Raw genomic sequence first — 72,089 nt, forward strand, 5'->3', positions numbered from 1 at the left:
TGATTTTCCGCCCAGCGAAGAATCCTTGCAGTTTCTGCCATTGCCCTCCTGCTTCTTGTGCCGCCCTGTCTGTTTACGTGGGCGACTGCCGTGATGTTGTCCCACTGGATCAATACCGGCTGACCTTGAAGCAGAGGTCTTGCTAAGCTTAGAGCATTGTAAATTGCTCTTAGCTCCAGTATATTTATGTGGAGAGAAGTCTCCAGACTTGATCACACTCCCTGGAAATTTTTTCCTTGTGTGACTGCTCCCCAGCCTTTCAGGCTGGCATCCGTGGTCACCAGGACCCAGTCCTGAATGCCGAATCTGTGTCCCTTTAGTAGATGAGCACTCTGCAGCCACCACAGAAGAGACACCCTTGTCCTTGGAGACAGGGTTATCCGCTGATGCATCTGAAGATGCGATCCGGACCATTTTTCCAGCAGATCCCACTGAAAAGTTCTTGCGTGAAATCTGCCGAATGGAATCGCTTCGTAAGAAGCCACCATTTTTCCCAGGACCCTTGTGCAATGATGCACTGACACTTTTCCTGGTTTTAGGAGGTTCCTGACTAGCTCGGATAACTCCCTGGCTTTCTCCTCCGGGAGAAACACCCTTTTTCTGGACTGTGTCCAGAATCATCCCTAGGAACAGCAGACGTGTCGTCGGAGACATCTGCGATTTTGGAATATTTAGAATCCACCCGTGCTGTCGTAGAACTACTTGAGATAGTGCTACTCCGACCTCCAACTGTTCTCTGGACCTTGCCCTTATCAGGAGATCGTCCAAGTAAGGGATAATTAAGACGCCTTTTCTTTGAAGAAGAATCATCATTTCGGCCATTACCTTGGTAAAGACCCGGGGTGCCGTGGACAATCCAAACGGCAGCGTCTGAAACTGATAGTGACAGTTTTGTACCACGAACCTGAGGTACCCTTGGTGAGAAGGGCAAATTGGGACATGGAGGTAAGCATCCTTGATGTCCAGGGACACCATATAGTCCCCTTCTTCCTGGTTCGCTATCACTGCTCTGAGTGACTCCATCTTGATTTGAACCTTTGTATGTAAGTGTTCAAATATTTCAGATTTAGAATAGGTCTCACCGAGCCGTCTGGCTTCAGTACCACAATATAGTGTGGAATAATACCCCTTTCCTTGTTGTAGGAGGGGTACTTTGATTATCACCTGCTGGGAATACAGCTTTAGAATTGTTTCCAATACTGCCTCCCTGTCGGAGGGAGACGTTGGTAAAGCAGACTTCAGGAACCTGCGAGGGGGAGACGTCTCGAATTTCCAATCTGTACCCCTGGGATACTACTTGTAGGATCCAGGGGTCCACTTGCGAGTGAGCCCACTGCGCGCTGAAACTCTTGAGACGACCCCCCACCGCACCTGAGTCCGCTTGTACGGCCCCAGCGTCATGCTGAGGACTTGGCAAAAGCGGTGGAGGGCTTCTGTTCCTGGGAATGGGCTGCCTGCTGCAGTCTTCTTCCCTTTCCTCTATCCCTGGGCAGATATGACTGGCCTTTTGCCTGCTTGCCCTTATGGGGACGAAAGGACTGAGGCTGAAAAGACGGTGTCTTTTTCTGCTGAGATGTGACTTGGGGTAAAAAAAAGGTGGATTTTCCAGCTGTTGCCGTGGCCACCAGGTCCGATGGACCGACCCCAAATAACTCCTCCCCTTTATACGGCAATACTTCCATGTGCCGTTTGGAATCTGCATCACCTGACCACTGTCGTGTCCATAAACATCTTCTGGCAGATATGGACATCGCACTTACTCTTGATGCCAGAGTGCAAATATCCCTCTGTGCATCTCGCATATATAGAAATGCATCCTTTAAATGCTCTATAGTCAATAAAATACTGTCCCTGTCAAGGGTATCAATATTTTCAGTCAGGGAATCCGACCAAGCCACCCCAGCGCTGCACATCCAGGCTGAGGCGATCGCTGGTCGCAGTATAACACCAGTATGTGTGTATATACTTTTTAGGATATTTTCCAGCCTCCTATCAGCTGGCTCCTTGAGGGCGGCCGTATCTGGAGACGGTAACGCCACTTGTTTTGATAAGCGTGTGAGTGCCTTATCCACCCTAAGGGGTGTTTCCCAACGCGCCCTAACTTCTGGCGGGAAAGGGTATAACGCCAATAATTTTCTATCGGGGGAAACCCACGCATCATCACACACTTCATTTAATTTATCTGATTCAGGAAAAACTACAGGTAGTTTTTTCACACCCCACATAATACCCTCTTTTGTGGTACTTGTAGTATCAGAAATATGTAACACCTCCTTCATTGCCCTTAACATGTAACGTGTGGCCCAAATGGAAAATACGTTTGTTTCTTCACCGTCGACACTGGAGTCAGTGTCCGTGTCTGTGTCTGTATCGACTGACTGAGGTAAATGGGCGTTTTAAAGCCCCTGACGGTGTTTGAGACGCCTGGACAGGTACTAATTGGTTTGCCGGCCGTCTCATGTCGTCAACCGACCTTGCAGCGTGTTGACATTATCACGTAATTCCCTAAATAAGCCATCCATTCCGGTGTCGACTCCCTAGAGAGTGACATCACCATTACAGGCAATTGCTCCGCCTCCTCACCAACATCGTCCTCATACATGTCGACACACACGTACCGACACACAGCACACACACAGGGAATGCTCTGATAGAGGACAGGACCCCACTAGCCCTTTGGGGAGACAGAGGGAGAGTTTGCCAGCACACACCAAAACGCTATATTATACAGGGACAACCTTATATAAGTGTTTTCCCTTATAGCATCTTAATATATAATAATATCGCCAAATAAGTGCCCCCCCCCTCTCTGTTTTAACCCTGTTTCTGTAGTGCAGTGCAGGGGAGAGCCTGGGAGCCTTCCTAGCAGCGGAGCTGTGTAGGAAAATGGCGCTGTGTGCTGAGGAGAATAGGCCCCACCCCCTTTTCGGCGGGCTTCTTCTCCCGTTTTTCTGACAACCTGGCAGGGGTTAAATACATCCATATAGCCCCAGGGGCTATATGTGATGTATTTTTAGCCAGCATAGGTACTTTCATTGCTGCCCAGGGCGCCCCCCCCAAGCGCCCTGCACCCTCAGTGACCGTTGGTGTGAAGTGTGCTGAGAGCAATGGCACACAGCTGTAGTGCTGTGCGCTACCTCATGAAGACTGAGAAGTCTTCAGCCGCCGATTTCTGGACCTCTTCTCTCTTCAGCATCTGCAAGGGGGTCGGCGGCGCGGCTCCGGTGACCCATCCAGGCTGTACCTGTGATCGTCCCTCTGGAGCTAGTGTCCAGTAGCCTAAGAAGCCAATCCATCCTGCACGCAGGTGAGTTCACTTCTTCTCCCCTAAGTCCCTCGTTGCAGTGAGCCTGTTGCCAGCAGGACTCACTGAAAATAAAAAACCTAACAAAACTTTTACTCTAAGCAGCTCTTTAGGAGAGCCACCTAGATTGCACCCTTCTCGGCCGGGCACAAAAACCTAACTGAGGCTTGGAGGAGGGTCATAGGGGGAGGAGCCAGTGCACACCACCTGATCCTAAAGCTTTTACTTTTGTGCCCTGTCTCCTGCGGAGCCGCTATTCCCCATGGTCCTGACGGAGTCCCCAGCATCCACTTAGGACGTCAGAGAAATATCTATCACATCCGTATTAAAAATGTGGAGTGTGATAAATATACCCCAAAGAATCTTATTTCTGTTAAGTTTGTCTGCTAAGTAATTTATTTGACTGTATTTAGGATGTATGGAAATTATTTTTTAACAGGATTAGGTTATGCCACTGTTGAAAATGAATACTGCACTTGGCCATCGTGCGGAAGTGGGGGTAAAACACACTTCTGACGGAAGAGGGGGTAAAACACGCTATGAGGGAATATATCAGATTGTTTCAGTGAAACCTAGCACTGCAGATTTATGACTTTTAAATTATCTACATGTACTGTAACGCCAATCACATGTAACTCCAATCCCCATAACAGTAATCCTGGGACCTAGGGGTAGATTTGCTAAAGCTTCTAAAAATTAAAATTGGTGGTGTTACCCATAGCAACCAATCAGATTCTAGCTACCATTTCTCTGTTGCATCCTAGGAAATAACAGACATAAGCCTTGGATAGAGATAAAGTCCCTGGAGATAAAGTACCAGCCAATCGGCTCCTAACTGCCATGCCACAGGCTGGGTTTGAAAAATGACAGGAGTTGATTGGCTGGTACTTTATCTCCAGTGACTTTGGGGGACATTTACTAAGCAGTGATAAGAGTGGAGAAGTGAGCCAGTGGAGAAATAGCCCATGGCGACCAATCAGCACTGACGTAACATCTATAATTTGCATACTATAAAATGATACAGAGCTGCTGATTGGGTGATGAGGCAACTTCTCCACTGGCTCACTTCTCCGCTCTTATCACTGCTTAGTAAATGTCCCCCTTTATCTCCATTCAAGGCTTAGTAAATAGACCCTTAATATGACTGTTTGCTATGGTCAACAATACCAAATTTTAGCTTTTAGAAGCTGTGGTAAGTCTGCGCCCTAGTCATAATAAAGCCAGACTGCATATGGGTGAGGATCCCCTGCCTGAGGGGATGAATTGGCTGATGTGCACTAGGCAGGGAGACGGAGAGACACATGCCACCAGTGCAAGAAGAAGGGGGGAGTGAGAATAGCCTGAAGAAGAGAGAGAATGTCAGAGTGTAATGGCTGTGAGTGCCGCGGTGAGGCCATCTAAGAGTGACCTGCAATGATCCCCAATGGCGAAAAAATAGATGGATGCAGATCAGACAGAGGAGGTGTTGTCGCTGGGGCACAGAATAAGCGGAGAGAGGCTGAGAGGAGGCACCCAACACAAGAGCTCCTTTAGTTTAGACCCCTGTTTATCCGAAAACACAGATAAAGCCTGTTTCTAGAGGGATCATATACCAGAGAGTTGGACTGTGACGCTAGCTGCTTCAGTAAAATGTAGGACTACAAGTCCCAGCTTGACTTAGAAGCAAAGCAGAATTTATTGCACACCAGTTTATCTACCTGTAGCAGGGGAAACCGCAGGATTTCTGGAAGTGGGTTTCCAAATGTTAGATTTTAGAGCGATAATCACCAGCCCATGAAGGATGCATAATCAGCATGTAACAAGCTATAGACTGCACCAAACAAAGCGCAGTTTATGAAATACAGTACTGTACTTCAGACATATACAGGCCCAATGATCACAGTAAGCCGCTCACCACATTCTCTTTCTGGTGCAACTACTGAGCACCCACATCCACAGATGCACAGCAGACTTGGTAGGTAAGTCTACTGCCAATGGGCATATGTAGCAGCGCCATACTGCCCTTCATACTGCATGTAGTGGCCACTGGCAGCTCTGCAGGCTGTGGGGAAGGGAGAATTGGAAATCGTTTTCCTATGTGTAGAACTACGGAAGCCAGTCAGTATTTGTTTGCTATCCTGACCCAGCCATCCTCTTGGTAAAAGTTCCATATTTCAAAGCTATCACATTAACTGAAAGGGAGACTCTAGGTATTGGTGAAAAGCGAGTGAGCAGAGATTGGACTTGTAGAAAGAAGAGGAGGGCTTGGATCGTGCTGTGTGGAGCTGCTGGTATTTAACACACAGCAAAATATATGGTCCTCCTGCACACCTGATTTATAAACCTGCTGACATCAGTGACATGTGGTGAGGGAAATGACTCAGGAGGCACTGGATAGTACCAGAGTCAGATTTATACACACATATATGATCCAAAGGGTGATGAGCAGGGTGGGCCATCTGTACCCAGGGCATTTGCACAGCGGATTGCCTGTACCCGAGGCTAGAGATGTGCACTTGAAATTTTTCGGGTTTTGTGTTTTGGTTTTGGGTTCGGTTCCGCGGCCGTGTTTTGGGTTCGACCGCGTTTTGGCAAAACCTCACCGAATTTTTTTTGTCGGATTTGGGTGTGTTTTGGATTCGGGTGTGTTTTTCAAAAAACACTAAAAAAAACAGCTTAAATCATAGAATTTGGGGGTCATTTTGATCCCAAAGTATTATTAACCTCAAAAACCATAATTTCCACTCATTTTCAGTCTATTCTGAATACCTCACACCTCACAATATTATTTTTAGTCCTAAAATTTGCACCGAGGTCGCTGGATGACTAAGCTAAGCGACCCTAGTGGCCGACACAAACACCGGGCCCATCTAGGAGTGGCACTGCAGTGTCACGCAGGATGGCCCTTCCAAAAAACACTCCCCAAACAGCACATGATGCAAAGAAAAAAAGAGGCGCAATGAGGTAGCTGTGTGAGTAAGATAAGCGACCCTAGTGGCCGACACAAACACCGGGCCCATCTAGGAGTGGCACTGCAGTGTCACGCAGGATGGCCCTTCCAAAAAACACTCCCCAAACAGCACATGACACAAAGAAAAAAAGAGGAGCAATGAGGTAGCTGTGTGAGTAAGATAAGCGACCCTAGTGGCCGACACAAACACCGGGCCCATCTAGGAGTGGCACTGCAGTGTCACGCAGGATGGCCCTTCCAAAAAACACTCCCCAAACAGCACATGACGCAAAGAAAAAAAGAGGCGCAATGAGGTAGCTGTGTGAGTAAGATAAGCGACCCTAGTGGCCGACACAAACACCGGGCCCATCTAGGAGTGGCACTGCAGTGTCACGCAGGATGGCCCTTCCAAAAAACACTCCCCAAACAGCACATGACGCAAAGAAAAAAAGAGGCGCAATGAGGTAGCTGTGTGAGTAAGATAAGCGACCCTAGTGGCCGACACAAACACCTGGCCCATCTAGGAGTGGCACTGCAGTGTCACGCAGGATGGCCCTTCCAAAAAACACTCCCCAAACAGCACATGACGCAAAGAAAAAAAGAGGCGCAATGAGGTAGCTGTGTGAGTAAGATAAGCGACCCTAGTGGCCGACACAAACACCGGGCCCATCTAGGAGTGGCACTGCAGTGTCACGCAGGGTGGCCCTTCCAAAAAACACTCCCCAAACAGCACATGACGCAAAGAAAAAAAGAGGCGCAATGAGGTAGCTGTGTGAGTAAGATAAGCGACCCTAGTGGCCGACACAAACACCGGGCCCATCTAGGAGTGGCACTGCAGTGTCACGCAGGATGGCCCTTCCAAAAAACACTCCCCAAACAGCACATGACGCAAAGAAAAAAAGAGGCGCAATGAGGTAGCTGTGTGAGTAAGATAAGCGACCCTAGTGGCCGACACAAACACCTGGCCCATCTAGGAGTGGCACTGCAGTGTCACGCAGGATGGCCCTTCCAAAAAACACTCCCCAAACAGCACATGACGCAAAGAAAAAAAGAGGCGCAATGAGGTAGCTGTGTGAGTAAGATAAGCGACCCTAGTGGCCGACACAAACACCGGGCCCATCTAGGAGTGGCACTGCAGTGTCACGCAGGATGGCCCTTCCAAAAAACACTCCCCAAACAGCACATGACGCAAAGAAAAAAAGAGGCGCAATGAGGTAGCTGTGTGAGTAAGATAAGCGACCCTAGTGGCCGACACAAACACCGGGCCCATCTAGGAGTGGCACTGCAGTGTCACGCAGGATGGCCCTTCCAAAAAATACTCCCCAAACAGCACATGACGCAAAGAAAAATGAAAGAAAAAAGAGGTGCAAGATTGAATTGTCCTTGGGCCCTCCCACCCACCCTTATGTTGTATAAACAGGACATGCACACTTTAACCAACCCATCATTTCAGTGACAGGGTCTGCCACACGACTGTGACTGAAATGACGGGTTGGTTTGGACCCCCACCAAAAAAGAAGCAATTAATCTCTCCTTGCACAAACTGGCTCTACAGAGGCAAGATGTCCACCTCATCATCATCCTCCGATATATCACCGTGTACATCCCCCTCCTCACAGATTATCAATTCGTCCCCACTGGAATCCACCATCTCAGCTCCCTGTGTACTTTGTGGAGGCAATTGCTGCTGGTCAATGTCTCCACGGAGGAATTGATTATAATTCATTTTAATGAACATCATCTTCTCCACATTTTCTGGAAGTAACCTCATACGCCGATTGCTGACAAGGTGAGCGGCGGCACTAAACACTCTTTCGGAGTACACACTTGTGGGAGGGCAACTTAGGTAGAATAAAGCCAGTTTGTGCAAGGGCCTCCAAATTGCCTCTTTTTCCTGCCAGTATAAGTACGGACTGTGTGACGTGCCTACTTGGATGCGGTCACTCATATAATCCTCCACCATTCTTTCAATGGGGAGAGAATCACATGCAGTGACAGTAGACGACATGTCCGTAATCGTTGACAGGTCCTTCAGTCCGGACCAGATGTCAGCATCAGCAGTCGCTCCAGACTGCCCTGCATCACCGCCAGCGGGTGGGCTCGGAATTCTGAGCCTTTTCCTCGCACCCCCAGTTGCGGGAGAATGTGAAGGAGGAGATGTTGACAGGTCGCGTTCTGCTTGACTTGACAATTTTCTCACCAGCAGGTCTTTGAACCTCAGCAGACTTGTGTCTGCCGGAAAGAGAGATCCAAGGTAGGTTTTAAATCTAGGATCGAGCACGGTGGCCAAAATGTAGTGCTCTGATTTCAACAGATTGACCACCCGTGAATCCTTGTTAAGCGAATTAAGGGCTCCATCCACAAATCCCACATGCCTAGCGGAATCGCTCCGTGTTAGCTCCTCCTTCAATGTCTCCAGCTTCTTCTGCAAAAGCCTGATGAGGGGAATGACCTGACTCAGGCTGGCAGTGTCTGAACTGACTTCACGTGTGGCAAGTTCAAAGGGCAGCAGAACCTTGCACAACGTTGAAATCATTCTCCACTGCGCTTGAGACAGGTGCATTCCACCTCCTATATCGTGCTGAATTGTATAGGCTTGAATGGCCTTTTGCTGCTCCTCCAACCTCTGAAGCATATATAGGGTTGAATTCCACCTCGTTACCACTTCTTGCTTCAGATGATGGCAGGGCAGGTTCAGGCGTTTTTGGTGTTGCTCCAGTCTTCTGTACGTGGTGCCTGTACGCCGAAAGTGTCCCGCAATTCTTCTGGCCACCGACAGCATCTCTTGCACGCCCCTGTCGTTTTTTAAAAAATTCTGCACCACCAAATTCAAGGTATGTGCAAAACATGGGACGTGCTGGAATTTGCCCAGATTTAATGCACACACAATATTGCTGGCGTTGTCCGATGCCACAAATCCACAGGAGAGTCCAATTGGGGTAAGCCATTCCGCGATGATCTTCCTCAGTTGCCGTAAGAGGTTTTCAGCTGTGTGCGTATTCTGGAAACCGGTGATACAAAGCGTAGCCTGCCTAGGAAAGAGTTGGCGTTTGCGAGATGCTGCTACTGGTGCCGCCGCTGCTGTTCTTGCGGCGGGAGTCCATACATCTACCCAGTGGGCTGTCACAGTCATATAGTCCTGACCCTGCCCTGCTCCACTTGTCCACATGTCCGTGGTTAAGTGGACATTGGGTACAGCTGCATTTTTTAGGACACTGGTGACTCTTTTTCTGAGGTCTGTGTACATTTTCGGTATCGCCTGCCTAGAGAAATGGAACCTAGATGGTATTTGGTACCGGGGACACAGTACCTCCAACAAGTCTCTAGTTGGCTCTGCAGTAATGATGGATACCGGAACCACGTTTCTCACCACCCAGGATGCCAAGGCCTCAGTTATCCGCTTTGCAGCAGGATGACTGCTGTGATATTTCATCTTAGTCGCAAAGGACTGTTGGACAGTCAATTGCTTGGTGGAAGTAGTAAAAGTGGTCTTACGATTTCCCCTCTGGGATGACCATCGACTCCCAGCAGCAACAACAGCAGCGCCAGCAGCAGTAGGCGTTACACGCAAGGATGCATCGGAGGAATCCCAGGCAGGAGAGGAATCGTCAGAATTGCCAGTGACATGGCCTGCAGGACTATTGGCATTCCTGGGGAAGGAGGAAATTGACACTGAGGGAGTTGGTGGGGTGGTTTGCGTGAGCTTGGTTACAAGAGGAAGGGATTTACTGGTCAGTGGACTGCTTCCGCTGTCGCCCAAAGTTTTTGAACTTGTCACTGACTTATTATGAATGCGCTGCAGGTGACGTATAAGGGAGGATGTTCCGAGGTGGTTAACTTCCTTACCCCTACTTATTACAGCTTGACAAAGGCAACACACGGCTTGACAAATGTTGTCCGCATTTCTGTTGAAATACTTCCACACCGAAGAGCTGATTTTTTTGGTATTTTCACCAGGCATGTCAACGGCCATATTCCTCCCACGGACAACAGGTGTCTCCCCGGGTGCCTGACTTAAACAAACTACCTCACCATCAGAATCATCCTTGTCAATTTCCTCCCCAGCGCCAGCAACACCCATGTCCTCCTCATCCTGGTGTACTTCAACACTGACATCTTCAATCTGACTATCAGGAACTGGACTGCGGGTGCTCCTTCCAGCACTTGCAGGGGGCGTGCAAATGGTGGAAGGCGCATGCTCTTCACGTCCAGTGTTGGGAAGGTCAGGCATCGCAACCGACACAATTGGACTCTCCTTGTGGATTTGGGATTTCGAAGAACGCACAGTTCTTTGCGGTGCTTTTGCCAGCTTGAGTCTTTTCATTTTTCTAGCGAGAGGCTGAGTGCTTCCATCCTCATGTGAAGCTGAACCACTAGCTATGAACATAGGCCAGGGCCTCAGCCGTTCCTTGCCACTCCGTATGGTAAATGGCATATTGGCAAGTTTACGCTTCTCCTCCGACAATTTTATTTTAGATTTTGGAGTCCTTTTTTTACTGATATTTGGTGTTTTGGATTTTACATGCTCTGTACTATGACATTGGGCATCGGCCTTGGCATACGACGTTGCTGGCATTTCATCGTCTCGGCCATGACTAGTGGCAGCAGCTTCAGCACGAGGTGGAAGTGGATCTTGATCTTTCCCTAATTTTGGAACCTTAACATTTTTGTTCTCCTTATTTTAATAGGCACAACTAAAAGGCACCTCAGGTAAACAATGGAGATGGATGGATACTAGTATACTTATGGATGGACGAGCGACTGCCGACACAGAGGTAGCTACAGCCGTGGACTACCGTACTGTGTCTGCTGCTAATATAGACTGGATGATAATGAGATGAAATCAATATATATATATATATATATATATATATATATAATATCACACTAGTACTGCAGTCGGACAGGTAGATATATTTATTATGTAATGACTGATGACGGACCTGCTGGACACTGTCAGCTCAGCAGCACCGCAGACTGCTACAGTAAGCTACTATAGTAGTATGTATAAAGAAGAAAGAAAAAAAAAACCACGGGTAGGTGGTATACAATTATGGATGGACGAGCGACTGCCGACACAGAGGTAGCTACAGCCGTGGACTACCGTACTGTGTCTGCTGCTAATATAGACTGGATGATAATGAGATGAAATCAATATATATATATATATATATATAATATCACACTAGTACTGCAGCCGGACAGGTAGATATATTTATTATGTAATGACTGATGACGGACCTGCTGGACACTGTCAGCTCAGCAGCACCGCAGACTGCTACAGTAAGCTACAATAGTAGTATGTATAAAGAAGAAAGAAAAAAAAAAAAAACACGGGTAGGTGGTATACAATTATGGATGGACGAGCGACTGCCGACACAGAGGTAGCTACAGCCGTGGACTACCGTACTGTGTCTGCTGCTAATATAGACTGGATGATAATGAGATGAAATCAATATATATATATATATATATAATATCACACTAGTACTGCAGCCGGACAGGTAGATATATTTATTATGTAATGACTGATGACGGACCTGCTGGACACTGTCAGCTCAGCAGCACCGCAGACTGCTACAGTAAGCTACTATAGTAGTATGTATAAAGAAGAAAGAAAAAGAAAAAACCACGGGTAGGTGGTATACAATTATGGATGGACGAGCGACTGCCGACACAGAGGTAGCTACAGCCGTGGACTACCGTACTGTGTCTGCTGCTAATATAGACTGGATGATAATGAGATGAAATCAATATATATATATATATAATATCACACTAGTACTGCAGCCGGACAGGTAGATATATTTATTATGTAATGACTGATGACGGACCTGCTGGACACTGTCAGCTCAGCAGCACCGCAGACTGCTACAGTAAGCTACTATAGTAGTATGTATAAAGAAGAAAGAAAAAAAAAAACCACGGGTAGGTGGTATACAATTATGGATGGACGAGCGACTGCCGACACAGAGGTAGCTACAGCCGTGGACTACCGTACTGTGTCTGCTGCTAATATAGACTGGATGATAATGAGATGAAATCAATATATATATATATATATATAATATCACTAGTACTGCAGCCGGACAGGTATATATATTTATTATGTAATGACTGATGACGGACCTGCTGGACACTGTCAGCTCAGCAGCACCGCAGACTGCTACAGTAAGCTACTATAGTAGTATGTATAAAGAAGAAGAAAGAAAAAAAAAAAACGGGTAGGTGGTATACAATATTATATATATATTATATACAATTATATATATATATATATATATATATATATATTAAACTGGTGGTGACTGGTGGTCAGGTCACTGGTCACACTATCAGCAACTTGCAAGTAGTACTCCTAAGCAGACAATCACAATATATATTATACTGGTGGTCAGTGTGGTCACAATGGCAGTGTGGCACTCTGGCAGCAAAAGTGTGCACTGTACGTTATATGTACTCCTGAGTCCTGCTCTCAGACTCTAACTGCTCCCCACTGTCAGTGTCTCCCCCACAAGTCAGATATACATTATACAGTCACACTATCTATCTATCACTTCAGCAAGTAGTAGTACTCCTCCTAAAGTACTCCTCCTAATGCTCCCCAAAATTACTACTGTGTCTCTCTCTACTCTAGTCTCACTCTCTTCTCTATAAACGGAGAGGACGCCAGCCACGTCCTCTCCCTATGAATCTCAATGCACGTGTGAAAATGGCGGCGACGCGCGGCTTCTTATATAGAATCCGAGTCTCGCGATAGAATCCGAGCCTCGCGAGAATCCGACAGCGGGATGATGACGTTCGGGCGCGCTCGGGTTAACCGAGCAAGGCGGGAAGATCCGAGTCGCTCGGCCCCGTGTAAAAAAAAATGAAGTTCGGGCGGGTTCGGATTCCGAGGAACCGAACCCGCTCATCTCTACCCGAGGCATGTGCAGAGTGCTTCCTGATAGAAGAAATGTCTCTTCCCTGCATTTCTCCAGTGCCAGGAGACATAAAGGCACCCAGAGATGGTATTATGCTTTTGAGAGACGTATCGCTTCTTTCTTCTATATAAGCCCAGCGCCCATTGAAACCTATAAGGACTGCAGAAGTGTGTACACATAAATGAACAGGCAGAGAAATCAATGATTTCTCTGCACTTTTATTTATACTAAACAGAGAAAATCAACATTTCTCTATATTTTAGCTAAAATGCTTGAGAAAAGCCTTTATAAGTATATTAAATATACCCCTAATGCCTCCATTCCCATCAGCAGCCAGGACTGAAGACTCATGTGGAGGCACTGCATCCCAAAGAGAGAGAGAGGTTAATGAGACAACCTTACAATTTCATTGTCATTACACTCTTTGCCAATTCTTATAACTGTATAATAATATCTTTACAATAGGATTTTTTTTTTTTTTTTGTGCAAGGAAAAATTACCAAGGTAATGAACCCGGCGCTTTAAAATGTGTTGTTTGACCCAAATCGTTTTGTCCGTACGCTTTGCAGAAAAAGGTTTTTTGCAAAAAAAGCAGGTATAGAGACAAGCTCTAATGAAGCAGCAATTGTTCTAGGTTTACAGAGGCCTCCACTACAGCTAAACATCCTCATTCTGGAATAAACGCCTAGAAGTCCTAATGCCGAAGGGGAGCTTGTGATGTCCAACAGACGAATATGAGACCATGCTTTCACTAGGACTATAACTGTCCACAATCAAGCTTCAAGGTTCTCCATTTACTTCGTATGGACTATACATCTCTACAAGTGTTCTTAAACACCCCTTGGACTGTGGCACATTTCTTTCCAAAGGATTTTTTCAGGAGACTGTGAGTGGCCTCTAACAGTGGTAATATACATAACTAAGTGCTGTGCTGTGTTTGCCCTATTTTATTAATATATTTTTATATATTTTTCTACATTTTTATACATGTGGTTGCAACCCAAATTTACCATGTTTAATAAAAACGTTATATTCATCTAGTATTTAGCGCTGTATATCCTTTTCCAATCAGTTTTTTTTTTTTTTTACTTTACACCAATTTGTTTCTATTTCTTACAGCTGGATATTTATTTTGTGTATACAACAGTTACCTCTCTCTGCTATACTATCGCTCATCTCCTTGTTCATCTTTCCTATTTTTTTATTTTTTTTTCTGAATTCTCTAGCATTGCGTTTTGGAGCATCTTATTGGTGATCTAAATCTATCCAACCTTGCCTTAATAGCCTGATCTGGAAGGTAGGGTTACATTTAGAAAATATTTTCCATGGATTTATGACCAACAAAATAAATATAGATATATTAGGATATTGAATATATGTATTTATAGTAATATAGGGAGTAATTCAGAGTTGATCGCAGCAGGATTTCTGTTAGCAGTTGGCTAAAACCATGTGCACTGCAGGGGGGGCAGATATAACATGTGCAGAGAGAGATAGATTTGGGTGTGGTGAGTTCAATCTGCAATCTAAATTGCAGTGTAAAAATAAAGCAGCCAGTATTTACCCTGCACAGAAACAAAATAACCCACCCAAATCTAACTCTCTCTGCACATGTTATATCTGCCTCCCCTGCAGTGCACATGGTTTTGCCCAACTGCTAAAAAATATCCGGCTGCGATCAACTTGGAATTACCCCCATAGTTATAGATATTATTGATTGACCTTTGGACTGAGTGAGAAGCTATGTGAGAGGTGCGGCTGCGTGTGGTGGTGCCTGCTGCCGTGCAGGTGTAGATTCGGTACTCACCAGGCGCCGCTCTCTCTCACCTTCAGGTACCGGAACCTTCAACGGACCTGGAAATCTTCAGTCGGATCCGGACACGGCGATTCCCTCTCGGAGCTGACCGATGACCGAGCTGAGGAGAGAATAGTTTACCTTAAAGGGGGTATCGACCCTTCTTCCACTGGAACAGGGGATACCCCAGGGGTGACCGCGACCTTCACCGGTTGGGTGAAAGGTCATCACTGGCACAAAGCCTCAGCCACCCAGCTTTTACACACTCGCGCTCTCGCACGTAGTGTGATGAAAAGGATTCTCACGTCCGTGAGCAATCCCGACTCCGGCGCTCGGGGACAGACAAGGGACAGACGCACACAGATGCTACTCACCGTCACAAGTCTTGCACTCCGATCTTCTCCACTTACAGGTCCCTGTAAGGAGGCAAAGAGAAACAGCCGTGCAGGGCCAAGAACTACCCTAGTGTGCGTCCGCTACACTAGCTACATAAACAGAGCCCTCAAACTAGCTCGTGTGAGTGGTGCAACACAACTATGCACAAACTTAAACAACACAGACACTTTGCCCTGCACGGTAACAACATACATCACAATATCGGAATACAAGATCACACGGTGCTGTCCCTTTAAATCCCTACCTACCGCTGGAAGGGGGTGGGCGCCACACAGCCTGCCCACCTCCTGTACACTTCCGGGGGCTCAGGTCAAATGGACCTGCCTACCTAACACCTCAGGGTGGCGTGGACCTAGTGCCCAGTACCACCTTTATTTACCTCGGGGGAACACTGATTCACTGGGCCTAGTGCCCCCTGACTGCCCACAGGCCGGAGGCCTGATTTCACCCACGGGCCTAGCGCCCGCCTAACTTGTCACTCGTGGGGTGACCTGGGCCTAGTACCCAGCATCACCTTTATATTAGAGATGAGCGGGTTCGGTTTCTTTGAATCCGAACCCGCACGAACTTCACTTTTTTTTTCACGGGTCCGAGCGACTCGGATCTTCCCGCCTTGCTCGGTTAACCCGAGCGCGCCCGAACGTCGTCATGACGCTGTCGGATTCTCGCGAGACTCGGATTCTATATAAGGAGCCGCGCGTCGCCGCCATTTTCACACGTGCATTGAGATTGATAGGGAGAGGACGTGGCTGGCGTCCTCTCCATTTAGATTAGATTTAGAAGAGAGAGAGAGAGAGAGATTGCTGTGATACTGTAGATTAGAAGAGAGTGCAGAGTGCAGACAGAGTTTAGTGACTGACGACCACAGTGACCAGTGACCACCAGAGACAGTGCAGTTGTTTGTTTTATTTAATATATCCGTTCTCTGCCTGAAAAAAACGATACACAGTCACACAGTGACTCAGTCTGTGTGCACTGCTCAGCCCAGTGTGCTGCACATCAATGTATTGTATATAAAGCTTATAATTGTGGGGGAGACTGGGGAGCACTGCAGGTTGTTATAGCAGGAGCCAGGAGTACATGATAAATAATATTATATTAAAATTAAACAGTGCACACTTTTGCTGCAGGAGTGCCACTGCCAGTGTGACTAGTGGTGACCAGTGCCTGACCACCAGTATATTAGTAGTATTGTATACTATCTCTTTATCAACCAGTCTATATTAGCAGCAGACACAGTACAGTGCGGTAGTTCACGGCTGTGGCTACCTCTGTGTCGGCACTCGGCAGGCAGTCCGTCCATCCATAATTGTATTATAATATATACCACCTAACCGTGGTTTTTTTTTCGTTCTTTATACCGTCGTCATACTAGTTGTTACGAGTATACTACTATCTCTTTATCAACCAGTGTACAGTGCGGTAGTTCACGGCTGTGGCTACCTCTGTGTCGGAACTCGGCAGGCAGTCCGTCCATCCATAATTGTATTATAATATATACCACCTAACCGTGTTTTTTTTTTCGTTCTTTATACCGTCGTCATACTAGTTGTTACGAGTATACTACTATCTCTTTATCAACCAGTGTACAGTGCGGTAGTTCACGGCTGTGGCTACCTCTGTGTCGGCACTCGGCAGGCAGTCCGTCCAACCATAATTGTATTATATACCACCTAACCGTGGTTTTTTTTTCATTCTTTATACCGTCGTCATACTAGTTGTTACGAGTATACTACTATCTCTTTATCAACCAGTGTACAGTGCGGTAGTTCACGGCTGTGGCTACCTCTGTGTCGGCACTCGGCAGGCAGTCCGTCCAACCATAATTGTATTATATACCACCTAACCGTGGTTTTTTTTTCATTCTTTATACCGTCGTCATACTAGTTGTTACGAGTATACTACTATCTCTTTATCAACCAGTGTACAGTGCGGTAGTTCACGGCTGTGGCTACCTCTGTGTCGGCACTCGGCAGCCCGTCCATAATTGTATATACCAGTGACCTAACCGTGGTTTTTTTTTCTTTCTTTATACATACATACTAGTTACGAGTATACTATCTCTTTATCAACCAGTCTATATATTAGCAGCAGACACAGTACAGTGCGGTAGTTCACGGCTGTGGCTACCTCTGTGTCGGCACTCGGCAGCCCGTCCATAATTGTATATACCACCTAACCGTGGTTTTTTTTTCTTTCTTTATACATACATACTAGTTACGAGTATACTATCTCTTTATCAACCAGTCTATATATTAGCAGCAGACACAGTACAGTGCGGTAGTTCACGGCTGTGGCTACCTCTGTGTCGGCACTCCGCAGCCCGTCCATAATTGTATATACCAGTGACCTAACCGTGGTTTTTTTTTCTTTCTTTATACATACATACTAGTTACGAGTATACTATCTCTTTATCAACCAGTCTATATATTAGCAGCAGACACAGTACAGTGCGGTAGTTCACGGCTGTGGCTACCTCTGTGTCGGCACTCGGCAGCCCGTCCATAATTGTATATACCAGTGACCTAACCGTGGTTTTTTTTTCTTTCTTTATACATACATACTAGTTACGAGTATACTATCTCTTTATCAACCAGTCTATATATTAGCAGCAGACACAGTACAGTGCGGTAGTTCACGGCTGTGGCTACCTCTGTGTCGGCACTCGGCAGCCCGTCCATAATTGTATATACCAGTGACCTAACCGTGGTTTTTTTTTCTTTCTTTATACATACATACTAGTTACGAGTATACTATCTCTTTATCAACCAGTCTATATATTAGCAGCAGACACAGTACAGTGCGGTAGTTCACGGCTGTGGCTACCTCTGTGTCGGCACTCGGCAGCCCGTCCATAATTGTATATACCACCTAACCGTGGTTTTTTTTTCTTTCTTTATACATACATACTAGTTACGAGTATACTATCTCTTTATCAACCAGTCTATATATTAGCAGCAGACACAGTACAGTACGGTAGTTCACGGCTGTGGCTACCTCTGTGTCGGCACTCGGCAGCCCGTCCATAATTGTATATACCAGTGACCTAACCGTGGTTTTTTTTTCTTTCTTTATACATACATACTAGTTACGAGTATACTATCTCTTTATCAACCAGTCTATATATTAGCAGCAGACACAGTACAGTGCGGTAGTTCACGGCTGTGGCTACCTCTGTGTCGGCACTCGGCAGCCCGTCCATAATTGTATACTAGTATCCAATCCATCCATCTGCATTGTTTACCTGAGGTGCCTTTTAGTTGTGCCTATTAAAATATGGAGAACAAAAATGTTGAGGTTCCAAAATTAGGGAAAGATCAAGATCCACTTCCACCTCGTGCTGAAGCTGCTGCCACTAGTCATGGCCGAGACGATGAAATTCCAGCAACGTCGTCTGCCAAGGCCGATGCCCAATGGCATAGTACAGAGCATGTCAAAACCAAAACACCAAATATCAGTAAAAAAAGGACTCCAAAACCTAAAATAAAATTGTCGGAGGAGAAGCGTAAACTTGCCAATATGCCATTTACCACACGGAGTGGCAAGGAACGGCTGAGGCCCTGGCCTATGTTCATGGCTAGTGGTTCAGCTTCACATGAGGATGGAAGCACTCAGCCTCTCGCTAGAAAACTGAAAAGACTCAAGCTGGCAAAAGCACCGCAAAGAACTGTGCGTTCTTTGAAATCCCAAATCCACAAGGAGAGTCCAATTGTGTCGGTTGCGATGCCTGACCTTCCCAACACTGGACGTGAAGAGCATGCGCCTTCCACCATTTGCACGCCCCCTGCAAGTGCTGGAAGGAGCACCCGCAGTCCAGTTCCTGATAGTCAGATTGAAGATGTCAGTGTTGAAGTACACCAGGATGAGGAGGATATGGGTGTTGCTGGCGCTGGGGAGGAAATTGACCAGGAGGATTCTGATGGTGAGGTGGTTTGTTTAAGTCAGGCACCCGGGGAGACACCTGTTGTCCGTGGGAGGAATATGGCCGTTGACATGCCAGGTGAAAATACCAAAAAAATCAGCTCTTCGGTGTGGAGGTATTTCACCAGAAATGCGGACAACAGGTGTCAAGCCGTGTGTTCCCTTTGTCAAGCTGTAATAAGTAGGGGTAAGGACGTTAACCACCTCGGAACATCCTCCCTTATACGTCACCTGCAGCGCATTCATAATAAGTCAGTGACAAGTTCAAAAACTTTGGGTGACAGCGGAAGCAGTCCACTGACCAGTAAATCCCTTCCTCTTGTAACCAAGCTCACGCAAACCACCCCACCAACTCCCTCAGTGTCAATTTCCTCCTTCCCCAGGAATGCCAATAGTCCTGCAGGCCATGTCACTGGCAAGTCTGACGAGTCCTCTCCTGCCTGGGATTCCTCCGATGCATCCTTGCGTGTAACGCCTACTGCTGCTGGCGCTGCTGTTGTTGCCGCTGGGAGTCGATGGTCATCCCAGAGGGGAAGTCGTAAGCCCACTTGTACTACTTCCAGTAAGCAATTGACTGTTCAACAGTCCTTTGCGAGGAAGATGAAATATCACAGCAGTCATCCTACTGCAAAGCGGATAACTGAGTCCTTGACAACTATGTTGGTGTTAGACGTGCGTCCGGTATCCGCCGTTAGTTCACAGGGAACTAGACAATTTATTGAGGCAGTGTGCCCCCGTTACCAAATACCATCTAGGTTCCACTTCTCTAGGCAGGCGATACCGAGAATGTACACGGACGTCAGAAAAAGACTCACCAGTCTCCTAAAAAATGCAGTTGTACCCAATGTCCACTTAACCACGGACATGTGGACAAGTGGAGCAGGGCAGGGTCAGGACTATATGACTGTGACAGCCCACTGGGTAGATGTATGGACTCCCGCCGCAAGAACAGCAGCGGCGGCACCAGTAGCAGCATCTCGCAAACGCCAACTCTTTCCTAGGCAGGCTACGCTTTGTATCACCGCTTTCCAGAATACGCACACAGCTGAAAACCTCTTACGGCAACTGAGGAAGATCATCGCGGAATGGCTTACCCCAATTGGACTCTCCTGTGGATTTGTGGCATCGGACAACGCCAGCAATATTGTGTGTGCATTAAATATGGGCAAATTCCAGCACGTCCCATGTTTTGCACATACCTTGAATTTGGTGGTGCAGAATTTTTTAAAAAACGACAGGGGCGTGCAAGAGATGCTGTCGGTGGCCAGAAAAATTGCGGGACACTTTCGGCGTACAGGCACCACGTACAGAAGACTGGAGCACCACCAAAAACTACTGAACCTGCCCTGCCATCATCTGAAGCAAGAAGTGGTAACGAGGTGGAATTCAAACCTCTATATGCTTCAGAGGTTGGAGGAGCAGCAAAAGGCCATTCAAGCCTATACAATTGAGCACGATATAGGAGATGGAATGCACCTGTCTCAAGTGCAGTGGAGAATGATTTCAACGTTGTGCAAGGTTCTGATGCCCTTTGAACTTGCCACACGTGAAGTCAGTTCAGACACTGCCAGCCTGAGTCAGGTCATTCCCCTCATCTGGCTTTTGCAGAAGAAGCTGGAGGCATTGAAGAAGGAGCTAAAAGGGAGCGATTCCGCTAGGCATGTGGGACTTGTGGATGCAGCCCTTAATTCGCTTAACAAGGATTCACGGGTGGTCAATCTGTTGAAATCAGAGCACTACATTTTGGCCACCGTGCTCGATCCTAGATTTAAAGCCTACCTTGGATCTCTCTTTCCGGCAGACACAGGTCTGCTGGGGTTGAAAGACCTGCTGGTGAGAAAATTGTCAAGTCAAGCGGAACGCGACCTGTCAACATCTCCTCCTTCACATTCTCCCGCAACTGGGGGTGCGAGGAAAAGGCTCAGAATTCCGAGCCCACCCGCTGGCGGTGATGCAGGGCAGTCTGGAGCGACTGCTGATGCTGACATCTGGTCCGGACTGAAGGACCTGACAACGATTACGGACATGTCGTCTACTGTCACTGCATATGATTCTCTCAACATTGATAGAATGGTGGAGGATTATATGAGTGACCGCATCCAAGTAGGCACGTCACACAGTCCGTACTTATACTGGCAGGAAAAAGAGGCAATTTGGAGGCCCTTGCACAAACTGGCTTTATTCTACCTAAGTTGCCCTCCCACAAGTGTGTACTCCGAAAGAGTGTTTAGTGCCGCCGCTCACCTTGTCAGCAATCGGCGTACGAGGTTACATCCAGAAAATGTGGAGAAGATGATGTTCATTAAAATGAATTATAATCAATTCCTCCGCGGAGACATTGACCAGCAGCAATTGCCTCCACAAAGTACACAGGGAGCTGAGATGGTGGATTCCAGTGGGGACGAATTGATAATCTGTGAGGAGGGGGATGTACACGGTGATATATCGGAGGGTGAAGATGAGGTGGACATCTTGCCTCTGTAGAGCCAGTTTGTGCAAGGAGAGATTAATTGCTTCTTTTTTGGGGGGGGGTCCAAACCAACCCGTCATATCAGTCACAGTCGTGTGGCAGACCCTGTCACTGAAATGATGGGTTGGTTAAAGTGTGCATGTCCTGTTTTGTTTATACAACATAAGGGTGGGTGGGAGGGCCCAAGGATAATTCCATCTTGCACCTCTTTTTTCTTTTCTTTTTCTTTGCATCATGTGCTGATTGGGGAGGGTTTTTTGGAAGGGACATCCTGCGTGACACTGCAGTGCCACTCCTAAATGGGCCCGGTGTTTGTGTCGGCCACTAGGGTCGCTAATCTTACTCACACAGTCAGCTACCTCATTGCGCCTCTTTTTTTCTTTGCGTCATGTGCTGTTTGGGGAGGGTTTTTTGGAAGGGACATCCTGCGTGACACTGCAGTGCCACTCCTAGATGGGCCCGGTGTTTGTGTCGGCCACTAGGGTCGCTAATCTTACTCACACAGTCAGCTACCTCATTGCGCCTCTTTTTTTCTTTGCGTCATGTGCTGTTTGGGGAGGGTTTTTTGGAAGGGACATCCTGCGTGACACTGCAGTGCCACTCCTAGATGGGCCCGGTGTTTGTGTCGGCCACTAGGGTCGCTAATCTTACTCACACAGCTACCTCATTGCGCCTCTTTTTTTCTTTTCGTCATGTGCTGTTTGGGGAGGGTTTTTTGGAAGGGACATCCTGCGTGACACTGCAGTGCCACTCCTAGATGGGCCCGGTGTTTGTGTCGGCCACTAGGGTCGCTAATCTTACTCACACAGCTACCTCATTGCGCCTCTTTTTTTCTTTGCGTCATGTGCTGTTTGGGGAGGGTTTTTTGGAAGGGACATCCTGCGTGACACTGCAGTGCCACTCCTAGATGGGCCCGGTGTTTGTGTCGGCCACTAGGGTCGCTAATCTTACTCACACAGTCAGCTACCTCATTGCGCCTCTTTTTTTCTTTGCGTCATGTGCTGTTTGGGGAGGGTTTTTTGGAAGGGACATCCTGCGTGACACTGCAGTGCCACTCCTAGATGGGCCCGGTGTTTGTGTCGGCCACTAGGGTCGCTAATCTTACTCACACAGTCAGCTACCTCATTGCGCCTCTTTTTTTCTTTGCGTCATGTGCTGTTTGGGGAGGGTTTTTTGGAAGGGCCATCCTGCGTGACACTGCAGTGCCACTCCTAGATGGGCCCGGTGTTTGTGTCGGCCACTAGGGTCGCTAATCTTACTCACACAGCTACCTCATTGCGCCTCTTTTTTTCTTTGCGTCATGTGCTGTTTGGGAGGGTTTTTTGGAAGGGACATCCTGCGTGACACTGCAGTGCCACTCCTAGATGGGCCCGGTGTTTGTGTCGGCCACTAGGGTCGCTTATCTTACTCACACAGCGACCTCGGTGCAAATTTTAGGACTAAAAATAATATTGTGAGGTGTGAGGTATTCAGAATAGACTGAAAATGAGTGTAAATTATGGTTTTTGAGGTTAATAATACTTTGGGATCAAAATGACCCCCAAATTCTATGATTTAAGCTGTTTTTTAGTGTTTTTGGAAAAAAACACCCGAATCCAAAACACACCCGAATCCGACAAAAATAATTCGGTGAGGTTTTGCCAAAACGCGTTCGAACCCAAAACACGGCCGCGGAACCGAACCCAAAACCAAAACACAAAACCCGAAAAATTTCAGGCGCTCATCTCTACTTTATATATCCCTAGCGGCCGCCAACTGAAGTAGGGCCTAGTGCCCCCTACTGTCCCCTCAGGCCTTTTGCCTGTATTTGCCCTCGGGCCTAATGCCCGCCTAACTGGCGCTGGAGGGGTAGCTTGGGCCTAATACCCAAACTACTCAAATGATGGCCCCCAAATCTTAGCCGGGCCACGGGCCGGGGGGAACCCCGATTGCGCAGGGCCCGACTAAAGGTACCCACGGGCCGGGAGGGCCCGACTACTTGCCCACAGGCCGGGAGGGCCTGACTGTGCCCACGGGCCTAATGCCCGAACACCCGGTGGTCTAGGGAGGAGCGGGTACAGGGGCACCTGAAAAGGGCCTACCTGACCCGCTGGGAGAGGCACCAGGGGGGAGCTTCGCCAGCCCTTTGCTTCCCACCCCTGGTGACCCCTCCGGCGTTCTTCTTTAATCTTCGGCCGCTGGCCCGTCCTGGCCAGCGGCGCCGCCGTCGCCTCGCCGCGTCCTGCCGCCGCTGGACATCTTACTGCCGCCGGACGTCTTCAGGCCTCTTCCGCGGCCTCCCGAGCTCCCACCGCGACGACTTCTTCCTCGCGCCGCCGGGATCTCTTCTGGTCTTCGGCGCGCTTCTCCGCCTCTTCGGCTCCCGCCCGGCGTCTGACGTCAGACGCCGGGGGCGGGGCCTATGACGCGGCGAGCGCCGATTGGCTCGCCGCGTCCCTCTCTGATTGGCTGCCGCTCCGGGAGCCGCGATTGGCTCCCGGAGGGCGCCAACGTTTGAATCTTCCCGCAGCCTCCGGTCCGGTGCAGGGAAAAGGGTAATCCCTGCACCGGACACCCGCCGCCGCCACGCACCCAGCGCTGGGGACAGACAAGCTGCCCCAGCGCTGTCCCCAGCCAGCAACAGCACCACTGATGTGCCCACAGGGCACATCTCTACATTTCCCCCCCCTTTTTCCTTTGTAGTCCCTACAAAGTTCCTCACGATGTCCCTTGTCCGCGGGTCAGGAAATTCCGAGGTCCCTCCGGCGAGGTTGTGTTCGAAGGCCCAGCCCGGACGGGTTGTGACCCCACATCCTTCCACCTCCAGCTCCGGGTTCCTCGTCTTACCTCCTGACCTCCATCGGCGGATCCTCTGGGGGAGTGGCATCTCTTCACGGTCGTTCGACGTTGGCCACCAAGGGGACTCTTCCTCCACGGGGACAACAGTCACCCACTCCTGGCCTTTCGGATCGTCTGTGGCATCGTCCCTGTCTTCAGGGGGTGGTACCGACCACCACCCAACAGTGGAATCCTCCAGGGCATCCGTTTCCTCCCGGGCAACAACCACCATCTGTCGCATCTCCTCGTGGGGCATCTCCAAAGGTCCCATGTCTTCCTCTGGAACGGGTCCTCCCACGGCATTGCGATCCTCTCCCCGTACGTCCGTCCATTTTGGCACCTCCGGCAGGTATTCTTGCTCCAGGACTACCTCCTCCTCTTCACGGAGGGCATTCAACTGGGAGCACGACTCCACCCGATCCTGCCAGTCACTCTCGTCGGCGCTTCCGATGCCAGAGTCGTCCTCCATCTGTTCTTGGAGGGATTCGTCGGCGGACAGCTCACCGTAGTCCAAGTCCTCCTCCGATATCTGGACTGGGGTATCATTTTCCTCCTCAGCGTACTTAGTCTCTTCCGCTGGTACCTCTGCTTCCTCAGCGTACTCCTTCGCTTCCGCTGGCATCGTTACTTCCTCAGCGTACTCCTTAGCTTCCGCTGGCATCTTTACTTCCTCAGCGTACTCCTCTTCCGCTGGCATCTCTAGGTACCCAGGACACACCTGTTCCGCACGTCCTGGGCGTGGACGGTTCCATCGCGGGGAGATTCTGGACGTCTCAGTCACTGGGTCTTCACGCTTTTCTTCGCAGCGTGGTCTCTTCACCTCCCAGTCGTCCACCTCCGCCTTATGCGGGAAAGGATTCTGCCTTACTGGGGTCACTTTCTTGGGACAGAGTAGGTCCGCGGCATCTTCCCAGGGGCACTCACTGGCCGCATGTCCTGGTCGCCGACACTTCCAACAAGGGAGGGCCACTGCCACCTCCTCCAAGACGGGTTCCTGGTCCACCTCCTTCACTGGGGAATCTTCACCGTTAGTTCCGGCACAGATGAAATGGGCACCTGCGAACTAACTTCAAGCAAGGTCTTCCGCTCCATTTCCCTGGTTTCCTCCTCCCATCTCTGGGCGCGACCATCCGCAATCATCCGGTCTTCATTCCACAGACAATCGGGAAGCGCATGTCCTCTCGCCTCGCAGAGCGCACACACAGGCTCTGCAGCCACCCGGTCCCAAAGTTGCTGACGAGACTCCGTCATCTGCTTCACCGTGGCCTCATAGTCCGTCCTGTCTTCCGTCCATGGACATTTCAGGAGCCGATGTCGGGGATCTCCACAGCTTTCACACCGGGGATCAACCTCGTGTTCGCTCAACTCTTCGTCCCAGGGACAACTGTTGTGCTCATGCCCGTAGTTTCCGCAGAGCAAACACCAGGTCTCCTTCTTCGCTTGGCCCTTCTGACGTCTTCGGTCCACTTCCTGGACCACCTTCTTTGGGGACGTCTCTTGCCAAGTACACTCGCCGACAAAGTGCCCTGTTTGCCGACATTTCTTTCAGGGCGTCACAGCGGCCTTCTTGCGCCCCTTCTCCCGGCGCTCTTCCTTTCCACGCTGGACCGACCGCTGCACCATCTTCAGGAGGTCTGCCCCAGACACCGTCACCCAGTCGCTCTGGTCCGCACGCGTCCGTGGGTGAGTCTGTTCCGGAGTCATCCGCAGGGAGGTCTTCTTGGTGGCGTTCCACATCGTGTCCGTGATCCGGACTCTCTGATCCTGCCGACTACGCCAAGTGTGAGAGGTGCGGCTGCGTGTGGTGGTGCCTGCTGCCGTGCAGGTGTAGATTCGGTACTCACCAGGCGCCGCTCTCTCTCACCTTCAGGTACCGGAACCTTCAACGGACCTGGAAATCTTCAGTCGGATCCGGACACGGCGATTCCCTCTCGGAGCTGACCGACGACCGAGCTGAGGAGAGAATAGTTTACCTTAAAGGGGGTATCGACCCTTCTTCCACTGGAACAGGGGATACCCCAGGGGTGACCGCGACCTTCACCGGTTGGGTGAAAGGTCATCACTGGCACAAAGCCTCAGCCACCCAGCTTTCACACACTCGCGCTCTCGCACGTAGTGTGATGAAAAGGATTCTCACGTCCGTGAGCAATCCCGACTCCGGCGCTCGGGGACAGACAAGGGACAGACGCACACAGATGCTACTCACCGTCACAAGTCTTGCACTCCGATCTTCTCCACTTACAGGTCCCTGTAAGGAGGCAAAGAGAAACAGCCGTGCAGGGCCAAGAACTACCCTAGTGTGCGTCCGCTACACTAGCTACATAAACAGAGCCCTCAAACTAGCTCGTGTGAGTGGTGCAACACAACTATGCACAAACTTAAACAACACAGACACTTTGCCCTGCACGGTAACAACATACATCACAATATCGGAATACAAGATCACACGGTGCTGTCCCTTTAAATCCCTACCTACCGCTGGAAGGGGGTGGGCGCCACACAGCCTGCCCACCTCCTGTACACTTCCGGGGGCTCAGGTCAAACGGACCTGCCTACCTAACACCTCAGGGTGGCGTGGACCTAGTGCCCAGTACCACCTTTATTTACCTCGGGGGAACACTGATTCACTGGGCTTAGTGCCCCCTGACTGCCCACAGGCCGGAGGCCTGATTTCACCCACGGGCCTAGCGCCCGCCTAACTTGTCACTCGTGGGGTGACCTGGGCCTAGTACCCAGCATCACCTTTATATATCCCTAGCGGCCACCAACTGAAGTAGGGCCTAGTGCCCCCTACTGTCCCCTCAGGCCTATTGCCTGTATTTGCCCTCGGGCCTAATGCCCGCCTAACTGGCGCTGGAGGGGTAGCTTGGGCCTAATACCCAAACTACTCAAATGATGGCCCCCAAATCTTAGCCGGGCCACGGGCCGGGGGGAACCCCGACTGCGCAGGGCCCGACTAAAGGTACCCACGGGCCGGAAGGGCCCGACTACTTGCCCACAGGCCGGGAGGGCCTGACTGTGCCCACGGGCCTAATGCCCGAACACCCGGTGGTCTAGGGAGGAGTGGGTACAGGGGCACCTGAAAAGGGCCTACCTGACCCGCTGGGAGAGGCACCAGGGGGGAGCTTCGCCAGCCCTTTGCTTCCCACCCCTGGTGACCCCTCCGGCGTTCTTCTGTAATCTTCGGCCGCTGGCCCGTCCTGGCCAGCGGCGCCGCCGTCGCCTCGCCGCGTCCAGCCGCCGCTGGACATCTTCCTGCCGCCGGACGTCTTCAGGCCTCTTCCGCGGCCTCCCGAGCTCCCACCGCGACGACTTCTTCCTCGCGCCGCCGGGATCTCTTCTGCTCTTCGGCGCGCTTCTCCGCCTCTTCGGCTCCCGCCCGGCGTCTGATGTCAGATGCCGGGGGCGGGGCCTATGACGCGGCGAGCACTGATTGGCTCGACTCGTCCCTCTCTGATTGGCTGCCGCTCCGGGAGCCGCGATTGGCTCCCGGAGGGCGCCAACGTTTGAATCTTCCCGCAGCCTCCGGTCCGGTGCAGGGAAAAGGGTACCCACAGGGCACATCTCTACAGCTACATTATTTGGTATGGTCTATAGATGCGTATTAAAGCCTATTTAACATTTATCTGTCAGCATTATAATCTAATAGATTCTTTGAGCTCTATACTTGGGAACTCCTTGTTTGCAGGGGTGTGGTTCGTTTTATCGACAGTGTCTAGGTCGACAATGTTTAGGTCGACCACTATAGGTCGACAGTCACTAGGTCGACATGGATGGAAGGTCGACAGGGTTTCTAGGTCGACATGTGCTAGGTCGACAGGTCTAAAGGTCGACATGAGGATTTTTTTTTTTCCGTTTTCTTCGTAAAGTGACCGGGATCCCAAATTACTGCACCGCGTCCCCTCGCATGGCGAGCGAAGCGAGCCATGCTTCGGGCATTGTGCCTTCGCTCCACTACCGCTTCTCTCGGCACACTTTACCGTTCCAATCGTAGTCCACGTGGATCGTTAAGTATGAAAAAATCCCCCCCAAAAAAAATGTGAAAAACTCATGTCGACCTTTAGACCTGTCGACCTAGCACATGTCGACCTAGAAACCCTGTTGACCTTCAATCCATGTCGACCTAGTGACTGTCGACCTATAGTGGTCGACCTAAACATTGTCGACCTAGTCACTGTCGATAAAACGACCGGATCCCGTTTGCAGACTAAGGTTATGCATCTTATTATTTCCTACAGACTTTGATTGGCTTGGCTCTCAATTATATTATCTAGTTCCGTGACTAGGATTTTAATTATATATAATTCTCTTTGAAAAAACAAACTGTAAATCAGTAATTCAACTGCTACTGAGATCCAATTTAAAATATTTAAAATATTACGGGCTAGATTCTGAATTGGGAGGAAATAAAAAAAGCTAGTAACTGTATCTGGGACAAACAATGTTGCAATGTACAGGGTGCAAATACATTTATTGTTTTTGCATGCAGGGTGAATACTGAACACTTTTGTATGTAGCCCTCAAATGCAGAACAGCTTATAAGTGTAAAGGAGCATGCACACAGTGCGATTCTGCCTATGTGGCAGATTTGTACTATGCGATTTCACCAATATTGACTATACACATGGGGGTAAATTTACTAAGGTGGGAGTTTTTTAGAACTAGTGATGTTGCCCATAGCAACCAATCAGATTCTACTTAACATTTATCAAGCTGCTTCTAGAAGATAATAAATAGAATCTGATTGGTTGCTATGGGCAACATTACCAGTTCTAAAAAAACTCCCACCTTAGTAAATTTACCCCATGGTGTGATTTTGTTAGTTCTGTGTGGTTTTTGCTATGGTCAATTTTGACCATACTATGTATACTAAATTGTATACTTTATAGTCAAAACTGACCTGCTTGCACAGTCGGGAGCGCGCATAGGCATCACAAGCTGTATACACTACATAGGTGGTCATTACGAGTTGGTCGCAGCCAGCAACTTTTTGCTGCTGCTGCGATCAATAGTCCACGCCTATGGGGTTGTGTATTTTAGCTTAGCAGGGCTGCGATCGCTTGTGCAGCCCTGCTAAGCTAAAAAAAATTCACACAAAAAAAGACTAGGCCTGGACATACTTACCCTGTGCCAGTGCCGTAACTAGGCATTTTAGCGCTGTGTGCAAGAAACGACAGTGGCGCCCCCCCCCCCCCCCATGTAAGATAGGGGCAGTGCGCGTCGTAGGCGCGCAAAAAATGTATAGGGGCGTGGCTTCACGGGGAAGGGGCGTGGCCACAAAATAATAGCAATTCATACTACGGTGCACAGTAGTCTACATTATTCAAATTACGCTGCACAGTAGCGCCACTACACCAGGTAGAGCCCCTTTTATACATTACAGCAGACAGCGTCCCCCTTTTTACACATTACAGCAGACAGTCCCCCTTTTTACACATTGCGGCAGCCAGTCCCCCTTTTTACACATTGCGGCAGCCAGGCCCCCTTTTTACACATTGCGGCAGCCAGTCCCCCTTTTTACACATTGCGGCAGCCAGGCCCCCTCTTTACACATTGCGGCAGCCAGTCCCCCTTTTAACACATTGCGGCAGCCAGTCCCCCTTTTTACACATTGCGGCAGCCAGGCCCCCTTTTTACACATTGCGGCAGCCAGGCCCCCTTTTTACACATTGCGGCAGCCAGGCCCCCTCTTTGCACATTGCGGCAGCCAGGCCCCCTTTTTACACATTGTGGCAGCCAGTCCCCCTTTTTACACATTGCGGCAGCCAGGCCCCCTTTTTACACATTGCGGCAGCCAGTCCCCCTTTTTACAGCCAGTCCCCCTTTTTACACATTGCGGCAGCCATCCCCCTTTTTACACATTGCGGCAGCCATCCCCCTTTTTACACATTGCGGCAGACGGTGACCCCCTGAGAGAGAGAGAGAGAGAGAGAGAGAGAGAGAGAGAGAGAGAAAGAGAGATATACTTACCATCTCCCTGCTGGCAGTCAGGCTCCTCGTGCAGCTCCCTCGGTGCAGGCAGTGAGGTGAGAAGGAGGAGGAGGGAGGGGGAGCAGGGAGCCGCAGCAGCGATATGTCATTGGTAGTAAGCGCCGCTGCAGCATCCCCCTCTCCTTCCGTATTGGCTGCCCGGCGCTGCTGTGGATGCTTGGATGGAGGAACCGCATCCCAGCATCCACAGCAGTGCCGGGCAGCCAATACGGAAGGAGAGGGGGATGCTGCAGCGGCGCTTACTACCAATGACATAGCGCTGCTGCGGCTCCCTGCTCCCCCTCCCTCCTCCTCCTTCTCCGCTGCCCGGCGCTGGTCTCTTCTCCCTCCAGCGCGGCGCACGGCGCACACAGCAGAGGCGGCATGTAATGAGTCAATTTGACTCATTACATGCCGCTGGCCGTGCGCCCTCAGGGCAACTGCGCTGTGTGCCAAGCCCACTTGGCACACACGTAGTTACGGCCCTGCCCTGTGCGATGGATCCAGCGATGCTGGGCCTGGCTTTGACGTCACTCCTCCGCCCTCTGTTCTCCTGGGCACGCCTGCATTTTACTCACCACTCTCCAAAAACGGCTCCAAACGGTCCGGATCCGCCCTGCACCACCCTCTTCCTGTCAATTTTCTTTGCGGTCCATCCTGCGTCCGCTTTCTTCTTAAGCCGCAATGTAACCCGGTGACCCCTGACGCCGGGCAATGTCGCGCACGTGCACTGCGGCCGTCGCGCATGTGCATTCCGCACCCATTCGCACCGCAGCGATTAACCGCTGTGTGCGAATGGGTCTGAATGACCCCCATAGTCCATATGGGTAGTTAAATCACACCATGTGTATGCCCCATTACACTACAATGTAGATTTGAGTTTGGACACGCCTCTCTCAAGCATAAATCATTTTACATCTGCCCTCCTGCAGTGCAACATGGTTTTATCATGGTACAAAGTTACTTTTTCTCTTTTGCTGTACTCCCAACTGACAATCAGCCCCTGCCAGTAAGTCAGTTTTTTATATATAATATTAACATAACCAATCCTTTCAATTAACAACTTAAAAAAACACACCACTCAAGAATAGCACTGAGTTCTGCCTCAACAGAACTTATATATAAGTAAGTTAAACAGTATTATTAATAAACCATATTGTTATAATAAATTCAAGAGATAAGATATGATATTATAATTTTACAATGAACTTAAAGTTGTAAGCAATAACTTTTTTTATTAAAAACATACATAATTAAAAATAAAATTTAAAACTGATATGATTTTTATTTTATTTTATATCAACTCATTTTATAATCTTTATATATGGGTATAAAAATTGTGAATTTAAAACCATAAAAGTAAAGACTTTATAAATAAATATAAGAAGAAGGCAGATATATTAAACTTGTGCTTAAATAAATGTCAATATTTCAATGGTAGGTAAATCCACAGCTATATAATTAGAACTCTTGGATCTGAAGCTTCACAGTATTACTATGGCTTACAACACATCATTCTGTACCTAGAAATAGAAGAGGTAATGTGACTATGGAAGCTGTCTCCAGGAAGGTATTCTTTAGTGTCATTATCAAAAAATGTAATTGTCACATAGTGGCCACGATTCAAACAGCAATTTCAAGGCTTCAATCCATTGTATTGAATTTCAAAGCTAAGGCTGGGCACATACTTGAACAATATAATTAGTTTGTTTGAGCGACGAACAACATATTGGTAGTTCATCGGCAGGTGTGTATGGGTCGGCCCTGCAGGACAAAGATACCAAAATATTTTGCAGATATATTGGCATGTCTGGCTATGAGTATGGCAAACCCGTCGATCCTCCCATATGCTAGCCGGAGGAACTGTGGATCGGTTGGCATAGTGTGTACCCAGCCTCAGTACTTAAAGCTGTTTTTTTCTCCAGTCTGCCTTAAAGATTCTCACTTTGTATTACTTGTAGTTTACATGTAAATGCATTGCTTCTAATGAAAATGTAGGTAATGCACCAGGATTTGTGTACTGTTTTTGCTTCCTTCTTTTGACAAAACTTGTTTTAAAGATTCCAAGAATATGCATGAAAAAGATCTAAAGAACATTTGAAGATTTGATATACAAGTGGAATAAATTAAATTCTTTCATACTGCATACCAAAAATGTGTACCAATCTGTCCATATGTAGTTGGAATATATTTGTTCTGCATCTTCTCGTGCACTTAGAGGTGGAATGGAGAACAGTACTTGCAATCAACATATGCAACACAAATAGAGATGGGCACATCTCTTGTGGGTCTGTGTCCTCAGGAGCATGGAGCTGTGCTGATACACATCTCCAGGGTATTGGGTAGTGAGGTAATCATTGTTTCAAGCATTTTAATGTGTGATATACTGTAACTGGCACAGGAAGTTGAGGCTGTTGCTTGTGAAACTACAAGATATACAATGGGTGAATTCAATTGTTATCGCTTCCCAATCTCCCGTCTAAAGTTACGGGAGATCATAGGGGCGATATTCAATTAATGCCCGTTATCATGCCTATTGCGCCTATTAGTGTTGGGTTTAGCCGCCGTAAAGCAGTCTGTAAAACCAGTGTAGCTCAGTAATTCAAGGGTTAATATACTATAGACATTCAAAAAGGCAAGTAACAGATGTGTGACACAGCATTAAAATAAACATAATGTCTTTCAATCTCCACAACATTATATGAATATTGGCATAAATGTTCACTTATTAGCAGTGAGGCTCCCAGTACACACTAACTCAGGACAGTCTTTAGGTAATGCTAAAGTCCAATTTACAACAGCAGTAAACCAGTTCCTTGCAAGGTAGCAGGGTGATAGCTTAGTTCTTTATAAACAGAGGTTGCGGCCGCTCGGTGCACGGTGAGGCTTCTGTACGTTGGCTAACATAGACATACATTTCTCCTCCATTACAGAAGGGTTTCTGTCAGTAGATCCTTTTTGCCTAAGATATTCAAGTCTCATTAGTCAGTCACAGCAATACAATTTACTGCAAGCCAGGCAGAATATCTTTCAGGAATATATCAATTTGGGGCTCATTTATCAATGAGTGATAAAGCTCATGGTGAATGATAAAACTCATTGCGTATGATAAATAGTGCTCCTAACAGTCATGTTTGAAAAATTACAGTTGGTAGCTGATTGGCTGGAGCACCATTAATTATATGCAACAAGTTTTATCATGCACACTGAGTTTTATGATAAATGGGCTCCTTTGTGTGTAATTCGCAGACATCTAACAGCTGATACATTGTCACCCAAATGATGTCTGTTCCTCAGTGTCAGACTCTTCCTCCAAAGGTAGGCACAGCAATGATGATGGGTGAAAGTCTTGATCTCTGATCCTTGTACTATTCTCTCATCTCTGTTTCTCACTGTTACGCAAATAACTTTGCTGAAAGTCTCTGTCACTCTGTAAAGGTTTGTGGCACAGACTCCTACACAGACTGACTTCTCTCAGCCCTGATGTCTCCACCTCAAAAGATGGCCGCCACAGCTGTTCTTCTCCTCACACTTTCCTCAGACTAACTGCCACTTACCAACTGCCACTCACCAACTGTCACTCACCATCTGCCACTCACCATCTGCCACTCACCATCTGCCACTCACCAACTGTCACTCACCAACTGTCACTCAACAAATGCCGCTTCTCTTCTACCAGCCTTCCAACTAACCTATCACAGGGCCCCTCTCTGCGCAGATAAGCACAATTCTGTGTGGAAGATCTAATACCTTAATTATTAGTATTACAAATCTGTAATGGTTGTAGATTGTGCAGTGCACAGTGGCCCCTCAGTCAAGGGAAGCCCAGATCCAATTGGGATGCACATTTTCTTTAAAAAAATATGGAACAGGTGCCATATTTTTGAAGAAATTGCTGGAAATATGGCACACGTGCTGAAGATAGCAAAAACACTGCCTGGCACAGTGCCAGATTCTTTGCCACCTTCTACGTATGTGTGTCACCATTTTTACAGCTAAGAAGGCCATATAACAAAAATGCACACAGGCCCACACACTCGGCAAAGGGAGAAAATGTATTTATGTGTTTGACCCAGACGATCATATCTAGAACCTGACATTGTATAACATCATTCAGGGAGTGCTGACAAATTTTAAACATTAATTATTTCAAATACAGTATGTCTGTTTCCTCACGCCAGAGTAGTTACAGTGAACACTGCTCAATTGCTAAGATTGTATAAGAAGTATTTACTGTGTACCAAAGGAAAAATGTAATTTCTATTCCTGCCTTTTAGCCATCATATCATATTACATGTAACCTGGCAATACCATTCATACAAGCCATCCTTTGTCCTAGCTAATCTGTAATGAAATGGTCATGTACTACCAGAAGACAATGCTGAGGACTTCAGCAGAATACAATAGCAACCTTCAAGACTCAGGGACAAAAGGGTACAAAGCCCTACATCCAGGGCCGGTGCAAGGTTTCTCAGCACCCTAGGCTAATCGACAGCACAACCCCCCCCCCTCCCCCACCAAAATACTAAGCCCCTCAGCTGAAAATGTTTATCACATATATAAAATTTGGACCCATCCTACACGCCACATTATTGGTTCCCCAAATGACATAGAGAGCAGTCAGGTGTGTTTCAGGGACATAGGGAGTAGTCAGAGGCATAGGGAGTAGTCAGGGGTGTATCAGGGACATAGGAGCAGTCAGGGGCATAGGGAGCAGTCAGGGGTGTATCAGGGACATAGGGAACAGTCAGGGGCATAGGGAGTAGTCAGGGGTGTATCAGGGACATAGGGAGCAGTCAGGGGCATAGGGAGTAGTCAGGTGTGTTTCAGGGACATAGGGAGCAGTCAGGGGCATAGGGAGTAGTCAGGGGTGTATCAGGGACATAGGAGCAGTCAGGGACATAGAGAGCAGTCAGGGGTGTATCAGGGACATAGGAGCAGTCAGGGGCATAGGGAGTAGTCAGGGGTGTATCAGGGACATAGGAGCAGTCAGGGACATAGAGAGCAGTCAGGTGTGTTTCAGGGACATAGGGAGCAGTCAGGGGCATAGGGAGTAGTCAGGGGTGTATCAGGGACATAGGAGCAGTCATGGACATAGAGAGCAGTCAGGTGTGTTTCAGGGACATAGGAGCAGTCAGGGACATAGAGAGCAGTCAGGTGTGTTTCAGGGACATAGGGAGCAGTCAGGGGCATAGGGAGTAGTCAGGGGTGTATCAGTGACATAGGAGCAGTCAGGGGCATAGGGAGCAGTCAGGGGTGTATCAGGGACATAGGGAGCAGTCAGGGGCATAGGGAGTACTCAGGGGTGTATCAGGGACATAGGGAGCAGTCAGGGACATAGGGAGCAGTCAGGGGCATAGGGAGTAGTCAGGGGTGTATCAGGGACATAGGGAACAGTCAGCGGTGTAACAGGGACATAGGGAGCAGTCAGCGATGTATCAGGGACATAGGGAGCAGTCAGCGTTCTATCAGGGACATAGGGAGCAGTCAGCGGTCTATCAGGGACATAGGGAGCAGTCAGCGGTCTATCAGGGACATAGGGAGCAGTCAGCGGTGTATCAGGGGCATCGGGAGCAGTCAGGGGCATAGGGAGTAGTCAGCGGTGTATCAAGGACATAGGGTGCAGTAAGGGGCATAGAGAGCAGTCGGCAGTGTATCAGGGACATAGGGAGCAGTCGGCGGTGTATCCGGGACATAGGGAACACTCAGGGGCATAGGGACCAGTCAAGGGCGTATCCGGGGCATAGGGAACACTCAGGGACATAGGCAGCAGTCAGGGGTGTATCAGGTGCATAGGGAGCAGTAAGGGGCATAGGGAGCAGTCAGGGGTGTATCAGGTGCATAGGGAGCAGTAAGGGGCATAGGGAGCAATCAGGGGTGTATCAGGTGCATAGGGAGCAGTAAGGGGCATAGGGAGCAGTCAGGGGTGCAGAATGCTGTAGGACATGGGGCTGTACTAGTGAACTGCTGCGAGTGTACATCAGGCAAGCAGAGTCAGTGACAGTCACTGACTGACCTGAAGTAGCAGCTCCAGTCCCGGTGTCCTGGCCTCCTGTGTCCAATGCTGAGGCTCCTGTAATGTCCACTCCCTGTGGATGGTCCTGACTTCCGCACCAACCTCGGATGATCAGGGTCAGAGGAGCTTTATCATAGAGGCGGCCACTGGTTCCTGGGGAGGGGTCAGCCAGCGACCCGGATGTGCATTGTAAGCTTAGCCGGCCCCAGCGATGTGCACTCACTGGAGCTGGCTTAGAGTCAGGAGCACCCTGCCTGCGCATCAGCCTCTAAGAAAAGTTCCGTCTCTGGATGCTGGGGGCTCCTACAGGCGGGTGCTGGGCGGCAAATAAATACGTTTCTATACACCACTGGCACCCGGCTTCCAGCAGCGCTGTGGCCGGATTGTGGTTCCACCGGAGGGAGAAAATCTAAAAATCTACATTGTCGTCGGGTGGGGGAGGGAGAGTGGGGGGAGTGAGCGAGCAACGACGGAGGGGCAAGTGGCTCTAACCCAGCTAATCTGACACCGGGTTAGCAGGGAACGGGTCCCCCTCACATCCCTCATGTCGAGCAGAGTCACTTACTTAATTTTTTTTTTTTGCATCAGCGCCGCCCTTCAAGTGCCGGCGCCCATAGGCAGCTGCCTAAAGCTGCCTAATGGTAGCGCCGGCTCTGCCTACATCTGCTGAAAGGTTGGAGAATAAAAGAGGAGGGGTACCAACTAAAGTTCATGTATAGTAAAGATTTATGTAAAATGTATATAAAATAAATGACTGTACTGAAACATTTCATAATTCATCTAAGAAAGGAGAGAATTCATGATATCATGTTCCCAAAATATAGATAATTAGATAACAAAGGGTTTTCAAACTGGCACTTCTGCCTTGGGGCCTAATTCAGACCTGATCGTAGATGTGCTAAATGTAGCGCATCTACGATCAGTCTTCAGACATGTGGGGGGATGCCCAGCACAGGACTAGTCCGCCCCGCATGTCAGGCCCGACCCCCCCCCCCCTTCCCCCTCCCCTGCACAAGTACAAAAGCATCGCACAACGGCGATGCTTTTGTACTGGAAGAGTAGCTCCAAGCCAGCGCAGCTCATACGCGCTGGCAGGGAGCTACTCGTCACTGCCCGGGTCGCAGCGGCTGCGTGTGATGTTGCGCAGCCACCGCGGCCCCACCCCCCCAAATGGTCAGGCAGAGACGATCGCAGGGCTAAGACAGCCATCGGTAGAGTTACAGGACGTTCATTAATTCTTGATTTTATTATATACACCTATAACAATAGTAGAAGAAACATGGCTATGGAGACACATGAAAGTTGGAGGAAGTTTGAGTTTTAATTATGAGAACACGGGGGATCAATACCTATATTACATAGGACTTTTGCAATCTAATATTTGATCATACTGATAATTGTAATTTGACTATCCGACCTGCTTATTCTCTCATAAGAGTTATGGGCCCTACACACTGTGAGATATTACTAGTGAAAGATCTGAACGATCTCGTTCATTAATGAAGGAGATACCGTTCATATCTTTCAGTGTGGAGGCACCAGCGATGAACGATGTGCGGCCCCACGCTCGTTCATCGCTGGTGCCCCGTCGCCTGTGCATGCAGGCCAATATGGGCGATCTCGTCCATATTTGTCTGCACTGCTATGGAGCCGGGTGATGGGGGGAGTGAAGAAACTTCACTCCCCCGTCACTGCCCCCCCACCGCCGGGTCGCCCGTCGGCCGTATCTGCCGTCGGGCAGCTCGGTGGCAGATCGGTATGTGTGTAGGGCCCATTACTTTGATTACCAACAGTTACCACCACAAGGCAAATTTGAAGTCGTTATTTATGAATATATGTTTTACATACAAGGAAAGAGATAAATTTGACTTTTTTTATTTTATTTGTTACATTGAAAATTCACTATATTTAACTGAATTTAGTTATCATGGCACTATAAAAAAGAGTGCTGCACAAAGGAGTCACCTTCTGTGATTGACCTTTCAATACACATTTTTTTTACATGACTTGCCCTCCCTGACCCCGTCTCACATGCATCCCTTGCCCTCCCTGACCCCCTCTCACATGCATCCCTTGCCCTCCCTGACCCCCTCTCACATGCCTCCCTTGCCCTCCCTGACCCCCTCTCACATGCAGTGTCAGCTTGTGGATGTCAGTGTGTACGTCAGTGTACGTATAGGTGTCAGTGTGCGTACGTAGGTGTACATATAGGTGTCAGTGTACGTATAGGTGTCAGTGTGCGTACGTAGGTGTACATATAGGTGTCAGTGTACGTATAGGTGTCAGCATGTTTATGTCAGTGTACATATAGGTGTCAACTTATGTCAGTGTATGTATAGGTGTCAGCATGTGAATGTCACTGTGTATGTCGGTGTACATATAGGTGTCAGTGTGTGTATGTCAGTGGAAAAATATGGGAGAGCCACATTCCAGAAGGGGCATGGCCGCTGAAAAAGGGGAGTGTCAACATGACATGATACCCATTTCTTGTAACTCTGAGAACATTCCATGTGCACCTTACCTATATGATGGTTTCTCACAAGGGGGAACCCCTGAAGAAATGTCTACAGTTGGTATTCACTATTCATGTAGTCACATCGTCCAGAAGATGCCTGTTTGTGTAGGAATATTCATCATCATACGACGTCATCATACGACAGCATCATACAACAGCAGTTCAACCAGATACATACCCCCTGCATCTCTCAGCCACACCATCTCCCCCTTGCATCTCTCAGCTACACCATCATCTCCCCCCTGTGTTGTCTCCATCTCCAGTGAGGCTATGCCCCCAATTGTAATATGCAAAATGTTGGGAAGAAACATAGAATTTGACGGCAGATTAGGAAACAATTAGCCCATCTAGTCTGCCTATGTATACGCACACACTTACACACTAGGGTTCATTTTTGTAGGGAGCCAATTAACCTACAGTATCAGTATATTTTTGTAGTGTGGGAGGAAATCCATGCAAGTACATAAAGAATATACAAACGCCACACAATTAGAACCACGGTGAGAATCAAACCCAGGACCTCAGTACTGCGAGGCAGTAATGCTAACCATAACACCATCCACACTGCTATGTCAATGTATGTATAGGTGTCAGTGTATGTAAAGATGTAGATGGGTGTATGTCAGTATACATACAGGTGTCAGCGTGTGTATGCTAGTGATGAGCGGGTTCGGTTTCTCGGAAACTGAACCCCCCCGAACTTCACCCATTTTACACGGGTCCGAGGCATACTCGGATTCTCCCGTATAGCTCGGTTAACCCGAGCGCGCCCGAACGTCATCATCCCGCTGTCGGATTCTCGCGAGATTCGGATTCTATATAAGCAGCCCCGCGTCGCCGCAATTTTCACTCGTGCATTGGAAATGTTAGGGAGAGGATGTGGCTGGCGTCCTCTCCGTTTATTCATTGTTGAGTTGATGCAAATATTTGTGCTTGCTTATCTCATTGTGGGGACTGGGGAGCAGCTTTATATTAATATAGGAGGAGTACAGTGCAGAGTTTTGCTGATCAGTGATCACCAGTTTTATCCGTTCTCTGCCTGAAAAAAATGCTCCTTATCTGTGCTCAGTGTGCTGCATATATCTGTGCTCACACTGCTTAATTGTGGGGACTGGGGAGCAGCTGTATTATATAGCAGGAGTACAGTGCAGAGTTTTGCTGACAGTGACCACCAGTATACGTTGTCTGCCTGAAAAACACTCCATATCTGTGCTCAGTGTACTGCTTTATTGTGGGGACTGGGGACCACCAGTATAATATTATATAGGAGAAGTACAGTGCAGAGTTTTGCTGACCAGTGACCACCAGTATATAATATATAGCATTACGGTACAGTAGGCCACTGCTGTACCTACCTCTGTGTCGTCAAGTATACTATCCATCTAGATTCTATACCTGTGGTGCATTTTAGTTTTGCAGTTTGCTGACACAGTGACCACCAGTATATATAGCAGTACGGTACGGAAGGCCACTGCTGTACCTACCTCTGTGTCGTCAAGTATACTATCCATCTACATTCTATACCTGTGGTGCATTTTAGTTTTGCAGTTTGCTGACACAGTGACCACCAGTATATATAGCAGTATGGTACGGAAGGCCACTGCTGTACCTACCTCTGTGTCGTCAAGTATACTATCCATCTACATTCTATACCTGTGGTGCATTTTAGTTTTGCAGTTTGCTGACACAGTGACCACCAGTATATATAGCAATACGGTACGGAAGGCCACTGCTGTACCTACCTCTGTGTCGTCAAGTATACTATCCATCTACATTCTATACCTGTGGTGCATTTTAGTTTTGCAGTTTGCTGACACAGTGACCACCAGTATATATAGCAGTATGGTACGGAAGGCCACTGCAGTACCTACCTCTGTGTCGTCAAGTATACTATCCATCTACATTCTATACCTATTCATTTTTCTTTGCATCATATGCTGTTTGGGGACTATTTTTTTGAAGTGCCATTCTGTCTGACACTGCAATGCCACTCCTAGATGGGCCAGGTGTTTGTGTCGGCCACTTGGGTCACTTAGCTTAGTCACACAGCTACCTCATTGCGCCCCTTTTTTTCTTTGCATCATGTGCTGTTTGGGGACAATTTTTTTAATCTGCCATCATGTCTGACACTGCAGTGCCACTCCTAGATGGGCCAGGTGTTTGTGTCGGCCACTTGGGTCGCTTAGCTTAGTCACACAGCTACCTCATTGCGCCTCTTTTTTTCTTTGCATCATGTGCTGTTTGGGGACAATTTTTTTGAAGTGCCATCCTGTCTGACACTGCAATGCCACTCCTAGATGGGCCAGGTGTTTGTGTCGGCCACTTGGGTCGCTTAGCTTAGTCACACAGCTACCTCATTGCGCCTCTTTTTTTCTTTGCATCATGTGCTGTTTGGGGACAATTTTTTTAATCTGCCATCATGTCTGACACTGCAGTGCCACTCCTAGATGGGCCAGGTGTTTGTGTCGGCCACTTGGGTCGCTTAGCTTAGTCACACAGCTACCTCATTGCGCCTCTTTTTTTCTTTGCATCATGTGCTGTTTGGGGACTATTTTTTTGAAGTGCCATCCTGTCTGACACTGCAGTGCCACTCCTAGATGGGCCAGGTATTTGTGTCGGCCACTTGTGTCGCTTAGCTTAGCCATCCAGCGACCTTGGTGCAAATTTTAGGACTAAAAATAATATTGTGAGGTGTGAGGTGTTCAGAATAGACTGAAAATGAGTGTAAATTATGGTTATTGAGGTTAATAATACTATGGGATCAAAATTACCCCCAAATTCTATGATTTAAGCTGTTTTTGAGGGTTTTTTGTAAAAAAAAAACGAATCCAAAACACATCCGAATCCGACAAAAAAATTTCAGGGAGGTTTTGCCAAAACGCGTCCGAATATAATACACGGCCGCGGAACCGAATCCAAAACCAAAACACAAAACCCGAAAAATGTCCGGTGCACATCACTAGTGTATGCATAGATGTACAGATATAGGTGTGTGTATGTCGGTGTACATACAGGTGTCAGCATGTGTATGCATAGATGTACAGATGTAGGTGTGTGTATGTCGGTGTACGTACAGATGTAGGTGTATATATGTCAGTGTACATACAGCTGTCAATGTGTGTATGTCAGTATATGTACATTATAGGTGTCAGTATATATGTATATATGTCAGCGTGCAAATGTTGGTGTATGTATAAGTGTAGATGTGTGTATGTTAGTGTATGAATAGGTGACCGCACGTATATGTCAGTGTATGTATAGGTGTCAGCGTGTGGATGTCAGTGTGTACTTCTAGGTGTCAGCATGTGGATGTCAGTGTGTACGTATAGGTGTCAGCTGGTGTACGTCGGTGTAGGTATAGATGTCAGCTGGTGTATGTATAGGTGTCAGTGTGTGTATGTATAGGTGTCAGCGGGTGTACGTCTGTGTACGTATAGGTGTCAACTTATGTCAGTGTATGTTTAGGTGTTAGTGTGTGTAAGTATAGTTGTCAGCTTGTGGATGTCAGTGTGTACGTATAGGTGTCAGCTGGTGTATGTCGGTGCACATATAGGTGTCAGTTAATGTATGTCAGTGTATGTATAGGTGTCAGTGTGTGTATGTATAGCTGTCAGCGGGCATACATCGGTGTACGTATAGGTGTCAACTTATGTCAGTGTATGTATAGGTGTTAGCATGTGTAAGTATAAGTGTCAGTGTGTGGAGGTCAGTGTGTAAGTATAGGTGTCAGCGTGTGGAGGTCAGAGTGTATGTGTCAGCTGGTGTACAGTGGCATATGTGTAGGTATCAGCATGTGTATGTATAGGTGTCAGTATGTGTATGTATAGGTGTGTATGTATAGGTGTCAGCATGTGTATGTATAGGTGTCAGCATGTGTACGTCGGTGTATGTATAGGTGTCAGTGTGTGCACATATAGGTGTCAGCGTGTGCACATATAGGTGTCAGCGGGTGTAGGTATGTGTATGTATAGGTGTCAGCGTGTGTACATCGGTGTGTGGATGTCAGTGTGTACATATAGGTGTCTGTGTGTGTACGTATAGGTGTCCGCGTGTGTACATCAGTGTGTATGTATAGGTGTCAGCGGGTATGTATTAGTGATGAGCGGGTTCGGTTTCTCGGAAACCGAACCCCCCCGAACTTCACCCTTTTTACACGGGTCCGAGGCAGGTTCGAACCTTCCCACCTTGCTCGGCTAACCCGAGCGCGCCCGAACGTCATCATCCCGCTGTCGGATTCTCGCGAGATTCGGATTCTATATAAGCAGCCGCGCGTCGCCGCCATTTTCACTCGTGCATTGGAGATGATAGGAGAGGCCGTGGCTGGCGTCCTCTCCGTTTATTGTTGAAGTTGATTGCTTTATTGCTTAATTGTGGGGAGGACTGGGGAGCAGCTGTTAGGAGGAGCACAGTGCAGAGTTTTGCTGATAAGTGACCACCAGTTTTTATCCGTTCTCTGCCTGAAAAAACGCTCCATACCATATCTGTGCTCAGTGTGCTGCATAATATATCTGTGCTCACACTGCTTAATTGTGGGGACTGGGGAGCAGCTGTATTATATAGCAGGAGTACAGTGCAGAGTTTTGCTGACAGTGACCACCAGTATACGTTGTCTGCCTGAAAAAACACTCCATATCTGCAGTGGCGTAAGTTCGTCCTAGACGCCCGGAGGCAATATAAATACAGGTGCCCCCCTATATAGAGGCAAAAAAATAAAATTATATATATATATATATATACACATACACACACACCACACCACACCAATATTGATCCTGCAGGCTATATATATATAGGCAGAATGAGGGGTCATTGTATATATGAGGCGGGATGAGGCAGAATGGGGGTCATTGTATATATGACAAAAATGCAGATTCATTAAACGGGCATTGAAACGTTGCACTACTTCAATTGGTGTCAGTGTGCAAATCATTGGAGTGCCGCACCACCTCTATTTTGCTAAACTACTTTGCTGTGAGGGCACCCAATGTATTAGTCTATTATGTGGCTGTGCCAGACCCCTACCTCTATCTATATATACACAAACATACATACAGTATACTGGCAGTGCACTTATACAGGGAGAAAGGGAGCATAGATGGATACCTTGTGTAGTGAAAGAAGGCTCTACTCTCCTCCCCAATTACCGGAGGCAGAGCGCAATTAGGAAGTGGAATACAAGGCAAGCGTGGTACCAGCTCTTAAACTCCGCCTCGCACGTGTGTCCATCCATCCCGTCCCCCCCTTCCCCACAGCAGCGGGGAAACGGTAGCAGCAGCTCCTCTCCTACCTCCCACAGCAGGCGCTCACCAGCGTACTCTCCTGGGGTTTGCGCTGTGGTGGCGGCTTACAGGAATGAGTCAGTTCAGTGACGTAACTAGAAATTTTTCTCCCCCAAGCCAAAAAATTATTTGCCCCCCCCCTCCATAATTGGCAGTATAGAGTGTGTGGCTTCGTTGGGATGGCTTACCATAAAGGGGCGTGACATTGCAGGAAAAGACTGCGTTATACCCCAGTTTTCCAACCTGCACGCCCAGACGGGAAAGAAAAATAATCCTGATTCATGCCCCTTACATTATTTGTAATTTTTCCTCCTTATAGTAATGCCCAGTATACATTATGCCACATACTGCAGTGGCCCTTAGACATTATGCCACACACAATAATGCACATGACATAATATGCACACACCGTAATGCCCACGACACATTATGCCACACACCGTAATGCCCCCGACACATTATGACAGGAATCGCAATGCCCGTTATACATTATGCTACACACTGCAATGCCCCTGATACATTATACCACACACCGTAATGCCTGTGACACATTATGACAGGAATCACAATGCCCATTATACATTATGCTACACACTGCAATGCCCTTGATACATTATAGCACATACAATGTCTTTGACACAGTATAACACACACCACAATGAGCCTGAGACATTATACCACATATCACAATGCCCGCGATATAGTATACCATACACCGTAATGCCCGACACATTATGACACACACCGCAATGTCCGTGATACATTATGCCACACACCGTAATGCCCATTACACATTAAGTTCTACAGTAAGGCTTCTAATTACTTTTAAATTACCTGCTCGTTGCCAGGGGTTTCATGCTCTTGGTTCCATGCACGGTGCCAGGGGTTTTCATGCTCAGGGTGTCATGCTCGTTGCCAGGGGTTTCATGCACTGGGTGTCATGCTCGTTGCCAGCGGTTCCATGCACGGTGCCAGGGGATTTCATGCTCAGGGTGTCATGCTCGTTGCCAGGGGGTTCATGCACTGGGTGTCATGCTCGTTGCTAGGGGGTAGTGCTTGTTGCTAGGGCCGTGCTCCCAGTGCCACATATGCCCCCAGTGCCAGATATTCCCCCACAGTGTCAGGTATATGCCTCCAGTGCCAGGTACATGCCCCCAGTGCCAAATATACCCCCCCCCAGTGCCACATATGCCCCCTCAGTGCCTGCTCCCCCCAGTGCCAAATATTCCACCACAGTGCCACATATGCCCCCTCAGTGCCTACTCCCCCACAGTGCCAGCTATATGCCCCCAGTGCCTGATATTCCTCCACAGTGCCAGGCATATGCCCCCAGTGCCAGATATTCCCCCCACAGGGCCAGGTATATGCCCCCAGTGCCAGATCTTCCCCCACAGTGCCAGGTGTATGCCCCCAGTGCCAGATATTCCCCCACAGGGCCAGGTATATGCCCCCAGTGCCAGATCTTCCCCCCACAGTGCCAGGTATATGCCCCCAGTGCCAGATATTCCCCCACAGGGCCAGGTATATGCACCCAGTGCCAGGTATATGCCCCCAGTGCCAGATATTCCCCCACAGGGCCAGGTATATGCCCCCAGTGCCAGATCTTCCCCCACAGTGCCAGGTATATGCCCCCAGTGCCAAATATATCCCTCTCCCCAGTGCCACATATGCCCCCCGCCCCAGTGCCAGGTATATGCCCCCCAGTGCCAGGTATATGCCCCCCAGTGCCAGGTCTTCCCCCACAGTGCCAGGTATATGCCCCCCAGTGCCAGGTGTATGCCCCCCAGTGCCAGGTCTTCACCCCCAGTGCCAGGTATATGCCCCCCAGTGCCAGGTCTTCCCCCACAGTGCCATGTATATGCCCCCCAGTGCCAGGTATATGCCCCCCAGTGCCAGGTCTTTCCCCCCAGTGCCAGGTATATGCCCCCCAGTGCCAGGTGTATGCCCCCCAGTGCCAGGTCTTCACCCCCAGTGCCAGGTATATGCCCCCCCAGTGCCAGGTCTTCCCCCACAGTGCCATGTATATGCCCCCCAGTGCCAGGTATATGCCCCCCAGTGCCAGGTATATGCCCCCCAGTGCCAGGTATATGCCCCCCAGTGCCAGGTCTCCCCCCCCCCCCTCGTGCCAGGTATATGCCCCCAGTGCCTGCCCCCCCCCCCCCCCTTGTGTTGGAGGGACACGGAGCGCATAGAGCGTCTCTCCTGTGTCCCTCCCTGGCTCTCTCCCCCGGCTGGTCTAATACAGGAAGTGCCGGTTCGTGAGCCAATCAGAGCTCACGAACGGCACTTCCTGTATTAGACCGCCGGGGGAGAGAGCCAGGGAGGGACACAGGAGAGACGCTCTATGCGCTCCGTGTCCCTCCAACACAGCAGGGAGGGAGACCGCAGATTGACATGCGGACGCTCGTCCGCATGTCAATCTGTGTAAAGTCAGTGGGCGCTGCGAGGCGCCCTCTTCAGGTTAGGAGCCCGGCGGCAGCCGACTCCGCTGCCTCCGGGACTTCCGCCCCTGCATATCTGTGCTCAGTGTGCTGCTTTATTGTGGGGACTGGGGACCACCAGTATAATTAATATTATATAGGAGGAGTACAGTGCAGAGTTTTGCTGACACAGTGACCACCAGTATACTATATATAGCAGTACGGTAGGCCACTGCTGTACCTACCTCTGTGTTGTCATCCATTAAGTATACTATCCATCTACATTCTATACCTGTGGTGCATTTTAGTTTTGCAGTTTGCTGACACAGTGACCACCAGTATACTATATATAGCAGTACGGTAGGCCACTGCTGTACCTACCTCTGTGTCGTCATCCATTAAGTATACTATCCATCTACATTCTATACCTGTGGTGCATTTTAGTTTTGCAGTTTGCTGACACAGTGACCACCAGTATACTATATATAGCAGTACGGTAGGCCACTGCTGTACCTACCTCTGTGTCGTCATCCATTAAGTATACTATCCATTTACATTCTATACCTGTGGTGCATTTTAGTTTTGCAGTTTGCTGACACAGTGACCACCAGTATACTATATATAGCAGTACGGTAGGCCACTGCTGTACCTACCTCTGTGTCGTCATCCATTAAGTATACTATCCATCTACATTCTATACCTGTGGTGCATTTTAGTTTTGCAGTTTGCTGACACAGTGACCACCAGTATACTATATATAGCAGTACGGTAGGCCACTGCTGTACCTACCTCTGTGTCGTCAACACTGGCGTGCGCAGCACATTTTATTAGGGGGTGCACCGTCGGAGGGGTGTGTCTAGCACTGCCTTTTGGGCGTGTCTAGCACCATCGATTGATGGTCAACGCATATAAAATTTCCACCTCTGTACCAATCCTAATAAAGCAGATACATTGTCAGATGTTGTGGTGTGCACCAAACAAACACCCCTGATGGCACTCATTGCAATTACAGTGCTCCTCCTCAGCCTGGTCTGGCTCCCCCTCTCTTTCCCCTGCAAGCTGCAGCAGCTTACTTACAAGTCAGTCACTCACTGATAGTCGCAGACTAGTACTGCTGCTGCTGAAAAAACGAGTGATCTGTCAATGCTGCTGCCGGCCGCCTGCCAGTATTGAATTTGTCTTCCTAAGAGGAACGCTGGCTGCATGCTGCTCCTCATCAGTGGCTGGCGTTGGCATAGAATAGAAGGATTGAGGTGGGTGTGTAGCGGGTGTTATGGGTGGGCATGTGAGCAGCATGATGTAATCACGTCACATCACGCTATTTTTGTACATGGTGGTGGAGCTGGGAATTTGAAAGCCGGTGTCAGTGGCACCCTTGATTAACCCAAGTATCCGGTCTGTAATGCAGTCCTGACAGGGTGCAGCACAGACGGGACAGTAATCAGCCTGCTCGGCGATCCCTGCATCAGGCATGTGAGATCGGGGTGCCAGACATTAGGGGGTGCCTGTGCGCACAAGGCACCCCCCCTGCGCACACCTATGGTCGTCAAGTATACTATCCATCCATACCTGTGGTGCATTTCAGTTGTGCGCAGTAAATATAGTAGTAGGCCATTGCTATTGATACTGGCATATAATAATAGGGAAAGATCAAGATCCACTTCCACCTCGTGCTGAAGATGCTGCCACTAGTCATGGCCGAGACGATGAAATGCCATCAACGTCGTCTGCTAAGGCCGATGCCCAATGTCATAGTAGAGAGCATGTAAAATCGAAAAAACAAAAGTTCAGTAAAATGACCCAAAAATCAAAATTAAAATCGTCTGAGGAGAAGCGTAAACTTGCCAATACGCCATTTACGACACGGAGTGGCAAGGAACGGCTGAGGCCCTGGCCTATGTTCATGGCTAGTGGTTCAGCTTCACATGAGGATGGAAGCACTCATCCTCTCGCTAGAAAAAAGAAAAGACTTGCGGCAAAAGCACAGCAAAGAACTGTGCGTTCTTCTAAATCACAAATCCCCAAGGAGAGTCCAATTGTGTCGGTTGCGATGCCTGACCTTCCCAACACTAGACGGGAAGAGCTTGCGCCTTCCACCATTTGCACGCCCCCTGCAAGTGCTGGAAGGAGCACCCGCAGTCCAGTTCCTGATAGTCAAATTGAAGATGTCACTGTTGAAGTACACCAGGATGAGGATATGGGTGTTGCTGGCGCTGGGGAGGAAATAGACAAGGAGGATTCTGATGGTGAGGTGGTTTGTTTAAGTCAGGCACCCGGGGAGACACCTGTTGTCCGTGGGACGAATATGGCCATTGACATGCCTGGTCAAAATACAAAAAAAATCAGCTCTTCGGTGTGGAATTATTTCAACACAAATGCGGACAACAGGTGTCAAGCCGTGTGTTGCCTTTGTCAAGCTGTAATAAGTAGGGGTAAGGACGTTAACCACCTCGGAACATCCTCCCTAATACGTCACCTGCAGCGCATTCATCATAAGTCAGTGACAAGTTCAAAAACTTTGGGTGACAGCGGAAGCAGTCCACTGACCACTAAATCCCTTCCTCTTGTAACCAAGCTCCTGCAAACCACACCACCAACTCCCTTAGTGTCAATTTCCTCCTTACCCAGGAAAGCCAATAGTCCTGCAGGCCATGTCACTGTCAAGTCTGACGAGTCCTCTCCTGCCTGGGATTCCTCCGATGCATCCTTGAGTGTAACGCCTACTGCTGCTGGCGCTGCTGTTGTTGCTGCTGGGAGTCGATCGTCATCCCAGAGGGGAAGTCGGAAGACCACTTGTACTACTTCCAGTAAGCAATTGACTGTCCAACAGTCCTTTGCGAGGAAGATGAAATATCACAGTAGTCATCCTGCTGCAAAGCAGATAACTCAGGCCTTGGCAGCCTGGGCGGTGAGAAACGTGGTTCCGGTATCCATCGTTAATTCTTAGGCAACTATAGACTTGTTTGAAGTACTGTGTCCCCGGTACCAAATACCATCTAGGTTCCATTTCTCTAGGCAGGCGATACCGAAAATGTACACAGACCTCAGAAAAAGACTCACCAGTGTCCTAAAAAATGCAGTTGTACCCAATGTCCACTTAACCACGGACATGTGGACAAGTGGAGCAGGGCAGACTCAGGACTATATGACTGTGACAGCCCACTGGGTAGATGTATTGCCTCCCGCAGCAAGAACAGCAGCGGAGGCACCAGTAGCAGCATCTCGCAAACGCCAACTCGTTCCGAGGCAGGCTACGCTTTGTATCACCGCTTTCCAGAATAGGCACACAGCTGACAACCTCTTACGGCAAATGAGGAAGATCATCACAGAATGGCTTACCCCAATTGGACTATCCTGGGGATTTGTGACATCGGACAACGCCAGCAATATTGTGCGTGCATTACATCTGGGCAAATTCCAGCACGTCCCATGTTTTGCACATACATTGAATTTGGTGGTGCAGAATTATTTAAAAAACGACAGGGGCGTGCAAGAGATGCTGTCGGTGGCCCGAAGATTTGCGGGCCACTTTCGGCATTCAGGCACCGCGTACAGAAGACTGGAGCACCACCAAACATTCCTGAACCTGCCCTGCCATCATCTGAAGCAAGAGGTGGTAACGAGGTGGAATTCAACCCTCTATATGCTTCAGAGGATGGAGGAGCAGCAAAAGGCCATTCAAGCCTATACATCTGCCCACGATATAGGCAAAGGAGGGGGAATGCACCTGACTGAAGCGCAGTGGAGAATGATTTCAACGTTGTGCAAGGTTCTGCAACCCTTTGAACTTGCCACACGTGAAGTCAGTTCAGACACTGCCAGCCTGAGTCAGGTTATTCCCCTCATCAGGTTTTTGCAGAAGAAGCTGGAGACATTGAAGGAGGAGCTAAAACAGAGCGATTCCGCTAGGCATGTGGGACTTGTGGATGGAGCCCTTAATTCGCTTAACCAGGATTCACGAGTGGTCAATCTGTTGAAATCAGAGCACTACATTTTGGCCACCGTGCTCGATCCTAGATTTAAAACCTACGTTGTATCTCTCTTTCTGGCAGACACAAGTCTGCAGAGGTTCAAAGACCTGCTGGTGAGAAAATTGTCAAGTCAAGCGGAACGTGACCCGTCAACATCTCCTCCTTCACATTCTCCCGCAACTGGGGGTGCGAGGAAAAGGCTAAGAATTCCGAGCCCACCCACTGGCGGTGATGCAGGGCAGTCTGGAGCGAGTGCTGACATCTGGTCCGGACTGAAGGACCTGCCAATGATTACTGACATGTCGTCTACTGTCACTGCATATGATTCTCTCACCATGGAAAGAATGGTGGAGGATTATATGAGTGACCGCATCCAAGTAGGCACGTCAGACAGTCCGTACGTATACTGGTAGGAAAAAGAGGCAATTTGGAGGCCCTTGCACAAACTGGCTTTATTCTACCTAAGTTGCCCTCCCTCCAGTGTGTACTCCGAAAGAGTGTTTAGTGCAGCCGCTCACCTTGTCAGCAATCGGCGTACAAGGTTACTTCCAGAAAATGTGGAGAAGATGATGTTCATCAAAATGAATTATAATCAATTCCTCCGTGGAGACATTCACCAGCAGCAATTGCCTCCAGAAAGTACACGGGGACCTGAGATGGTGGATTCCAGTGGGGACGAATTAATAATCTGTGAGGAGGGGGATGTACACAGTGAAAGGGGTGAGGAATCGGAGGATGATAATGAGGTGGACATCTTGCCTCTGTAGAGCCAGTTTGTGCAAGGAGAGATTGATTGCTTCTTTTTTTGGAGGGGGCCCAAACCAACCAGTTATTTCAGTCACAGTCGTGTGGCAGACCCTGTCGCTGAAATGATGGGTTCGTTAAAGTGTGCATGTCCTGTTTATACAACATAAGGGTGGGTGGGAGGGCCCAAGGGCAATTTCATCTTGCACCTCTTTTTTCTTTCATTTTTCTTTGCATCATGTGCTGTTTGGGGACTATTTTTTTGAAGTGCCATCCTGCCTGACACTGCAGTGCCACTCCTAGATGGGCAAGGTGTTTGTGTCGGCCACTTGTGTCGCTTAGCTTAGCCATCCAGCGACCTTGGTGCTCCTCTTTTTTCTTTGCATCATGTGCTGTTTGGGGATAATTTTTTTGAAGTGCCATCCTGCCTGACACTGCAGTGCCACTCCTAGATGGGCCAGGTGTTTGTGTCGGCCACTTGTGTCGCTTAGCTTAGTCACACAGTGACCTTGGTGCACCTCTTTTTTTCTATGCATCATGTGCTGTTTGGGGACAATTTTTTGGAAGTACCATCCTGCCTGACACTGCAGTGCCACTCCTAGATGGGCCAGTTGTTTATTGGCCACTTGTGTCGCTTAGCTTAGCCATCCAGCGACCTTGGTGCAAATTGTAGGACTAAAAATAATATTGTGAGGTGTGAGGTGTTCAGAATAGACTGGAAATGAGTGGAAATTATGGTAATTGAGGTTAATAATACTATGGGATCAAAATGACCCCCAAATTCTATAATTTAAGCAGTTTTTTAGAGTTTTTTGTAAAAAAACACACGAATCCAAAACACACCCGAATCCGACAAAAAAATTTCGGTGAGGTTTTGCCAAAACGCGTCCGAATCCAAAACACGGCCGCGGAATCGAATCCAAAACCAAAACACAAAACCCGAAAAATGTCCGATGCACATCACTAGTATGTATAGGTGTCAGCATGTGGATGTCAGTGTGTATGTATAGGTGTCAGTGTGTGGATGTCGGTGTATATATAGGTATCAGCATGTATGTATAGGTGTCAGTGGGTACAGTATGTATAGATGTAAGCGTGTGTATGTCAGTGTATGTATAGGTGTCAGCATGTGTATGTCGGTGTACGTATAGGTGTCAAATTATGTCAGTGTATGTAAAGGTGTCAGCGTGTGTATGTATAGGTGACAGTGTGTGTGTGTGTGTGTGTGTGTGTGTGTATGTCAGTGTGTATGTATATGTGTCAGCGTGTGTATGTCAGTGTGTATGTATAGGTGTCAGCGTGTGGTTATCAATTTGTAAGTATAGGTTTCAGCATGTGTATGTCAATTTGTATGTATAGGTGTCAAATTATGTCAGTGTATGTAAAGGTGTCAGCGTGTGTATGTATAGGTGTCAGTGTGTGTGTATGTCAGTGTGTATGTATATGTGTCAGCGTGTGTATGTCAGTGTGTATGTATAGGTGTCAGCGTGTGGTTATCAATTTGTAAGTATAGGTTTCAGCGTGTGTATGTCAGTGTGTATGTATAGGTGTCAGCACGTGTACGCCGGTGTATGTATAGGTGTCAGCGTGTGGCTGCCAGTGTATGTATAGGTGTTAGTGTGTGGCTGTCAGTGTGTATGTATAGGTGTTAGCAGGGGTACATCGGTGTATGTATAGGTGTTAGCGTGTGTATGTCAGTATAGGTGTCAGTGTATATAAAGGTGTCAGAGTGCATGTATGTTGGTGTATGTATAGGTGTAGGTATGTCTGTGTCCATATAGGTGTCAGCGTGTTTGTCAGTGTACGTACAGGTGGTAGCGTATGAATTAATGTGCATATGTCAGTGTATGTGTAGGTGCTAGCGTGTGTATGTCGGTATATGTATAGGTGTCAGCGGGTGTATGTCAGTGTGTATGTATAGGTGTCAGCATGTGTATGTCGGTGTACATATAGGTGTCAGTGGGTGTATGTCGGTGTATGTATTAGAGATGAGCGGGTTCGGTTCCTCGGAATCCGAACCCGCCCGAACTTCATGTTTTTTTTCACGGGTCCGAGCGACTCGGATCTTCCCGCCTTGCTCGGTTAACCCGAGCGCGCCCGAACGTCATCATGACGCTGTCGGATTCTCGCGAGGCTCGGATTCTATCGCGAGACTCGGATTCTATATAAGGAGCCGCGCGTCGCCGCCATTTTCACTCGTGCATTGAGATTGATAGGGAGAGGACGTGTCTGGCGTCCTCTCCATTAGAATAGAGATAGATTAGATAGAGAGAGAGAGATTGTGCAGAGTCGCAGACAGAGTTAGTTTACCACAGTCAGTGACCAGTGCAGTTGCTAGTTAACTTTTATTTAATATAATATATCCGTTCACTTCTCTCTGCTATATCCGTTCTCTGCCTGAAAAAAAAAACGATACACAGCACAGTCAGTCACACAGTGTGACTCAGTCTGTGTGCACTCAGCTCAGCCCAGTGTGCTGCACAGTCATCAATGTATAAATTAAAAGCTTATAATTAATTGTGGGGGAGACTGGGGAGCACTGCAGGTTGTTAGCAGGAGCCAGGAGTACAATTATATTAATTAACAGTGCACACTTTTGCTGCAGGAGTGGTGACCAGTGCCTGACCACCAGTATAGTATTGTTGTATACTACTAATATCTCTTTAAATATCAACCAGTCTATATTAGCAGCAGACACAGTACAGTGCGGTAGTTCACGGCTGTGGCTACCTCTGTGTCGGCACACGGCAGGCAGTCCGTCCGACCAGAATTGTATTATTTATTATTATATACCTACCACCTAACCGTGGTTTTTTTTTCATTCTTTATACCGTCATAGTGTCATCCTAATTGTTACGAGTATACTACTATCTCTTTATCAACCAGTGTACAGTGCGGTAGTTCACGGCTGTGGCTACCTCTGTGTCGGCACACGGCAGGCAGTCCGTCCGACCAGAATTGTATTATTTATTATTATATACCTACCACCTAACCGTGGTTTTTTTTTTCATTCTTTATACCGTCATAGTGTCATCCTAATTGTTACGAGTATACTACTATCTCTTTATCAACCAGTGTACAGTGCGGTAGTTCACGGCTGTGGCTACCTCTGTGTCGGCACACGGCAGGCAGTCCGTCCGACCAGAATTGTATTATTTATTATTATATACCTACCACCTAACCGTGGTTTTTTTTTTCATTCTTTATACCGTCATAGTGTCATCCTAATTGTTACGAGTATACTACTATCTCTTTATCAACCAGTGTACAGTGCGGTAGTTCACGGCTGTGGCTACCTCTGTGTCGGCACACGGCAGGCAGTCCGTCCGACCAGAATTGTATTATTTATTATTATATACCTACCACCTAACCGTGGTTTTTTTTTCATTCTTTATACCGTCATAGTGTCATCCTAATTGTTACGAGTATACTACTATCTCTTTATCAACCAGTGTACAGTGCGGTAGTTCACGGCTGTGGCTACCTCTGTGTCGGCACACGGCAGGCAGTCCGTCCGACCAGAATTGTATTATTTATTATTATATACCTACCACCTAACCGTGGTTTTTTTTTTCATTCTTTATACCGTCATAGTGTCATCCTAATTGTTACGAGTATACTACTATCTCTTTATCAACCAGTGTACAGTGCGGTAGTTCACGGCTGTGGCTACCTCTGTGTCGGCACACGGCAGGCAGTCCGTCCGACCAGAATTGTATTATTTATTATTATATACCTACCACCTAACCGTGGTTTTTTTTTTCATTCTTTATACCGTCATAGTGTCATCCTAATTGTTACGAGTATACTACTATCTCTTTATCAACCAGTGTACAGTGCGGTAGTTCACGGCTGTGGCTACCTCTGTGTCGGCACACGGCAGGCAGTCCGTCCGACCAGAATTGTATTATTTATTATTATATACCTACCACCTAACCGTGGTTTTTTTTTTCATTCTTTATACCGTCATAGTGTCATCCTAATTGTTACGAGTATACTACTATCTCTTTATCAACCAGTGTACAGTGCGGTAGTTCACGGCTGTGGCTACCTCTGTGTCGGCACACGGCAGGCAGTCCGTCCGACCAGAATTGTATTATTTATTATTATATACCTACCACCTAACCGTGGTTTTTTTTTTCATTCTTTATACCGTCATAGTGTCATCCTAATTGTTACGAGTATACTACTATCTCTTTATCAACCAGTGTACAGTGCGGTAGTTCACGGCTGTGGCTACCTCTGTGTCGGCAGTCGGCAGGCAGTCCGTCCATCCATAATTGTATTATTATTATAATATATACCACCTAACCGTGGTTTTTTTTTCATTCTTTATACCGTCGTCATAGTGTCATACTAGTTGTTACGAGTATACTACTATCTCTTTATCAACCAGTGTACAGTGCGGTAGTTCACGGCTGTGGCTACCTCTGTGTCGGCAGTCGGCAGGCAGTCCGTCCATCCATAATTGTATTATTATTATAATATATACCACCTAACCGTGGTTTTTTTTTCATTCTTTATACCGTCGTCATAGTGTCATACTAGTTGTTACGAGTATACTACTATCTCTTTATCAACCAGTGTACAGTGCGGTAGTTCACGGCTGTGGCTACCTCTGTGTCGGCAGTCGGCAGGCAGTCCGTCCATCCATAATTGTATTATTATTATAATATATACCACCTAACCGTGGTTTTTTTTCCATTCTTTATACCGTCGTCATAGTGTCATACTAGTTGTTACGAGTATACTACTATCTCTTTATCAACCAGTGTACAGTGCGGTAGTTCACGGCTGTGGCTACCTCTGTGTCGGCAGTCGGCAGGCAGTCCGTCCATCCATAATTGTATTATTATTATAATATATACCACCTAACCGTGGTTTTTTTATACCACCTAACCGTGGCAGTCCGTCCATAATTGTATACTAGTATCCAATCCATCCATCTCCATTGTTTACCTGAGGTGCCTTTTAGTTCTGCCTATAAAATATGGAGAACAAAAAAGTTGAGGTTCCAAAATTAGGGAAAGATCAAGATCCACTTCCACCTCGTGCTGAAGCTGCTGCCACTAGTCATGGCCGAGACGATGAAATGCCAGCAACGTCGTCTGCCAAGGCCGATGCCCAATGTCATAGTACAGAGCATGTCAAATCCAAAACACCAAATATCAGAAAAAAAAGGACTCCAAAACCTAAAATAAAATTGTCGGAGGAGAAGCGTAAACTTGCCAATATGCCATTTACCACACGGAGTGGCAAGGAACGGCTGAGGCCCTGGCCTATGTTCATGGCTAGTGGTTCAGCTTCACATGAGGATGGAAGCACTCAGCCTCTCGCTAGAAAACTGAAAAGACTCAAGCTGGCAAAAGCACCGCAAAGAACTGTGCGTTCTTTGAAATCCCAAATCCACAAGGAGAGTCCAATTGTGTCGTTTGCGATGCCTGACCTTCCCAACACTGGACGTGAAGAGCATGCGCCTTCCACTATTTGCATGCCCCCTGCAAGTGCTGGAAGGAGCACCCGCAGTCCAGTTCCTGATAGTCAGATTGAAGATGTCAGTGTTGAAGTACACCAGGATGAGGAGGATATGGGTGTTGCTGGCGCTGGGGAGGAAATTGACCAGGAGGATTCTGATGGTGAGGTGGTTTGTTTAAGTCAGGCACCCGGGGAGACACCTGTTGTCCGTGGGAGGAATATGGCCGTTGACATGCCAGGTGAAAATACCAAAAAAATCAGCTCTTCGGTGTGGAGGTATTTCACCAGAAATGCGGACAACAGGTGTCAAGCCGTGTGTTCCCTTTGTCAAGCTGTAATAAGTAGGGGTAAGGACGTTAACCACCTCGGAACATCCTCCCTTATACGTCACCTGCAGCGCATTCATAATAAGTCAGTGACAAGTTCAAAAACTTTGGGTGACAGCGGAAGCAGTCCACTGACCAGTAAATCCCTTCCTCTTGTAACCAAGCTCACGCAAACCACCCCACCAACTCCCTCAGTGTCAATTTCCTCCTTCCCCAGGAATGCCAATAGTCCTGCAGGCCATGTCACTGGCAAGTCTGACGAGTCCTTTCCTGCCTGGGATTCCTCCGATGCATCCTTGCGTGTAACGCCTACTGCTGCTGGCGCTGCTGTTGTTGCCGCTGGGAGTCGATGGTCATCCCAGAGGGGAAGTCGTAAGCCCACTTGTACTACTTCCAGTAAGCAATTGACTGTTCAACAGTCCTTTGCGAGGAAGATGAAATATCACAGCAGTCATCCTACTGCAAAGCGGATAACTGAGTCCTTGACAACTATGTTGGTGTTAGACGTGCGTCCGGTATCCGCCGTTAGTTCACAGGGAACTAGACAATTTATTGAGGCAGTGTGCCCCCGTTACCAAATACCATCTAGGTTCCACTTCTCTAGGCAGGCGATACCGAGAATGTACACGGACGTCAGAAAAAGACTCACCAGTGTCCTAAAAAATGCAGTTGTACCCAATGTCCACTTAACCACGGACATGTGGACAAGTGGAGCAGGGCAGGGTCAGGACTATATGACTGTGACAGCCCACTGGGTAGATGTATGGACTCCCGCCGCAAGAACAGCAGCGGCGGCACCAGTAGCAGCATCTCGCAAACGCCAACTCTTTCCTAGGCAGGCTACGCTTTGTATCACCGCTTTCCAGAATACGCACACAGCTGAAAACCTCTTACGGCAACTGAGGAAGATCATCGCGGAATGGCTTACCCCAATTGGACTCTCCTGTGGATTTGTGGCATCGGACAACGCCAGCAATATTGTGTGTGCATTAAATATGGGCAAATTCCAGCACGTCCCATGTTTTGCACATACCTTGAATTTGGTGGTGCAGAATTTTTTAAAAAACGACAGGGGCGTGCAAGAGATGCTGTCGGTGGCCAGAAAAATTGCGGGACACTTTCGGCGTACAGGCACCACGTACAGAAGACTGGAGCACCACCAAAAACTACTGAACCTGCCCTGCCATCATCTGAAGCAAGAAGTGGTAACGAGGTGGAATTCAACCCTCTATATGCTTCAGAGGTTGGAGGAGCAGCAAAAGGCCATTCAAGCCTATACAATTGAGCACGATATAGGAGATGGAATGCACCTGTCTCAAGTGCAGTGGAGAATGATTTCAACGTTGTGCAAGGTTCTGATGCCCTTTGAACTTGCCACACGTGAAGTCAGTTCAGACACTGCCAGCCTGAGTCAGGTCATTCCCCTCATCAGGCTTTTGCAGAAGAAGCTGGAGGCATTGAAGAAGGAGCTAACACGGAGCGATTCCGCTAGGCATGTGGGACTTGTGGATGCAGCCCTTAATTTGCTTAACAAGGATTCACGGGTGGTCAATCTGTTGAAATCAGAGCACTACATTTTGGCCACCGTGCTCGATCCTAGATTTAAAGCCTACCTTGGATCTCTCTTTCCGGCAGACACAGGTCTGCTGGGGTTGAAAGACCTGCTGGTGACAAAATTGTCAAGTCAAGCGGAACGCGACCTGTCAACATCTCCTCCTTCACATTCTCCCGCAACTGGGGGTGCGAGGAAAAGGCTCAGAATTCCGAGCCCACCCGCTGGCGGTGATGCAGGGCAGTCTGGAGCGACTGCTGATGCTGACATCTGGTCCGGACTGAAGGACCTGACAACGATTACGGACATGTCGTCTACTGTCACTGCATATGATTCTCTCAACATTGATAGAATGGTGGAGGATTATATGAGTGACCGCATCCAAGTAGGCACGTCACACAGTCCGTACTTATACTGGCAGGAAAAAGAGGCAATTTGGAGGCCCTTGCACAAACTGGCTTTATTCTACCTAAGTTGCCCTCCCACAAGTGTGTACTCCGAAAGAGTGTTTAGTGCCGCCGCTCACCTTGTCAGCAATCGGCGTACGAGGTTACATCCAGAAAATGTGGAGAAGATGATGTTCATTAAAATGAATTATAATCAATTCCTCCGCGGAGACATTGACCAGCAGCAATTGCCTCCACAAAGTACACAGGGAGCTGAGATGGTGGATTCCAGTGGGGACGAATTGATAATCTGTGAGGAGGGGGATGTACACGGTGATATATCGGAGGGTGAAGATGAGGTGGACATCTTGCCTCTGTAGAGCCAGTTTGTGCAAGGAGAGATTAATTGCTTCTTTTTTGGGGGGGGTCCAAACCAACCCGTCATATCAGTCACAGTCGTGTGGCAGACCCTGTCACTGAAATGATGGGTTGGTTAAAGTGTGCATGTCCTGTTTTGTTTATACAACATAAGGGTGGGTGGGAGGGCCCAAGGATAATTCCATCTTGCACCTCTTTTTTCTTTTCTTTTTCTTTGCATCATGTGCTGATTGGGGAGGGTTTTTTGGAAGGGACATCCTGCGTGACACTGCAGTGCCACTCCTAGATGGGCCCGGTGTTTGTGTCGGCCACTAGGGTCGCTAATCTTACTCACACAGTCAGCTACCTCATTGCGCCTCTTTTTTTCTTTGCGTCATGTGCTGTTTGGGGAGGGTTTTTTGGAAGGGACATCCTGCGTGACACTGCAGTGCCACTCCTAGATGGGCCCGGTGTTTGTGTCGGCCACTAGGGTCGCTAATCTTACTCACACAGTCAGCTACCTCATTGCGCCTCTTTTTTTCTTTGCGTCATGTGCTGTTTGGGGAGGGTTTTTTGGAAGGGACATCCTGCGTGACACTGCAGTGCCACTCCTAGATGTGCCCGGTGTTTGTGTCGGCCACTAGGGTCGCTAATCTTACTCACACAGTCAGCTACCTCATTGCGCCTCTTTTTTTCTTTGCGTCATGTGCTGTTTGGGGAGGGTTTTTTGGAAGGGCCATCCTGCGTGACACTGCAGTGCCACTCCTAGATGGGCCCGGTGTTTGTGTCGGCCACTAGGGTCGCTTATCTTACTCACACAGCGACCTCGGTGCAAATTTTAGGACTAAAAATAATATTGTGAGGTGTGATGTGTTCAGAATAGGCTGAAAATGAGTGTAAATTATGTTTTTTGAGGTTAATAATACTTTGGGATCAAAATTACCCCCAAATTCTATGATTTAAGCTGTTTTTTAGGGTTTTTTGAAAAAAACACCCGAATCCAAAACACACCCGAATCCGACAAAAAAAATTCGGTGAGGTTTTGCCAAAACGCGGTCGAACCCAAAACACGGCCGCGGAACCGAACCCAAAACCAAAACACAAAACCCGAAAAATTTCCGGCGCTCATCTCTAGTATGTATAGGTGTAAGTATGTGTATGTCAGTGTGTATGTAAAGGTGTCAGCATGTGTGTGTCTGTGTATATATAGGTGTCAGCATGTGTACATTGGTGTGTGTATAGTCTAGGTGTCATTGTGTGTATGTCTAGGTGTCAGCATATGTATGTCAGTGTGTACATCTAGGTGTCACTGTGTGTATGTCAGTGTGTACGTATAGGTGTCAGCATGTGTGTGTCGGTGTACTGTACATACAGATGCCAGTGTGCGTAAGTCAGTGTATTTATAGGTGTCAACGTGTGTATGTCAGTGTACGTACAGGTGTTAACTTATGTCAGTGTATGTATAGGTGTCAGCGTGTTTGTATAGGTGTTGGCATGTGTATGTCAGTGTGAATATATAGGTGTCAGAGTGTAAGTATAGTTGTCACCGTGTGTACGTCGGTGTATGTATAGGTGTCAGCTTGTGTATGTATAGGTGTCAGCGTGTATGTATAGATGTCAGCGTGTGTATGTCAGTGTGTATGTATAGGTGTCAGTTTGTGTATGTCGGTGTGTGTATAGGTGTCAGCGTGTGGCTGCCAGTGTACGTATAGGTGTCTATGTGGCTGTTAGTGTACATATAGGTGTCAGTGTGTGTACATCGATGTATGTATAGGTGTCAGTGTGTGTATGTCAGTAAAGGTGTCAGTGTACATATAGGTGTCAGCGTGCGAATGTCAATGTATGTATGTTGGTGTAGGTGTGGGTATGTCTGTGTACATATAGATGTCAGCATGTTTGTCAGTGTTCGTACAGGAAGTAGGATATGAATAGGTGTCAGTGTACGTATAGGTGTTAGCGTGTGTATGTCAGTGTATGTTGGTGTTTGTATATGTGTCAGCATGTGTATGTCAGTGTGTATGTATAGGTGTCAACTTGTTTATGTCGGTGTCAGAGTGTGTATGTCAGTGTGTACGTATAGGTATCAATTATGTCAGTGTATGTATAAGTGTCAGTGTGTGTATATAGTAGTGATGTGCACCGGAATTTTTTCGGGTTTTGTGTTTTGGTTTTGGATTCAGTTCCGCGGCCGTGTTTTGGATTCGGACGCGTTTTGCCAAAACCTCCCTGAAATTTTTTTTGTCGGATTCGGGTGTGTTTTGGATTCGGGTGTTTTTTTTACAAAAACCCCTCAAAAACAGCTTAAGTCATAGAATTTGGGGGTCATTTTGATCCCATAGTATTATTAACCTCAATAACCATAATTTCCACTCATTTTCAGTCTATTCTGAACACCTCACACCTCACACCTCACAATATTATTTTTAGTCCTAAAATTTGCACCGAGGTCGCTGGATAACTAAGCTAAGCGACCCAAGTGGCCGACACAAACACCTGGCCCATCTAGGAGTGGCACTGCAGTGTCAGACAGGATGGCACTTCAAAAAAATAGTCCCCAAACAGCACATGATGCAAAGAAAAAAAGAGGTGCACCAAGGTCGCTGGATGGCTAAGCTAATTTGCACATGATGCAAAGAAAAATGAAAGAAAAAAGAGGTGCAAGATGAAATTGTCCTTGGGTCCTCCCACCCACCCGGGTCCTCCCACCCACCCTTATGTTGTATAAACAGGACAGGCACACTTTAACAAACCCATCATTTCAGCGACAGGGTCTGCCACACAACTGTGACTGAAATGACTGGTTGGTTTGGGCCCCCACCAAAAAATAAGTAATCAATCTCTCCTTGCACAAACTGGCTCTACAGAGGCAAAATGTCCACCTCCTCCTCATCGTCCGATTCCTCACCCCTTTCACTGTGTACATCCCCCTTCTCACAGATTATTAATTCATCGCCACTGGAATCCACCATCTCAGGTCCCTGTGTACTTTCTGGAGGCAATTGCTGGTGTCTCCACGAAGGAATTGATTATAATTCATTTTGATGAACTTCATCTTCTCCACATTTTCTGGAAGTAACCTCATACGCCGATTGCTGACAAGGTGAGCGGCTGCACTAAACACTCTTTCGGAGTACACACTGGAGGGTGGGCAATTTAGGTAAAATAAAGCCAGTTTCTGCAAGGGCCTCCAAATTGCCTCTTTTTCCAGCCAGTATACGTACGGACTGTCTGACGTGCCTACTTGGATGCGGTCACTCATATAATCCTCCACCATTCTTTCAATGGTGAGAGAATCATATGCAGTGACAGTAGACGACATGTAAGTAATCGTTGGCAGGTCCTTCAGTCCGGACCAGATGTCAGCACTCGCTCCAGACTGCCCTGCATTACCGCCAGCGGGTGGGCTCGGAATTCTTAGCCTTTTCCTCGCTCCCCCAGTTGCGGGAGAATGTGAAGGAGGAGCTGTTGACGGGTCACGTTCCGCTTGACTTGACAATTTTCTCACCAGCAGGTCTTTGCACCTCTGCAGACTTGTGTCTGCCGGAAAGAGAGATCCAACGTAGGTTTTAAATCTAGGATCGAGCACGGTGGCCAAAATGTAGTGCTCTGATTTCAACAGATTGACCACCGTGAATCCTGGTTAAGCGAATTAAGGGCTCCATCCAAAAGTCCCACATGCCTAGCGGAATCGCTCTGTTTTAGCTCCTCCTTCAATATCTCCAGCTTCTTCTGCAAAAGCCTGATGAGGGGAATGACCTGACTCAGGCTGGCAGTGTCTGAACTGACTTCACGTGTGGCAAGTTCAAAGGGTTGCAGAACCTTGCACAACGTTGAAATCATTCTCCACTGCGCTTGAGTCAGGTGCATTCCCCCTCCTTTGCCTATATCGTAGGCAGATGTATAGGCTTGAATGGCCTTTTGCTGCTCCTCCATCCTCTGAAGCATATAGAGGGTTGAATTCCACCTCGTTACCACCTCTTGCTTCAGATGATGGCAGTGCAGGTTCAGGACTGTTTGCTGGTGCTCCAGTCTTCGGCACGCGGTGGCTGAATGCCGAAAGTGGCCCGCAATTCTTCAGGCCACCGACAGCATCTCTTGCACGCCCCTGTCGTTTTTTTAATAATTCTGCACCACCAAATTAAATGTATGTGCAAAACATGGGACGTGCTGGAATTTGCCCAGATGTAATGCACGCACAATATTGCTGGCGTTGTCCGATGTCACAAATCCCCAGGAGAGTCCATTTGGGGTAATCCATTCTGCGATGATGTTCCTCAGTTTCCGTAAGAGGTTGTCAGCTGTGTGCCTCTTCTGGAAAGCGGTGATACAAAGCGTAGCCTGCCTAGGAACGAGTTGGCGTTTGCGAGATGCTGCTACTGGTGCCGCCGCTGCTGTTCTTGCTGCGGGAGGCAATACATCTACCCAGTGGGCTGTCACAGTCATATAGTCCTGAGTCTGCCCTGCTCCACTTGTCCACATGTCTGTGGTTAAGTGGACATTGGGTACAACTGCATTTTTTAGGACACTGGTGAGTCTTTTTTTGAGGTCTGTGTACATTTTCGGTATCGCCTGCCTAGAGAAATGGAACCTAGATGGTATTTGGTACCGGGGACACAGTACCTCAATCAAGTCTGTAGTTGCCTGTGAATTAACGGTGGATAACGGAAACACGTTTCTCACCGCCCAGGCTGCCAAGGCCTCAGTTATCCGCTTTGCAGCAGGATGACTACTGTGATATTTCATCTTCCTCGCAAAGGACTGTTGGACAGTCAATTGCTTACTGGAAGTAGTACAAGTGGTCTTCCGACTTCCCCTCTGGGATCACGATCGACTCCCAGCAGCAACAACAGCAGCGCCAGAAGCAGGAGGCGTTACACTCAAGGATGTATCGGAGGAATCCCAGGCCGGAGAGGACTCGTCAGACTTGACAGTGACATGGCCTGCAGGACTATTGGCTTTCCTGTGTTAGGAGGAAATTGACACTGAGGGAGTTGGTGGTGTGGTTTGCAGGAGCTTGGTTACAAGAGGAAGGGATTTAGTGGTCAGTGGACTGCTTCCGCTGTCATCCAAAGTTTTTGAACTTGTCACTGATTTATGATGAATGCGCTGCAGGTGACGTATAAGGGAGGATGTTCCGAGGTGGTTAACGTCCTTACCCCTACTTATTACAGCTTGACAAAGGCAACACACGGCTTGACACCTGTTGTCCGCATTTGTGTTAAAATAATTCCACACCGAAGAGCAGATTTTTTTTGTAATTTGACCAGGCATGTCAATGGCCATATTCGTCCCACGGACAACAGGTGTCTCCCCGGGTGCCTGACTTAAACAAACCACCTCACCATCAGAATCCTCCTTGTCAATTTCCTCCCCAGCGCCAGCAACACCCATATCCTCATCCTGGTGTACTTCAACAGTGACATCTTCAATTTGACTATCAGGAACTGGACTGCGGGTGCTCCTTCCAGCACTTGCAGGGGGCGTGCAAATGGTGGAAGGCGCCACCTCTTCCCGTCCAGTGTTGGGAAGGTCAGGCATCGCAGCCGACACAATTGGACTCTCCTTGGGGATTTGTGATTTAGAAGAACGCACAGTTCTTTGCTGTGTTTTTGCCAGCTTAAGTCTTTTCATTTTTCTAGCGAGAGGATGAGTGCTTCCATCCTCATGTGAAGCTGAACCACTAGCCATGAACATAGGCCAGGGCCTCAGCCGTTCCTTGCCACTCCGTGTCGTAAATGGCATATTGGCAAGTTTACGCTTCTCCTCAGACGCTTTTAATTTTTGGGCCATTTAACTGAACTTTTGTGTTTTGGATTTTACATGCTCTCTACTATGACATTGGGCATCGGCCTTGGCAGTCGACGTTGATGGCATTTCATCGTCTCGGCCATGACTAGTGGCAGCAGCTTCAGCACGAGGTGGAAGAGGATCTTGATCTTTCCCTATTTTACCTTCCACATTTTTGTTCTCCATTTTTTAATGTGTGGAATTATATGCCAGTATCAATAGCAATGGCCTACTACTATTTATACTGCGCACAACTGAAATGCACCACAGGTATGGATGGATAGTATACTTGACGACACAGAGGCAGGTAAAGCAGTGGCCTACTGTACCGTACTGCTATATATTATATGCTGGTGGTCAGCAAACTGTGCAAAACTGAAATGCACCACAGGTATGGATGGATAGTATACTTGACGACAAGGAGGTAGGTAGAGCAGTGGCCTACTGTACCGTACTGCTATATATTATATACGGTGGTCAGCAAACTGTGCAAAACTGAAATGCACCACAGGTATGGATGGATAGTATACTTGACGACACAGAGGTAGGTAGAGCAGTGGCCTACTGTACCGTACTGCTATATATTATATACTGGTGGTCAGCAAACTGTGCAAAACTGAAATGTACCACAGGTATGGATGGATAGTATACTTGACGACACAGAGGTAGGTAGAGCAGTGGCCTTCTGTACCGTACTCCTATATAATATATACTGGTGGTCAGCAAAATTATGCACTGTACTCCTACTATATACTACAATGCAGCACAGATATGGAGCATTTTTCAGGCAGAGAACGTATAATACTGGTGGTCACTGGTTAGCAAAACTCTGCACTGTACTCCTCCTATATAATACTGCTGGTCCCCAGTCCCCACAATAAAGCAGTGTGAGCACAGATATATGTAGTAGTGATGTGCACCTGAAATTTTTCGGGTTTTGTGTTTTGGTTTTGGGTTCGGTTCCGTGGCCGCGTTTTGGGTTCGGACGCGTTTTGGCAAAACCTCACCGAATTTTTTTTGTCGGATTCGGGTGTGTTTTGGATTTGGGTGTTTTTTTCAAAAAACCCTAAAAAACAGCTTAAATCATAGAATTTGGGGGTCATTTTGATCCCATAGTATTATTAACTAGAGATGAGCGGGTTCGGTTCCTCGGAATCCGAACCCGCCCGAACTTCAGCTTTTTTTACACGGATCCGAGCGACTCGGATCTTCCCGCCTTGCTCGGTTAACCCGAGCGCGCCCGAACGTCATCATGACGCTGTCGGATTCTCGCGAGACTCGGATTCTATATAAGGAGCCGCGCGTCGCCGCCATTTTCACACGTGCATTGAGATTGATAGGGAGAGGACGTGGCTGGCGTCCTCTCCATTTAGATTAGAAGAGAGAGAGAGAGAGATTGACCTGATTTACTGGAGCTTAGGAGTACTGTAGAACTGTAGAGAGTGCAGAGTTTACTAGTGACTGACCACAGTGACCACCAGACAGTGCAGTTTTATTTAATATATCCGTTCTCTGCCTGAAAAAAACGATACACAGTGACTCAGTCACATACCATATCTGTGTGCACTGCTCAGCCCAGTGTGCTGCATCATCTATGTATATATCTGACTGTGCTCAGCTCACACATCTTATAATTGTGGGGGAGACTGGGGAGCACTGCAGTGCCAGTTATAGGTTATAGCAGGAGCCAGGAGTACATATTATTATTAAAATTAAACAGTGCACACTTTTGCTGCAGGAGTGCCACTGCCAGTGTGACTGACCAGTGACCACCTGACCACACTGACCACCAGTATTGTTAGTAGTATAGTATACTATATTGTGATTGCCTGAAAAAGTTAAACACTCGTCGTGTGACTTCACTTGTGTGGTGTTTTTTTTTTATTCTATAAAAAACTCATTCTGCTGACAGACAGTGTCCAGCAGGTCCGTCATTATATAATATATACCTGTCCGGCTGCAGTAGTGATATATATATATTTTTTATATCATTATTTATCATCCAGTCGCAGCAGACACAGTACGGTAGTTCACGGCTGTAGCTACCTCTGTGTCGGCACTCGGCAGTCCGTCCATAATTGTATACCACCTACCCGTGTTTTTTTTTTCTTTCTTCTTTATACATACATACTACTACTACATCTCTTTATCAACCAGTCTATATTAGCAGCAGACACAGTACAGTACGGTAGTCCATGGCTGTAGCTACCTCTGTGTCGGCACTCGGCAGTCCGTCCATAATTGTATACCACCTACCCGTGGTTTTTTTTTCTTTCTTCTTTATACATACATACTACTACTACTACATATCTTTATCAACCAGTCTATATTAGCAGCAGACACAGTACAGTACGGTAGTCCACAGCTGTAGCTACCTCTGTGTCGGCACTGGGCAGTCCGTCCATAATTGTATACCACCTACCCGTGGTTTTTTTTTCTTTCTTCTTTATACATACATACTACTACTACATCTCTTTATCAACCAGTCTATATTAGCAGCAGACACAGTACAGTACGGTAGTCCACGGCTGTAGCTACCTCTGTGTCGGCACTGGGCAGTCCGTCCATAATTGTATACCACCTACCCGTGTTTTTTTTTCTTTCTTCTTTATACATACATACTACTACTACTACATCTCTTTATCAACCAGTCTATATTAGCAGCAGACACAGTACAGTACGGTAGTCCACGGCTGTAGCTACCTCTGTGTTGGCACTGGGCAGTCCGTCCATAATTGTATACCACCTACCCGTGGTTTTTTTTTCTTTCTTCTTTATACATACATACTACTACTACATCTCTTTATCAACCAGTCTATATTAGCAGCAGACACAGTACAGTACGGTAGTCCACGGCTGTAGCTACCTCTGTGTCGGCACTCGGCAGTCCGTCCATAATTGTATACCACCTACCCATGGTTTTTTTTTCTTTCTTCTTTATACATACATACTACTACTACATCTCTTTATCAACCAGTCTATATTAGCAGCAGACACAGTACAGTACGGTAGTCCACGGCTGTAGCTACCTCTGTGTCGGCACTCGGCAGTCCATCCATAATTGTATACTAGTATCCATCCATCTCCATTGTTTACCTGAGGTGCCTTTTAGTTGTGCCTATTAAAATATGGAGAACAAAAATGTTGAGGTTCCAAAATTAGGGAAAGATCAAGATCCACTTCCACCTCGTGCTGAAGCTGCTGCCACTAGTCATGGCCGAGACGATGAAATGCCAGCAACGTCGTCTGCCAAGGCCGATGCCCAATGTCATAGTACAGAGCATGTCAAATCCAAAACACCAAATATCAGTAAAAAAAGGACTCCAAAACCTAAAATAAAATTGTCGGAGGAGAAGCGTAAACTTGCCAATATGCCATTTACCACACGGAGTGGCAAGGAACGGCTGAGGCCCTGGCCTATGTTCATGGCTAGTGGTTCAGCTTCACATGAGGATGGAGGCACTCAGCCTCTCGCTAGAAAAATGAAAAGACTCAAGCTGGCAAAAGCAGTAGCACCGCAAAGAACTGTGCGTTCTTCGAAATCCCAAATCCACAAGGAGAGTCCAATTGTGTCGGTTGCGATGCCTGACCTTCCCAACACTGGACGTGAAGAGCATGCGCCATCCACCATTTGCACGCCCCCTGCAAGTGCTGGAAGGAGCACCCGCAGTCCAGTTCCTAATAGTCAGATTGAAGATGTCAGTGTTGAAGTACACCAGGATGAGGAGGATATGGGTGTTGCTGGCGCTGGGGAGGAAATTGACCAGGAGGATTCTGATGGTGAGGTGGTTTGTTTAAGTCAGGCACCCGGGGAGACACCTGTTGTCCGTGGGAGGAATAGGGCCGTTGACATGCCTGGTGAAAATACCAAAAAAATCAGCTCTTCGGTGTGGAAGTATTTCACCAGAAATGCGGACAACAGGTGTCAAGCCGTGTGTTCCCTTTGTCAAGCTGTAATAAGTAGGGGTAAGGACGTTAACCACCTCGGAACATCCTCCCTTATACGTCACCTGCAGCGCATTCATAATAAGTCAGTGACAAGTTCAAAAACTTGGGCCGACAGCGGAAGCAGTCCACTGACCAGTAAATCTCTTCCTCTTGTAACCAAGCTCACGCAAACCACCCCACCAACTCCCTCAGTGTCAATTTCCTCCTTCCCCAGGAATGCCAATAGTCCTGCAGGCCATGTCACTGGCAATTCTGACGAGTCCTCTCCTGCCTGGGATTCCTCCGATGCATCCTTGCGTGTAACGCCTACTGCTGCTGGCGCTGCTGTTGTTGCTGCTGGGAGTCGATGGTCATCCCAGAGGGGAAGTCGTAAGCCCACTTGTACTACTTCCAGTAAGCAATTGACTGTCCAACAGTCCTTTGCGAGGAAGATGAAATATCACAGCAGTCATCCTGTTGCAAAGCGGATAACTGAGTCCTTGACAACTATGTTGGTGTTAGACGTGCGTCCGGTATCCGCCGTTAGTTCACAGGGAACTAGACAATTTATTGAGGCAGTGTGCCCCCGTTACCAAATACCATCTAGGTTCCACTTCTGTAGGCAGGCGATACCGAGAATGTACACGGACGTCAGAAAAAGACTCACCAGTGTCCTAAAAAATGCAGTTGTACCCAATGTCCACTTAACCACGGACATGTGGACAAGTGGAGCAGGGCAGACTGAGGACTATATGACTGTGACAGCCCACTGGGTAGATGTATGGACTCCCGCCGCAAGAACAGCAGCGGCGGCACCAGTAGCAGCATCTCGCAAACGCCAACTCTTTCCTAGGCAGGCTACGCTTTGTATCACCGCTTTCCAGAATACGCACACAGCTAAAAACCTCTTACGGCAACTGAGGAAGATCATCGCAGAATGGCTTACCCCAATTGGACTCTCCTGTGGATTTGTGGCATCGGACAACGCCAGCAATATTGTGTGTGCATTAAATATTGGCAAATTCCAGCACGTCCCATGTTTTGCACATACCTTGAATTTGGTGGTGCAGAATTTTTTAAAAAACGACAGGGGCGTGCAAGAGATGCTGTCGGTGGCCAAAAGAATTGCGGGACACTTTCGGCGTACAGGCACCACGTACAGAAGACTGGAGCACCACCAAAAACTACTGAACCTGCCCTGCCATCATCTGAAGCAAGAAGTGGTAACGAGGTGGAATTCAACCCTCTATATGCTTCAGAGGTTGGAGGAGCAGCAAAAGGCCATTCAAGCCTATACAATTGAGCACGATATAGGAGGTGGAATGCACCTGTCTCAAGTGCAGTGGAGAATGATTTCAAGGTTGTGCAAGGTTCTGATGCCCTTTGAACTTGCCACACGTGAAGTCAGTTCAGACACTGCCAGCCTGAGTCAGGTCATTCCCCTCATCAGGCTTTTGCAGAAGAAGCTGGAGGCATTGAAGAAGGAGCTAAAAGGGAGCGATTCCGCTAGGCATGTGGGACTTGTGGATGCAGCCCTTAATTCGCTTAACAAGGATTCACGGGTGGTCAATCTTTTGAAATCAGAGCTAGAGATGAGCGCCTGAAATTTTTCGGGTTTTGTGTTTTGGTTTTGGGTTCGGTTCCGCGGCCGTGTTTTGGGTTCGAACGCGTTTTGGCAAAACCTCACCGAATTATTTTTGTCGGATTCGGGTGTGTTTTGGATTCGGGTGTTTTTTTCAAAAAACACTAAAAAACAGCTTAAATCATAGAATTTGGGGGTCATTTTGATCCCAAAGTATTATTAACCTCAAAAACCATAATTTACACTCATTTTCAGTCTATTCTGAATACCTCACACCTCACAATATTATTTTTAGTCCTAAAATTTGCACAGAGGTCGCTGAATGACTAAGCTAAGCGACCCTAGTGGCCGACACAAACACCTGGCCCATCTAGGAGTGGCACTGCAGTGTCACGCAGGATGGCCCTTCCAAAAAACACTCCCCAAACAGCACATGACGCAAAGAAGAAAAAAAGAGGCGCAATGAGGTAGCTGTGTGAGTAAGCTAAGCGACCCTAGTGGCCGACACAAACACCTGGCCCATCTTGGAGTGGCACTGCAGTGTCACGCAGGATGGCCCTTCCAAAAAACACTCCCCAAACAGCACATGACGCAAAGAAGAAAAAAAGAGGCGCAATGAGGTAGCTGTGTGAGTAAGATAAGCGACCCTAGTGGCCGACACAAACACCTGGCCCATCTAGGAGTGGCACTGCAGTGTCACGCAGGATGGCCCTTCCAAAAAACCCTCCCCAAACAGCACATGACGCAAAGAAAAAAAGAGGCGCAATGAGGTAGCTGACTGTGTGAGTAAGATTAGCGACCCTAGTGGCCGACACAAACACCGGGCCCATCTAGGAGTGGCACTGCAGTATGTATGTATAAAGAAAGAAAAAAAAACCACGGTTAGGTGGTATATACAATTATGGACGGGCTGCCGAGTGCCGACACAGAGGTAGCCACAGCCGTGAACTACCGCACTGTACTGTGTCTGCTGCTAATATATAGACTGGTTGATAAAGAGATAGTATACTCGTAACTAGTATGTATGTATAAAGAATGAAAAAAAAACCACGGTTAGGTCACTGGTATATACAATTATGGACGGGCTGCCGAGTGCCGACACAGAGGTAGCCACAGCCGTGAACTACCGCACTGTACACTGGTTGATAAAGAGATAGTAGTATACTCGTAACAACTAGTATGACGACGGTATAAAGAATGAAAAAAAAACCACGGTTAGGTGGTATA

The sequence above is a fragment of the Pseudophryne corroboree genome, chromosome 6, assembly GCF_028390025.1.
Source record: "Pseudophryne corroboree isolate aPseCor3 chromosome 6, aPseCor3.hap2, whole genome shotgun sequence".
Classification (NCBI taxonomy): Eukaryota; Metazoa; Chordata; class Amphibia; order Anura; family Myobatrachidae; genus Pseudophryne; species Pseudophryne corroboree.